At 37.0% G+C, this 72,089-nt stretch overlaps 2 protein-coding genes, 1 long non-coding RNA gene and 1 other non-coding gene across 5 annotated transcripts; all 4 read left to right on the top strand.

Annotated features, from left to right (window-relative positions):
- Window positions 1–28,229: 28,229 nt before the first annotated feature.
- LOC145053947 (uncharacterized) lies at window positions 28,230–29,707 on the top strand. Its single transcript, XM_079002072.1, has 5 exons — window positions 28,230–28,637; window positions 28,736–28,804; window positions 29,040–29,122; window positions 29,226–29,425; window positions 29,492–29,707. The coding sequence occupies exons 1-5, from the start codon at window positions 28,414–28,416 to the stop codon at window positions 29,570–29,572; spliced, it is 657 nt and encodes a 218-aa protein (XP_078858198.1). The 5' UTR covers window positions 28,230–28,413; the 3' UTR covers window positions 29,573–29,707.
- Window positions 29,708–34,634: 4,927 nt separating this feature from the next.
- On the top strand, window positions 34,635–35,783 carry LOC145050351 (uncharacterized). The gene has a single exon (XM_078998617.1). The coding sequence runs from the start codon at window positions 34,635–34,637 to the stop codon at window positions 35,781–35,783; it is 1,149 nt and encodes a 382-aa protein (XP_078854743.1).
- Window positions 35,784–38,400: 2,617 nt separating this feature from the next.
- Window positions 38,401–41,530, top strand: LOC145051540 (uncharacterized). 2 transcript variants are annotated; one of them, XR_013683688.1, is made up of 7 exons: window positions 38,401–38,579; window positions 39,620–39,682; window positions 39,761–40,005; window positions 40,132–40,353; window positions 40,552–40,644; window positions 40,734–40,839; window positions 40,934–41,530. It is a non-coding gene; the product is annotated as an uncharacterized LOC145051540 (long non-coding RNA). The 2 variants fall into 2 exon arrangements; XR_013683687.1 differs by having other exon boundaries at window positions 39,620–40,005.
- Window positions 41,531–63,903: 22,373 nt separating this feature from the next.
- On the top strand, window positions 63,904–64,010 carry LOC145056117 (small nucleolar RNA R71). Its single transcript, XR_013685653.1, has one exon. It is a non-coding gene; the product is annotated as a small nucleolar RNA R71 (small nucleolar RNA).
- The last annotated feature ends 8,079 nt before the right edge of the window (window positions 64,011–72,089 follow it).

The following is a 72,089-nucleotide window of genomic DNA, read 5'->3' as shown; positions in this document are numbered from 1 at the left end:
GCTGCCCTAAAACGTGTGAAACCCTAGGAGAAGTCTTAGCCACGTTTTTGGGTCATAAGGGATCTATATATATATATATATATATATATATATATATATATATATATAGGCTATTAGGGTTATCTAACAAGGAAACCCTAATTTGGATGCTTAAGCCCTAAGCAACCCATGGATCCCTTTCCTTAAGGCCTTGGACGATTTCTTCTTGGGTTTCCCCATAGAATTCGTCCGCTCCTTAATACAAGACAATCCATGGCACAAATTGCAATTATCTTATAATTACAATTCCAGTCCTTTAAGTTTAATTAATCTCTTTTAGTCACAAAACTAATTACCAATTAATTATTGACTAATATTAATTAAACAATATGATTTCTCCTTTAATATATTATTCTCATAATATATTAACAAATCATATTTAATCCTTTCTCTCCATAATTCATCCTATCAAGTTGCTTTGGTGAAGGCAACCCAAAAGGACCATGCACCATCGGGTCAAGTACATACCAAAATAGTTATGGACTTAGACACTAATCCAACAGTCTCCCACTTGGATAAGTCTAATAACTATTATGCGTATGACTTCAGATCCTGATCTGCAATCGTAGCTTTCCAAAGCCGCTGTCAACTCTGATCCCATCAGATACGCGTGTCCTTAGATAAGGGATCATATATTCCTCCATTCTAGATATCGTATGACATGATTTCTAATCATTCTCTTTGTACTATTTCTCGATTCCGATTTATGATGACTGACCAATTGAACAAATCAAATTAGCCCTAGCCCGGCCGAGCATTTACATTTGTCATCACTAAATCATCGAGGGGCCCAAAGATATTGCTTTTATCCTACTTTGGATAAAAGGAACGGTTAAACTTTGATTCAATGCTCGCTTGCACTTACTCACCGAATCACACACAACAATATGTTTTATGACACCAAGTTACTAGTGCGTTTACATATTATCAATGTGCAACTGATTCGCAAGATACAACTCACACATCTCGGTTTCAAGAATTTAAGATGTTATCGTCTCACCAATCACTCGTGACACAATCCATGGAGTGATCCAAGTGAGCGTGGGTTTAATCCAATGCTCAAATTCATATTCATAAGCACTCATGAACGTTGCAGCAAACATTTGCTTATGTCTAATACTCTTTTAGACATTCCACACACCAATTCATGACAGTCTTCATTCATACCTACTTCCAACATATGAACAACTGTGGCCCGTTCGAATAATTTGACTGTTCTTAACCAATTAAATTATTCAGGAAGTCAAAACATGCAAAGTGAAACACAAGGATAATACTAATCCCATATGGCCTCAAACCTTTGAGCATAAATAAAACACCTTTTATTTATCACCATATCGATTACTCATTATTTGTCGTTTAGGGTAATCAACTTCTTACTTGAACTATTACACTTGTCCCATGCTCTTAGCATGCACACAATGTTTACCTATGGTTCTTACCTTGTGAAATAGATCAAATTGAACATATTTCCAATCATTCTCATTTCACAACTCCTAATCCCTTTCCATAAATAAAAGAATATCAAATTCTTGCCACTTATAGAATATATTAGATTCTAACATTTTATGTAATGATCCTTTCGTAATGTCACTGCACCAAAGTCACAAAGACTATTGCCAATGAAGTTACAAAATCCTCTATCGGAGATTGTTACAATACAATTCCTTAGATATGATGTGTCTCACTCAAAGAACATTCCTTTGAACATCCTTTTGCATAAAAGTTTCTAATCTAGTCATATGTTTTCAATATTCAATTCCCAATATGGACACGTTTCCATAATTTCCATATGACAACTCATTCTTAATAGAATCTTATTTATTCATAATAATGTCGATATGGTCCATCCAATATGGAAACATTTCCATATCTTTCAATACTATACTTCCAACTACTCACAAGCGACCAATCCTCAGCGGACTTTCGATTGTCCTGTGATAGTTGTTTAATTATCTTAGTCAAAACCGATTCTAGTCCCTATTCCCTCTAAATGCGCTAGACATTTGGGAAATTTTAAAATGGTCAAATATTAAAGCATTTGAAATCGATCCTATACCCAAGCGTATGGGACACGATGCCTAATGTCTTACATAAAGATTTGATACTTTATCAATCTTCTGCCATAATATTTCATTTGCTATGTTCTCAAAATTCGTATTGTGAAGAGGAATGCTGTAATCATAATCGAAATTTTAAGAACACACTATATACCTTTGACTAAATTTATTAACATTCCACAACCTAAGCCTTTAGATTTGAAATGAAGCATAATATTCTCTCCCTTAATTATAGCAAAACAACTTTACAACCCTTACGACTTTGCAAGGTATAAATCTTGTTTTCTATAATTAATATTGCCAACTTGCAATATGTGCCTTAATAATCATACAATCATAACAATTATGCTCCCACTATCATGATGATTATTATAACACTTATGCTTCCACTAGCTTTGATATGTATTCAAAAACTGCTTAACTTTCAGAAAAACAATGCTTATTGAATTTCTTAAGTTCATGTTTCTAATACTTAGTGCTTTGATAATCTTTTATCAAGGCTTCTTGAACTTATACACCTTTGCCTTAGATAGTTCATATGTGTGTCTAAACAATTGCCAAACCTCACAATTCAAATTATGGAAAGGGATACCGTAACCATAATCGAATTCGAGAATGCAATTTTACAATCACTATCTTCTTAAAATCTTTCTTAGTGAAAGTATTTCCTCACAATCATTTTCATGAAGGAGGGAATCTTATGACACTTAGATTTTAATGGTGTATGTATTCTTATCCATGTGAATTTGTCAAAACCAAAGTCTACGACAAATTCAAACTCATATGGACCGAACCTTCTTAATCTCGATTTCTTGCCTTATGGTAGCACAGTTGCCCACCATGTCTTCCAAGTAGTTAAGCAGCTCACCCTTTCCTATCAATGTACCTTTCATTGATTAAGGTGCCTTGCCTTTTATGCGTTCAAATGAGAACTCATAAGACTCACATGCATAATTAACTCAATTGGAATGGCACAGAAACAAAACAATATCAACACGATAGGTTGTAAACCTCAACTCGCGTGCTAGTGATGATCGATAAGGTTTATTTGATTTGTTCTTGAAACCTTTCAAGACCATTAAGACTCCCACTGACTCCTTGACATATAAGATTCTCTTGTCAATAACCATTTCTTGACAAACAAATATTCAAGAGTTAGTGTAGCTTTTATCAAAACACTTAATAAATTGGTTCAAGTTGGTCTTTGTCTTATCCAAGACATCACAACTTTCCACATTTGATGAATGTTATAAACCTTTTAATACTTGTCACTTATTGTCACAATCTTAACTCTAAAACTTGTTTTGGAATGAAGTATGATTGACTTCTTGATTTAACCATTTCTTCAATTCTTGATTCCTCTTCTTAGACATACAATTGTACTAAGACTCACTTAGAGGATCAATTGAGATATGGTTCTTAATCATTAAGACCTATCATAAAGCATAAAAGGTACTCTCCCTTCTTCTTAGAATGGAGAAACTTTTATCTTTCTGCCTACTTGATTCTTTTTATTCGTTCTGCTATTGATTTAAACATCTTTTAATCAATTCAGAATTACACTTAATCTTATAAGTATAATCATATTTACTAAACCTTTAGTAAATCATGACGAATATTTTTGTTACTCTTATGGTGGAGTTGATCAACACGCAACTTTGTGTATTTGATCTTCTAGTCCTTCACTTGACGCTTTGTCAATGAATTAGTCTAATTTCCAAATATGAAATTTCTCATTCATCGTGCAACCAAGTTGCATGATTCCAAGTTTCTGTCCAATTGAAACTTGGGCGATGAGAAACTTTCCTTATTCGGTAAATTCTTCGACATTGCCACAAATAACATAATAAGAACCAAATCCATTATTGCTAATAATAGAAACATTCAAATATGAATTTTTCATATACGCCATTGCAAGGATAAATAAATAATATAAACTCAAAATTTCTTTTATTGCGGAAAATTTTTTGTCCTTACAATGCAATTCATTGAAAAACTATGCTAATACATCTTTCTTAGCAATCTAATCTAACTCTAAGTAGTAGCTCAAGAATCTAATCTTCGAGAAATGCGATCGAAATCCATTCCTTCATGGTTAGATTCTGCTCACTTTTTCCCTTAAGCTTCCTTTCTTTTCTTCGATCCTTCAAAACATCAATTGTAATCTTATCACATTATGTATTAAGAATCTAGAATAGAAGATTAAAAGAGTTAGTTAATGGATTTTACCTATATTAGAGCCATACGTTTCGACTCTCCCATCTCTTAGATCTCTTAGGTAAATGGGGCAGCTTCGTCTCCAATGCCCTTTCTCTTGGCAATAAAAGCAAATTGACTCTTTTGGAACATGACATGGAACTACTTCAGACATTTCCTTTCTCTTATGATCAGACTTTTTCGATCATAGCATGTCTTTCGTTGCCATTGTCTATATCCATAGAGGTCTTGAAGGCAGATTCACCAATCAACTTTGCTTTTCTATTGCGCCAAACCATTACTGATTCAGCAACAATAAGCATATAGGTGAGATCTATAAGGGTCACGTCGTGGTTCATCATATAGTACTCTCTTACGAACTCACTATACGAGTTAGGAAGTGACTGAAGAACCCAGTCAACAGCCATCTCCTCGCAGACAATGGATCTCAACATTCTTAACCTATCAATGTGTGACTTCATCCCTAGGACGTGCGTACACACCGACTTTCCTTCTTTATGTTTACTTGCCAAAAGGGCTTGAGTGAGCTTGAACTTTTCAAGCCTTCGAACTTGTGGGTTAGGGAGAACAATCGGAGGAGGTGGAGGAAGTAAAGCATGATTTCTTGTTCCTCGATCAAATCGTGGAATACCATCTTCATGTGGAATGCTTGTTCCACGGGATTTGGGAAGACCATAGTTGTCGAACTTTGACATCTACAAAACGGGAGAAAACGAATTCAAGTTAGTTGATTGATTTTAGTCCTTAGCAAATCACCTAAATGAGATACTAAGGCTAGGACCCAACACAATATCCTACAACTCGGGAGAGGGATGCCGCAACCTAAATTGCAGAACATTTGAAGGTAAGTGAATGACGATTCACTAATTTCCACCATGAAAAACGAAAAAAAGGAAATTTAAGTTTTAAATCTATGAAAACTCCTAGATCCTATGAGATTCATTGAACATTTCAATGGCATGTTTAAATCTCGATATGCCCCTCTTGTTTGTGACTGGGATGCCGAGGATCACAAAGCGGGTGTGAATAACCATGCAAACTACATGGTGCCCCCACATGTTACAGTCACCTATTCGATGTGCCGGTAAACCACACACGCTCCACTGAACTATGACAAACATTGAGTCACCCTTTGCTACCTTTGCTTAGAACCATTTAGTGTGCCGGTAAACCACACACGCTCCATTAACGTCTTCGCAAGGGCACAAAGTGTAATTTCATGGAATTGCATCAATTCACTTTTGCCTAAGTAACTAAGATTGGGATTTTTTAAAAAACATTTAGTTACTTTTGTAATTCATTATACTTATAATGGAAGGTCTCGTCCTATCCTACCCGTTCGACTAACGACCCTCCACTAGTCAAGAGTGCGGTGGGTAAGAGTGGATACCCATTCAATCGTCATTTTATAGGCAATTTCCTTAAACACCCCTTATAGACCAGCTTCGTGAATGAGGCCTACTAACGGTAAGACTGACTTTTACTCATACATATATACAATGTTAGACTTTTAATGTTATATATAGTATAGGGTGTATTTTACAACTTTTAAAATACTAGGTGGTCAAATTTAATAATCATACTTTTAATTTAATTAAATTGTAAACCAAAACTTTTATGGATTTATTAAACCTCTTTTAATTATACACCTTAATTAATTAATAAAACCATAAGGGTGTGATTTGAACCTTTTCAAAACAATATTAGGGTTTTAGAATTCAACATTCCTAATTAAACTTTTAATCAACTTTTAAATTCCAAAACTTGAGGGCAAGTTTTGAAACATTTCAAAACATTAGGGTTTAGAATTTAAATATACATAAAAATTAAACAATTAATCAAAATTTAAATTCCAAAACTTGAGGGCAAGTTTTGAAACCTTTTTCAAAACATTAGGGTTTCAACTATTTAAATTTCAAAACAACAAAACTTTTGAGGTCAAATTTAAACTATAAAACCTAAAGGGGAAAATATGAAACATTTCATAACATAAGGATCAAATAACAAATAATCTAAATTAACATTTAATCACATAATTATCCATATTTGATTTATTTAATGATTTCTTGCAAAACAATTTATCAATTTAATCAAAATAATTAATCAATTATCACATAAGGAAACAAATATTTTATTAATTGATAAATATCTTCAATTAGATCAAGAATATAGTCATATATATCAAAAAATTGGATTTATATTGATCTAATATGATAAGACAAGTATCCTCAAGCAAAAACAACAAGAAATCCCGGTTTTCCCTCACTCTGACCAGCCGATTCGTCGAGTCCGACATAGACTCGTCGAGTTAGCATGAACTCAGCGAGTTCAGCCCCCAGAAACACAAAAATCGAATTTTTTTAACATATAAAGCATCAATACAATAGAAACCAATCTAGGCTCTGATAGCACTGATGGGTTTTGGTCCTAAGAACATCCTATGTGCTCATACAAACCCTAATGCTTGAATCTAGGTTTCTCTATTATACATGCAAGTTATCCAAGACTATAAACCCTAGATCTATAATATGATAACCAGTATAACATATAATTAGGGTTTAGATCATACCTTGATTGTTATATAGCAATAACAATCCCAATTCCTCCTTGTATTGACTTTAGAAAGATTAGAGTCACAAATGTCACTCCTCTAATGGTTCACAAACACCAAGAGCAAGAGGATGAAGATGAGAGAGGAAGGAGGCTGCCCTAAAACGTGTGAAACCGTAGGAGAAGTCTTAGCCACGTTTTTGGGTCATAAGGGATCTATATATATATATATATATATATATATATATATATATATATATATATATATATATATATATAGGAGACTATTAGGGTTATCTAACAAGGAAACCCTAATTTGGATGTTTAAGCCCTAAGCAACCCATGGATCCCTTTCCTTACGGCCTTGGATGATTTCTTCTTGGGTTTCCCCATAGAATTCGTCCGCTCCTTAATACAAGACAATCCATGGCACAAATTGCAATTATCTTATAATTACAATTCCAGTCCCTTAAGTTTAATTAATCTCTTTTAGTCACAAAACTAATTACAATTAATTATTGACTAATATTAATTAAGCAATATGATTTCTCCTTTAATATATTATTCTCATAATATATTAATAAATCATATTTAATCCTTTCTCTCCATAATTCATCCTATCAAGTTGCTTTGGTGAAGTCAACCCAAAAGGACCATGCACCATCGGGTCAAGTACATACCAAAATAGTTATGGACTTAGACACTAATCCAACACAATTGTGCAAATGAGTAGGGTAATGATGGGATGATATACCATTTGGATATCAATGGATTATTTGTTTTTGATCTGAATTTTAAAGTTTGCTATATATCACAGTCGTAGTTTATTCCGTAAGCTCTCTTATGTAACATCATGTTCTAAAACCTAGATTCAACTCCTTGATATCCATTCTGATTGAACTAAGATCTTTTTATACAATTGTGAATCAAGAAATGGTGATAAGTTATTAATTTTTATCAGGTTATGGGTTTGATTGTTTGACAGGAAATGGAATCACAGAGGTATTGGTGAGATTCCAATTCTATTGGGATGAAATCAGGAATTCCAATTCTGTTGGAATGAATTCACGAATTTCAATTCTGTTGGAATCACAGAAGTTGATGCTCGAAGAACGGACCACAACATTGAAACGGACCACATTATTCTTTTAGAATGTATTAGTCGTTGTTAGATTTTGATGTTTTTTCTTTCCCGTTTTGAAAGCTTTTTTAGTTTTATTCTTTAACAATAAATGTAATTCTTAACAATTGTTACCCGTATTCTATAAGAAATAATGTATTTTTTGTTTTTATTCTTCAAGAATTTGTTAATCTACAAGAAATTTTTAAATTCATGATCAAGAAATCGGTTCAAGAATATTTTTATTATTTATGGTTCAAGAATATTTTTATTTTTGAATATACTCATAAACATATTATGTCAGAATGTCCGATTTAAAAGATTTATAATTCGTAAAATCGGATTTTTAAAATTAATAGAATCTATGATCCCTTAAAAAATGCAATTTTCCTTTATTACATCTATATTAATTGACTAAATTACCGTTGTAATTAATTATGATGGTTTTTTCAATTATATTTAATTCAATAATATATATTAATCACTTTCTTAAAATAAATAAAATTGATTGGCCCACATTTATACATACAATAACACAATAATTACTTTAAACAAAATAACCATAGTCTATATATATATATATATATATATATATATATATATATATATATATATCTGGTTTTTCCGGTTTTTAATACCGGTCTAACCGGTCAGACCAGTTGAACCATTGACCCAGCAAGACGGCCGGTTCGATGTCCGGTCCGGTTTTCAAAACATTGTCTTTTTGTCATCTTGATTAACAACCACATAATACCAAGCTTTTCTTACTACATCATCAAACGATCTACCATATTCCATGAATGAAATACACGAAAAAGGGTTGGGCCGTTGTCAGCCTTTACCCTATGAAGTAGAATGGGATTATGGACAGACCATCTCCTCTTTAACACCACAACTTCCATGTCTGGAAATAAATCAAGCAAGTCCTAAGAGACCAAAAACCTACCAAGGTTATACATTATAGTATCCATTTTATTCATCCATGTGAGTATCTAGCTCCAAGGTGTATCTCTAATAGCCCCATATCATGGATAAACCGGTTAAAAAAAAATACTCGAACCATATTGAGAGAACACTGAATCAAATCATTCATCCTCACCCCGAACTTCATTGAAATCACCAAACAACAGATAACAACCACCATGCTCGGCCATAAAAACCGAAATATCCCTCCATAATTTAACTTTTACCGCTAGCTCCTAAGGTGCATATATGTTAATCACAAAACATGTAACATCACTATTAAACCAATTGACCTCCAGAATAACATAGTTGTTGGATTAGTGTCTAAGCCCGTAACTATATTTGGTATGTACTTGACCTGGTTGTGCATGGTCCTTTTGGGTTGCCTTCACCAAAGCAACTTGACAAGGTAATTTAAGAAGAGAGAGAGAATATTATGGTTTATTAATATATTATAAGAATAATATATTAAAGGAGAAATCATATTTATTTAATTAATATTGGTCATAAATTAATTAGGAATTAATTTGGTGACTAAAAGAGATTCATTAAATAAAGGGGCAGAAACTGTCAAATGTGTGATAGTTGAGTTTTGGGCTGGGAAACCTAATAGGCTAGGGGGGTGAACGAAATTATGATGGGGATCCATCATATTTTCGTCCAAGGCCTTATTCCAGAAGGTTCCTTCGGCTGCTTGGTGGCTAAGCTGTCCATTAAGGTTTAGATTGAAACACTAGCAGTTTGCAGTATAAATATGACCCCTAGGCTATAAAAATCGGTTACACTTGATTCCAAGAGAACCCTAGGGCCGAAATTAGCATCTCTCACCCTCTCTCATATTTCCTTCTTGCTTGTGGGGTTTGTGAACCATTAGAGGAGTTACAATTGTGACTCTAAGCTCAAGATCAAGAAGACTACAAGGATTCCAAGTTATTTGAAAGAGGTAAACACTTAGATCTGTTCTTATGATGTTATTTTCGAATTATATATGATAGATCTAGGGTTGCAAGTCTTGGATTCAAAGCATGTACAATAGATAAACCTAGATCCAAGCATTAGGGTTTGTATGAGCACATATGATTGTTCTTATGCATAAAACCCATCAATAGTGACCTGAGAAAAAAATGTTATCTTTAAAGAAAATAGATGAGTCCTAAACCAAAACAATACCATCCGAGTGACCACACGTTGTACTACAAGCAAACTCAAAAATTAAAGTTTCCCCGCATGGGCCTAATTTTAAAAAGTTTAACCCTCATCATGATAGTCTCTTGAACACCAAGAAAGGACACCTCATGTTGAAAACACGACCCTTTGATCTATCTCCTTGCATTAATGAACATAATATTCATTGAATTAGTGCCCAACACACCTACTCAACTTTCAAACTCCCATACATAAGTCCACCATTTTCAATAAGAGATCATTAACAATAAGTAATCCATGATCCACCCTAGATTTTTCTCTTTTCCTCGACCTAGGAAAGATGGTATAACATTTAGCAATCAAACCTATACCATGCATTCCACCTGGTTCTCAGATAGAAGCCCCAAATCATTAACACTCATTTCCACCTCGAAGTTTATGTCTTTATCTTTTCTTTTAAGCATATCAGTACTAGTAAAAACACCATTGGTAACAGTCGTTCATCATCATCAACTTTCACGTCTTGCACCCCCTTTTTTGTTCACCCTTTTGTTGTTCAGTAGTGCTTTCTAGTTTCCATATCTGTAATATGACCATCACTCTTATCATCCAGCATGCTATTAGAAATAATCTTCAATTCATCAGAGAGCATGACAACCTTAGGAACTTGTAAGTCACTTGTTCCATTTTTCTCCATCACTTGAACATCATCAGTAAGATAAACATGAATTATAGAGTGTAGAGGTCCTTGGTTTCTCTAACTCATAATACGTTCGGTGTCAAAATAGTAGTCGCTACAGGTTATATTTTCATGTTTTTAAGAGTAGTTATCTTATGTGATTCATTGAATTGCAAGTAGAATATGGAATTGATAGGAATGTGAATATATATTGTAAAAACAAGTTAGCGGTGTGTCACTCTAATAACAACAATAGCTCAATTATGTCAAATGTTTATTGACATTATGTTTTTAGTTATTAATGAAAGAACTAAGATATATATATATATATATATATATATATATATATATATATCTTATAAAGCATATTTAGTTAAATGTTGAATTTTAAGTCGTACAAACCTTATTGCGATATTTACAATCATTTTATGCATCACAGACTTATCCGGTCAAGAAGTCAAAAACTCAAGGAAAATTTCAAATTCCTTAATTATGGATGGATAGGGTGAATAATTCAACAGTTCACAAAATTTTGTTATGTTCTTCTCTTATCCCATATCATCGTGCATGTATTTATGCATAATATAAGGAGTTAATTGTTACATATAAACTTGAATGCCAATTATTTCGGCCCCATCTCCTTAAATTCAATAAATGATGAGCACATTCTCTCATATTTACTCTTCAAAAATGGATGATGTTGCCACAGTCATATCCGTCATCTGTTAACGCAATCACCATCGCCACTCTCCTCCTCCTCTCTTCCCTGACCGGTGACCTCCACCAACACTTATGCGCATATAGGTATGCTTTTCCTCTGTGCCAAGAACGCAATTGTCATTGTACTTTTACTCTCCATCAAGAGCCACCACCCTGATTTCAGTACCTTATCTCTTGAATCTCCCCTACTTCCCCATCGAAAGAACATAAAATTGGGTTCTTCATCTGGAAATCAAACTGCAAAATTCAAACCCCATCACATTTTCTCTTCCTACCATTCTCTTTTGAAATCTCTCTCTCTCTCTCTCTCTCTCTCTCTCTCTCTCTCTCTCTCTTCCCCCTAATTTGTTTCATAGAAACCCTAACTACAAAATCTGACAGCCACCACCAACCACCACTTTTGCACAACTGCTAAATTGACCGCCTTCATCCACCACGACGACGACGATCATTCGCAACAATCTACCAACGTCACCATCCTTTTGGACATGCTCCCGCCATTTATACCACCAACAACAAGGTGACGATGAAACGTTCAAGGGAATATACTAATTTGATGATTGACCATTTTATAAGTTTTTTCCCAAAACAATGCAAATCTAGGTTGTTTGTACCAAGAAATGTACAAAATACTTTTTTTTTTCGAAATACTTTTTGTCGTTCTTTTTCTTTTGTAACGTTTCTACATGCTTGATTACTTCCGCATTGACTGATTATATGGTGCAGCAAAACAATGGAACATCAAAAGTCATGTCTACGGGTACTATGCTCCCAACATGTCTTCTGGTGCTCTTGTTTAGGTACATTGATTTGGGTTTTCCTCTTCTTTTTCCTCCCATGACACTTTTGCTCATCAATTAATTGACACGTTTGTGATGGTTTTATTTGGTTTTCGAATCTATGGTAAAGTCGGCACCCGAGAGTTCTAAGGTTTCGGTGAGGTCAGACAAGTTGTTGATGCATTCTCCTTTACCATCTTTCAGTTGTATCTAAATTGAAATCCTCTTGCGATACATTAAACTTCATCTCTTCACTCATGTTTTTTTTGTTGAAATATCTTCTCTATTGGTCATAGAGAAGCAAAAAGTGGCCAATATGTCTTTTCATTATGTTGAAGGATCTATCTAGGTATAAAACATCATATCTCTATGTATTTCTTTTTTATTTTCAGTTTTTTGATTAATCAATACTATTATTATGTTCTAAAAAAGATTGCCTATATTTTTCTTTGAATGCAACAAATGATGATATTTGCTCAATTATGCAAAAAATCTCCACATTTCCTTGATCCTTAATCTTCTAATCCCTCTAAACATACGCGAGTTCATCAATATCTGATATAGGCCTGATTGGTGGTGGAAAGTCAACTATTTTGGATTGATTTATGATTATGTTGAGAGTTCAAATGTGTGGTGCTTCAAAATATAACCATCTTTGATAAAAAAAAATGGTTTAAAATACGAAAAATGCAATTGGGCTCTTGATTTTTTATCTTTGTAAATAATCTACACTTTTGAATCTTTGTATAATGCATTAAGGACTAATGTATACAATTCTGTCACATGTTTTTTGAAAATATGAGTGTTACACTAGATGGAGTCAACAAATCCAACCATGTATGCTTTCATTCTAATTTGACATTTGCTTGTGAATGACTAACATTTCTAATTTTTAATCTTTATAGAACAATATGTTTTTTAATAAGCTTTTTTTTGGAGATTTTTGCTTTCAACCTCTTAAACTTGAAGTGAATCCTGATGTTGCTAGAGAACTTATACAACACTTAGGTGATTTAGCATCAAGTTTCATCTCACTCTTTTTATATATTGTAACATCCATAAAATTCATGAAAAAATTAAACTTTTAAAACCAATCTACAAATCATCATTGTTTACAATTTAGTTTTCAAAACATTTTTAATATAAGAGCTTTCCCAAAATCATAAATTAAAACATGAGGAGGTGCACGATCACGTCTTCGCATTCCCGTGATCATCTGAGGTACCTGAAACATAACCCAAAACTTTAAGCCCAAAGTTTAGTGAATATTCCCCAAAGTACCATCACAACACATAATCATAATAATAATTGCAAACAACACGCATACAGAGCCTTCAGTGTAACTGGAACGCCCCACTGGCATATAGTCTATCTGGTATGCTCATAGAACCTTCAGCATGACTGTACGCCTCACTGGGCCTTCAGCCTATCTGGAACATTCTCCAGGCCTTTGGCCTAACTGGTACGCCCTACCATCCTGCAGGCTATCCGCAATTCCTTGGGTCTCTTGTCCTTGAGCACATAGCAGGACCGCCTCAACCCAACATAACATCACATATCAACATATACCATATCAAACCCTAGCTAGCATATATAGATAGTCATACAGATCTAACAAATCATTAAGCATAGAATCATTATATATATATATATATATATATATATATATATATATATATATATATATACCAGGATATAGATCTAACAGATCACTACAACATACAAGCATGCGATAAACCAGGATAACAATCCAAAGGGGTCGGCCTTGGTGCCTTCGACCCAAAAGTACAGTGAGGAAACTCACCTCGCAAAATGAAGAGAACTAATGAGGCCTGACTCCGAATCTCAACACTCTAAATGATACCTATTTCCACCAAATGACCAATTCCATTAAAATCCAAAAATACCCAAAATACCCTCAAGGTCAAACTTGTTCAAAGTTGTTCAAACTTGGTCAAATTCAACTGGTCAACCCACTGATTCAATCGAGTCAACCCAGCCGAGTCAATACAACAAGGGCTGACCCATGCAAGTACGTGGGGAGTAGCCCAGAGGTACTCTTAGTGTACGCGAAGCCTCGAAGAAGACCACCATTGGGGTGGTTGATTGAGTACACGGGACGTACTCCCACGTACGCGGGGCCTAACCTTGCAACCCCAAAAACTTCATTAAGTGCTTAATGGCTTAAGCACTCAAGCCTATACTTCAGATCTACGATCCAAAAGCACCCTAGAATCATAAAGTTTCCAACTTTATGACTTTACAAGTCCACAAAGTGCTCGACACAAGGTATTAATCCGTCAAGACCTTCAACAAGCTCCATGAAACAATTCTAGCAATTGGGACCTCATTTTTATGTCTTAGGACCCTTCCTAGGGTCTGGAAGGACATGTCAAAACGACCATAACCACTATGCACAATATGGGACCTTCGGCACAAGAAAAACAACATAAAACACCCCAAAAATGGGATCTAACAACCAAGACATCAATGTATACACTTTATACCTCCTGGAGCTTCTCAAGAAGGCTAAGATCCCAGATTCACAAGCTTGCTTCCACGTCAAGGCTTCTTGATGCAACTTCTCAAAGGATGTGGAGGCTGAAAAGGTGGGGAGAAATGAGCCATAACGTTGCTTAAATACCACCCAAACCCCAAAAAATAGGGTTTCCTCCTGACACTAGTACGCCCAACGTACATAAGTGTACACCCAACGTACTAGGTTGCACCCTAGTACACTCAGCGTACACACATGTACGCTTAGCGTACTCCTCTTGGACTTAGGGACCAATTTGACATATAATAAACTTAAAGGGGTAAACTTAGAAGTACCTGAACATCAGGATGTTACAATTCTCCCCCACTTGAACTTGACTTCATCGAAACTATGGTGAACAAATCTAGATAATGCTCCTGCATCTCAGCCTCTGGCTCCCAAGTCCATTCGGAGCCCCTCCGGTGATGCCATCGTACCTTTACCAAATGTAATTCCTTGTTACGAAAAACCTTCATCTTCCTTTCCAGGATAGGCACTAGCCTGTCAACATAGTTCAGGCGTTCATCAAACTGAATATCATCCAAGGAAACCACTTCATCCTCATCCAATACACACTTTCGCAACTGCGAAACATGGAAAGTGTTGTGAATCTGACTGAGCTCCTCGAGAAGATCTAATCTATAAGCAACCTTGCCAACCCTGGAAATTTCCTGAAAAGGCCCAATATATTGGGGGCCCCACTTCCCCATATTCCAGAAGAGTATCACACCTTTCCAAGGTGAGACCTTCAATAATACCATGTCGCCGACCTGAAACTCCAACTCGGATCGACGCCGGTCGGCATAGCTCTTCCATCGACTCTGAGCGGTCTGCAGTCTCTGCCTAATCTGCTGAATCAGCTCTGTTGTCTGAAGGACCACTTCGGTCCGCCCCATAAGCTGTGACCAACTTTGTCCCAACAAATCAGGGAACGACATCTCCGCCCATATAAGAGCTCGAAATTCGGAGCACCAATTTTGTAGTGATAAATGTTGTTGTAGGAAAACTCCGCAAGGGGTAGGTAGGAGTCCCAACTCCCACCAAAATCGATAACATAGGCCTACAACATATCCTCCAGGGTCTGTATCGTCCGTTCACTCTAGCCATCGGTTTGCGGATGATAAGCAGTGCCGAAGTGCAACCTCGTGCCCGGTTCATCATGGAACTTCTGCAAAAAACGGGAGGTGAACCAAACATTACGGTCTGAAACAATGGAGACCGGAACCCCATGGTGAGAAACGATCTTGCAGACATACACATTGGCCAGCTTATCGTCCAAAGAACTCTCCCGAATCACCAAAAAGTGGGCACTCTTGGTCAATCGATCCACGATGACCAAGATAGAATTAAAACCCTTTGCCGTATTCGGTAATTTGGTGATAAAATCCATCGAAATCTCCTCCCATTTACACATGGGAACCTCCAGAGACTGCAGCTTGCCATGCGGCATGTGATGCTCAACCTTGATTATCCTGCAGGTCATGCACCTCTCCACATACCAGGCTATCTCTCTTTTCATACACGACCACTAATAGCTCAATCTCAAATCCCGGTATATCTTGGTGGCCCCCGGATGAATAGAAAAATGAGACTTATGAGCCTCCTCTAGCATAATATGTCTGACCCTACCATACATCGGAACCCAGACCTATCCACATCGGGTCAACAACCCACGACTATCTGAAACAAATCTGCCAATCTTATCCCTGATCCTCTAGCACAATCTGTCTGAACCCACCATACATCAGAACCCACACCCGTCCACATCGGTTCAACAACCCACTGCTATCTGAGACAAATCTGCCAATCTTACCCCTGATCCTCTCTTTCTTCCAATTATTTTTCCGAACACCCTCAACCTGAGCCTCCCCGATCAATCCCAAAAGCGGGGAATCCACTTATATCCTCACACACATCTCCCTATCCAAAGATCCATCCGACTTACGCCTCAAATCATCCGCCACCACATTCTCTTTACCTGGATGGTAAAGGATCTCGCAGTCATAATCCTTGACTACGTCCAGCCACCAGAGCTGCCTCATGTTCAGGTTCGGATGGTCCATAATATGCCTCAGACTCTTGTGATTTGTGTAGATAGTGAACAGAAACCATACATATAGTGTCTCCAAATCTTTAGGGCAAAAACCACTACCCTAACTCCATATCATGGGTGGGATATCGTGTCTCATGCAGATTCATCTTCCGCGAAGCATAAGCAATCACCCGTCCTCTCTGCAGGAGGATTGCCCCCAAAGATGTGATGGATGCATCACATAATACCATAAAGTCCTCAATTCCCTCCGGGAGGGTCAATACCGGGGCCTCACATAATCTCTGTCTAAGAGTCTCAAATGTTGACTGTTGCTCAAGGTCCCATCGGAAATCCACCCCTTTCCTCGTTAAATGAGTGCGGGGTACCACAATCTTGGAGAAATCCTGAATAAATCTCCAATAGTATCCTGCCAAACCCAAGAAACTCCTGATATCCGAGGGAGATTTCGGAACCTCCCACTGCATCACGGCCTCCATCTTGGCCGGATCGACCAAAATCCTATCCTGGTTAACAAGGTGCCCACGGAACTGAACCTCTTGTAAACAAAACTCACACTTCGAGAACTTAAGCATAAAGCCTTTGTCACCTCAAAACCCCCAGAAGCTCGCGAAGATGCTCCTCATGTTGCTCACTGGTCTTGGAGTACACCAAGATATCATCAATAAACACAATAACGGAACAATCGATCATCAACCTACATACCTGATTCATCAAATCCATAAACACCTCAGGCGCATTGGTGAGCCCAAATGGCATCACCACGAACTAGTAATGCCCATAACAAGTCCAGAACGAGGTCTTCTCCACGTCCTCCTCTCTCACTCTAACCTAATGATACCTATACCTCATATCTATCTTGGAGAAAAAAGATACACCCTACAACTGATCGAAGAGGTCATCAATCCGCGGAAGGGGATAATGGTTATTCACCGTTAACTTGTTTAACTCCCGGTAACCAATGCACATCCGGTGTGAACCATCATTCTTCTTGACGAAAAATAGCGACGCTCCCTACGGAGAACTACTCGGCCTGATGAACTGCTTGCCTAGCATTTCCTGCAGCTGGGATGATAACTCCTGCATCTCAGGTGGTGCCAAATGGTATGGCGCCTTGGAAATTGGGGCCGCACCTGACACAAGTTCGATCCTAAACTCGACCTGCCTCTCGGGAGGTAAACTGGGAAACTTCTATAGGAATACATCTACAAACTCCCTAAAAACTATGAAACCGAGATCTGATCCCCAACACACGTATCCACCACATAAGCCAAGTAGCCCACACACCCATGCTGAATATAATGACGAGCCTTGGCCGCCGATCAAAACCCTAAACCCATCCTGGTGCCCTATCCATAGATAACCCGTTCTCCCCCACTTGGGGTACGAACTATCACTCACCGGCCCTCACAATCAATCATGGCACCAAACTGGCTCAACCGATCCATACCCATAATCACGAAAACATCCCCTATGGGAATAGGGATCAGATCTATCGGATAAGGTACCCCGAAGATCTCCAATACACAACCCTGATACACTGATGACGCAGAAACCCCGTGTTCATTGGCGATAGAAACCCGCAATGGACACTCTACTTCCCCAACAGGTGTATCAAACTCTCTATTAAACGAACAAGATACAAAGGACCGAATCACACCCGAGTCAAACAACACAAGAGCAGGAAAAGAGTTCACTAGGAATGTACCTAACAGAGGCACATATATAAGCATAACACAAAACATAATCAACAAGATAATGGATAGAAACATACTAGTCACAACATCTGCAGCTACTCTGGCCTCCTCGATATTGATATAAAAAGCTTGGCCTCGAGCCCTTGAGGCTCCACCCTCCCCTGGCGCCCATCGGTGATCCTCAAAGTAGATGGCATCGGGGCTTACTCCGGCTTGGTGGCGAGCAATGGACAGTTGACCTTCACATCGCCAACCTGATCACAATGATAGCAAATCCTAGAACTCGGAGCTGGGGCCAGCTGACGACAATCCCTCATATAATGCCCCTCTTTACCACATTTGTGGCACACACGTCCTGATCGAAAAGCCCCATCTTGAACCTTACCGTACTTCCCACAAGTGTGGCCTCTCTGGCTCCCAAATCTAGAATCAACAGCTTTGAACTTCTTCGGGGCTAGCTGCGACTGCGTTGGGGTCGGTGACTGCTCTCTCGTCTGAAGCTCTATCTCAATCTCACGCCGCATGGCGGCCTCCTGCATCTCCAACAAAGAATCATATCGTTGGGTGGAAACGAACTGCCTGATATCCATCTTGAGCATGCTCAAGTAACGGTTCATCTGAGCCTGCTTAGAAGCAAACTCAGGGTAAAACATGGCCCTCTCCGTAAACATCCTGATGATCTCTGTCACTGACTCAGTCCCCTACCTCAGGTCCGAAAATTCCTGGGCCAACCTCTCACGCTCCACCCATGACATATATCTAGTACGAAACATCTCTGATAACTACTCTAAAGACACAACAGCTCTCTGCTTAGCAGAATATATATGATCCCGTAATTAGTCTCCACTAATCCTTTGCTCCGGACCTCAGAAGGTTCAGATCCCACCTGACCTTCTGGTCAACTGGGTAAGAGCAGGTGAAAAAGCATCCATTAACATCAGATAGTCACCTCATGTATATGATTGTTTCCTGGACTGGGGGCTTCATATTATCGAAGTCCTGATGCTAAAAAACCCGCCCAACACCAATCCCTGCAGCCGCGATGGCCACAGCGGCTGCAACAGTAGCAGCCTCAGACAAAACAGCATATCTATCATCAAAGAACTCCATCATCGCGGTCTTGATAGACCCAAAACTCTCTTGTGTATGCCCCGAATAATAACCACAACCTCCCCATGGATAATCTCCTTAATCTTGTCCTCAGATATAGTTGGCCCACCCTGACTACCATCTCCCGATCCCGATTCGGATCCAGTCTCAAATCGACTCGTCGTCACCATACTGAAAATATACCAGGGAGATATCAGATAACACACATATCATAACAGGGGAACCAAGTCCCAACAAAGCCCTAGGGGTTGTGACTTCCTTGTTACGCGTATAGTTCATGTGCTTTCAGTAGTACAGGGCCATACTACCTTCCACACCTATCCATATTTGTCTCAAGGATCATCACAACACCCCTAACAATACATACTAGCATACGCCCACACAAAATCCTCACACCCTAGAGGAAAGATACACATCTCGATACTGGCCGGCTAACCCCACACAACTCATCCTACCACTAACTACCACACGACCCTCCATTGGTGCTAGATAACTATCGCATGAATACAATTACATGCCACATAGTTTAAACAATCTTAGACTAAAAGATTAAATCCTACAAAGGTTGGACTCAGACAAGAACTGCACAACAGGACCAAATCCATTATCCTAAGATCGTTTAAACCATGTAGCATGTGACTTAGCGTATTCATTCAATAGCTAGTTCACACGTGAACGAGTCATACAATAATTGATCAAGGATTCTATAAGAGATAAGACATCATATATCAGGCAATTCTATCATACAGTTCCTGAAGATCCCTATCCTATTACTAGCATGTTGTTCTAACATATCATAACATAATCTCAATTAACTGTGTATTAATTTAGGGTCTACTTATTGGCTCTGGCTGGTCGTACACATCGCATCCTCCTTGATTATTTTGAAAACCATTGGAAAACTGTTTTAAAAATACTTTTCCTTAGTTTGAGCCTAGATTCACACGAGTGTTCCTCCAATTCACTCAAACCAAGGCTCTGATACGAACTTGTAACATCCATAAAATTCATGAAAATTTTAAACTTTTAAAACCAATCCACAAATCATCATTGTCTACAATTTAGTTTTTAAAACATGTTTAATATTAGGGTTTTCCCAAAATCATAAATCAAAACACGAGGAGGCGCATGATCACGCCTTCGCCTTCTCGCGATCATCTGAGGTACTTGAAACATAACCTAAAACTGTAAGCCCAAAGCTTAGTGAATTTCCCCAAAGTACCATCATAACATATAATCATAATAATAACAGCAAACAACATGCATACAGAGCTTTCAGTGTGGCTGGAACGCCCCACTGGCATGTAGTCTATCTGGTACGCTCACATAACCTTTAGCATGACTAGTACGCCTCATTGGGCCTTCAGCATATCTGGAACGTTCTCTAGGCCTTCGGCCTAACTGGTATGCCCTACCAGCCTGCAGTCTATCTGGGACCCCCTGGGTCTCTTGGCCTTGAGCACATAGCAGGACCGCATCAACCCAACATACCATCACATATCAACATATACCATATCAAAACCTAGCTAGCATATACAGACATTCATACAGGTCTAATAGATCACTAAGCATAACATCATCCTATTTACCAGGATACAGATCTAACAGATCACTACAACATACAAGCATACGATAAACCATGATAAAAATCCAAAGGGGACGGCCTTGGAACCTTTGTCCCAAAAGTACAGTGAGGAAACTCACCTCGCAAACTGAACAAAACTGATGAGGCCCGACTCCGAATCTCATCTCTCTAAATGATACCCATTTCCACCAAATGACCAATTCTGTAACATCCCAAAATTGAAGACCAAAAATTTCGTTTTTAAATAAATTATAACATAAAACCATCGGTATAAAAATATTCATAATGATATCTCATGTCACAACCAATTTCTGAATAATCCAAAACATGTCCCCATAAAACCATTTTGTCAAAAGTAAAGTAAATCAGAGTACATTCCCAGGAAGGCCCATGCGGAAAACATGTGTGTGTGATGTGTTGCTACACTGCCGGCTCCTTCTCCTTAGACGAAGAGGTACCTGAAACCAAAATTGAAATTGTAAGCACGAAGCTTAGTGAGTTCCCCCATCATACCCATAGCACATAATCATTAGTATCTTTAAACCGGTAACCGGGAGCTACCCTCCCCTTCAGTATCTTTCAACCGGTAACCGGGAATTATCCTCCCCTTCGGTATCTTTCAACCGGTAACCGGCAGCTACTATCCTCTTCGGTATCTTTCAACTGGTATCTGGGAACTAACCTCCCCTTTGGTATCTTTCAACCGGTATCTAGGGACTATTTAACCCCTATCCCTATCACATATTACAGGTCATAAACATATTGGTTTTATAATAACATACATAAGCATACTGAGTCACATAATGACATATCATAATCATACTACTATACATGCATGAGTTTTATCCACCCCTTCGGTATCTTTCAACCGATAATCGTCCTCGGTATCTTTCAACTGGTAACAAGGGCTAGTGTGCCCTACTACTACTTAACACATACTCAAAACAGATATAGCAACTAGACAATTATCACAAAGATAACCATCTCAACCATAATCACGTACTGGTGGGCTGACATTGGTGCCTTAGACCCACCCCTACTGGAAGGTAACACCTCGTAAGGCTGACTGCTGAAAAGCTGATCGACAGGTTTCTGATTGCTGCTTCGGTGATCCTTCGGCTATAATTCCCATAAAACAATTAGTTAGACACTGATAATTGTTCTTAGGGTAAAATGACCATTTTACCCCTGACCAAGTCAAAGTCAAAGTCAACTTCCAGTTGACCTGACTCGATGAGTTGGGCCTCCAACTCGTCGAGTCCCTACTCTTCACCCGTCCTTCTTCATGCTTCTACTCGTCGAGTTTAGCAATGACTCGACGAGTTCTCCTTCTAAAACAACCTCGAATGAATCTTCATCCGACTCACCAGTTTGTATGAAAAACTCGTCGAGTTCATCCTCGTCCTACAAACAAGTTCTGTCCTTGACTCACCGAGTTGTATGAACAACTCGTCGAGTTCATCTTCAAAAGTTGGGAGATTGCCTTGGACTCGCCGAGTCTGCTCATACACTCGTTGAGTCCTATGAACTCCAGGTCTTTGGCTAAGTCCAATGCGTTGGGTCACTCCCCGGACCCTTTTAAGACCATTCTAACACTCACTGGGTTCCTTTGAACCCTAACAGGAAAAGGGGAGTCAAGCCTCGGACTCGCCGAGTTGAGGTTGTCCAAGTCTCATTTCTCGTTTTCTGATGTACAACACTTGTCCAAATGATAGATCTAGGTTCCTAAGATCAATCTAGCACGTAAATTTATGAACTTTACGTGCATGCATGGGATTATGAGCTAAAAAGACCCTAAAAGAAGCTCTTGAGTTGCATGGGGCTTTCCATGGGTGCAAAGGCAGTCCCTTTGCGCCTTCTAACCCTTTAATGAGCCTGGATCTGAAACCTTAACCCCCACCATGCTTGTAATCATGGTTGGTCACCAAGAATGGCTTATAAAAGCCCTAAATCTCCCCAAAAAGGGATCTAAAACAAGAAGGAGCAAGGTGTCGACTTTATACCTTCCAAGAATTGTAGATGATGCACAAGTTTGACTCCTCTGGCCAACCTCTTGGTTCCTCAAGCTTCTCCTTCCTTCGTGCCACCACAAACCACTAAGAATCACCAAAAAGGCCTTAGATCTTCATCAAGGACGATTAGGGTTTGATGTGAGGGGGGTTCTGAGAGCATAAGGGACGAGGGAGGCTGAATAAGACATTTAAATATGGTGCAAACCCTTGGATTAGGGTTTTTTTTCCAGCCAGAGTCTACTCGTCGAGTCATGCTGCCGACTCGATGAGTCCGCCACTTAACCCTCGGGTCCAAGTCGCTACTACTCGACGAGTTGGGCTATCAACTCACCGAGTCTTAGTCCAAATTGTGAAAAATACTTGAATGAAATGCATACCAGGAACCGGGGTGCTACAAATTCCATTAAAATCCTAAAATACCCTCAAGGTCAAATTTGGTCAAGGTCAATTGGTCAAACCCACTAAGTCAACAGAGTCAACCCGGCCGAGTCAACTCAACAAGGGCTGACCCATGCAAGTATGCGGGGTGGACCCCGGAGGTACGCTTAGCGTACACAAAGCCTTACAGAAGACCACTATCGTGGAGGTTGACCAAGTATGCGGGGGGTACTCCCATGTACGCGGGGTGTAACCTCGCAACCCCAAAAACTTTATTAAGTGTTTAATGGCTTAAGCACTCAAGATCATACTTCATATCTACGGTCCAAAAGCACCCTAAGGTCATAAATTTTCCAACTTTATGACTTTACAAGTCCACAAATTGCTCAACATAAGGTCATAATCCATTAAGACCTTCTACAAGATGCATGAAACAATTCTAGCAATTGGGACGTCATTTTTATGGCTTAGGACCCATCATAGGGTCTCGAAGGATAGCTCAAAATGACCATAACCAACCATGCACAATATGGGACCTTTGGGACAAGAAAAACAACATAAAACACCCTAAAAATAGGATCTAACAACCAAGACATCAAGGTATAGACTTTATACCATGTGACGCTTCTTAAGAAGGCTAAGTTCCAAGATCCACAATCATGCTTCCACTTCAAGGCTTCTTGATGCAACTTCTTCTTCCTTTAACACACCAACAACACACTATTGAGCTCAAAACACACACTAAAGGGGCTAGGGTTTGCAAAAACGTCTCAAAGGACGTGGAGGCTGAAAAGGTGGGGAGAAATGAGCCATAACGTTGCTTAAATACCACCCAAACCCTAAAAATTAGGGTTTCCTCTTGACATTAGTACGCCCAACATATATAAGTATATGCCCAGTGTACTAGGGCGCGCCCTAGTACGCTCATCGTACACACATGTACCCTTGACGTACTCCTTCTGCCCAAATTACGAAATTGCCACTAGGGCTTCAAAGCATAATTCTTGGACGTAGGGACAAATTTGACATATAATAAATTTGAAAGGGTAAATTTAGAAGTACCTGAACATCGGGATGTTACATATATGTTATTAATCACGAAGTGCAAACAAAATGATGACCTTAATTTCTTATTTTTGTATATGCCAGGAAAGTAGAATGGTAATATTGTGAATTTGTTTCAAATGGAAGATATGTATGTAACTGGCTCCCCAGTCACTGCACCTTTTTACAACCACCACCACTCTGGTGGTTGTCAATGTTCTAGCACCGCTAAGGTTTGACATTGTGATGGTTCTAATAAAAATTGATAATTATTTGATAAAATAAACTTTGTTAATAAATTTCATCATTAGCATCATATCCGTTGTTCACTAAAATTATTTTCTTCTTTCTATTTTTTATAATTCAATGGAAAAATATGCTATTTTGGCCTGCTGTCAAGCAAAAAAAAAAAAAAAAAAAAACGAAATTGCGTTGGAACGATATTAAAAGTTGTTCCTGGTATTTCTTTATCAAATACCACCATTAAATTTATATCTTTTGGCTATAGGCTAAGGTTCTAATGTTTGTGTTTTTCTTGACTTTTACATAATGAAATGTTCACTTCTATTCCATTCTTTGTGGAAATTACTACACTTGACTAAAGCCATTTGGTGTTAAAAACAAAGGAGTATCCACATCTAGCAAAGTCTGGGACATTCCCAAGTAATTAAAGGTTGTATTTAAAGAGAAAATTTTAATTATGTGTTAAATGGCTTGGTGTCCATATTTATAGCTTGTAGAAGTTGCTGATTCGTAAAAGCATGGAGTTCTGTGGCTTGCATAATAATGTAACCCAAAGAAATAAAAGTGGGTTGTTATTTATTGTATGACTATTTTAGTTTCATACACCAAGTGTTTTTTCACCATATAGATTTATTTTGTTCATTTATTTCACATTAGACATGTATAGTTTCATCAAGGATGTGTGCATACAATTTGTTCGTACATTGTTTTGTGGTTCTAGCAGTATTTCCTCCTTATGACATGGGTTTGGTGTTTTATTGTTTATGTCCTAGATTCAGGCAAGTGTTTGATAATGCTTTAGTTTGAAAAACGTTATAAGTTTATACTTATTATAGTTAGACATAAGAGGAAAGTTACTGTTGGATTTTAATTAATATTCAACTATTTTTTTTTTCTTTTTTTTTTTACGGCGGGATTATGAATTTTTTTTGTTGGTATATTGCTCACCTTAATAGTTTTTTCAGTATAATCATAGTAATAGATATTTTGTAAGATAATCGATATCCAAAAATATATGTAAATAATTGTTTTATTTGGAAAATACAAGGAATTATATGTTACATTACATACTATTATTTGGAAAATAGGAAGAATTATATAAAAGGAAATGGATTTAATTTTTAATGAGCTCACTAAATAAAGAGAAATTAAATTGCCTCTACCTTTTATGCCTATAAATATTCCTACCCATTAAAATTATGATATGTGTCACCATTCTATATTTAATTTACTATCTCATTAAGAGTATATTATGAATCTTCCTTAATAAATGAAAGTTTTTTTTTGCCACATGTCAATTTCTTATAAGTTTGACACTTGTCATTTTGTGGTATTTTTGAAATAAATATTATCCACTTGTCAATTTTTGATTTGTTTTAATTTTTAAAATTAAAATCATATACGTATATATGTAAAGTATTAAATATCATATATATATATGATATTAAATTGCAATAAATACGGTTTTTCCTTTCTTATTTTAAAGTTGTATATTAAAAAATATTTTATGTTTACATTTTAATTTAATGTTTAATTTTTTTTAAATCAACCTGTGTAATACATAGATTTTACATCTAGTAGACAAAATTGCAAGAATGGTCCCTGTGGTTAGGTTGAAATTGCCACATTGGGCCAAACAGGTTTGGACTAGCACTCATGGTCCACAGGTATTCATTTTCTTGCCACTTTGGTCCAATTTACTTTAAATTATTTTATAATGACCATTTTGCCCTTTGTTTTTATTTTTTTAGTTTATTTATTTATTTAAATAGTTTCATAATTAAAAGAAAAAGAAAAAATCTCTCTCTCTCTCTCTTAAACTCTCTCTCTCCCACCCGTCTCTCTCTCTCTCTCTCTCTCTCTCTCTCTCTTCATTACAGACCCCATATCTTCATCGTCCTCTTCTTCTTAAGGATATGCAGAAAAAAGAAACCCTAATTGTAATCTCCATTATCAAAAGCAACTTTGCCCATTAATCTGTATCTCAGCAAGATCCAATGGTTTTCAGACGAGCTTCTGTGAGATAGAGAGGGGAGAACCCTAATTGTTGTTCTAACTCTGAAACAAAGGTTTGTAAATGGGGGTTTCAGATCTGCCTCCTCCTGAGAATCAAAGAGCTTCATCTTTACAGACCAAAGCACAACGATGAAGACCAAACCACTGGCAACCCCTGAAAAAAACCTATTGCCGCCCCTCTTCACCACCATTTCCAACCATCCCCATCGTCTCTCGACTCTCCTGGCTCCGTCAAATGACCCTCAGGTGAGCTTTAATCGAGTTTGAAGAAGGAAAGAACGCCAAATGACCCTCGGGTGAGCTTCAATCGAGTTTGAAGAAGGAAAGAATGAGACCTTATGGTTTTTAGAGGTTATCGCCATTCTCTTTTCTTTAAATCTTTGGGTTTTTAGAGGCCGCCGCTGCTAGAAACCTTAGTTTCGATCTGTATGCCGCCACCTGAAACTTTTAGGGTTAGGGTTTTGCTGCCAGAGCTTCGATATGGTGTCGTTTATCTTTTTCCGGCGGTAGTGTTCAAGCTTCCCAGCGGGAGTGAAGGATGGGGGAGAGGTGAGGACGGTGACGTTCTTTAAACTGGAGAGAGAGAGAGAGAGAGAGAGAGAGAGAGAGAGAGAGAGAGAGAGAGAGAGAGAGAGATTCCTTTCTTCTTTTTATTTTTTATTTTTTTGTTTGGAAAATAATTAAATAACAAAAAGAAAAGCAAAAAACAAATAGAAAGGGGCAAATTCGTCATTTTAAATCGTTTTGGACCAAACTCACAACAAAATGGAAACTTTTGGACCATTAGTGCTAGTCAAAACTTGTTTGGCCCAAAGTGGTAATTTCCACCTAACCACAGGGACCATTCTTGTAATTTTGTCCATCTAGTATATATCAAATAAAAGTAAATTGAATGGTGGAACGATGACACGTGCCATAATATTAATGGGTTGAAATATTTATAGATATAAAATGTAGTAAATAATTTAATTTCTCTTTTTTTTATGTTATTTTATATATTTCACTTTAGTTTATCAAATATTTTGACCAATTACTATTTTTTTTATCAGCTTAATTATTTAACTAGCAACTATCTTTTCGTTTAGTCCCTGAAATATAGTCCTAGTAACTTATTGAAAACCTAAATTATAAATTAATTTATAAGTTAGAGCAAAGCTGCGGACACTTTTAAAATACACTAAGTGGTGTTCTCCTTTATTTCTTCAAAACTTGCAAGTAACATATAGCTTGTTAATCAATGTACTCCGTTAATTGCTTAAAAGTCACCAAAACCTAAAAAACAAATCCTCGCAAGCATCATCATTCTCATCCAGATCTCTTGCCGTGTTTGTATATCTTAAAAACATATTTTCTATACCCTTTTGTGTTCCATTCTAAATTGCATTTTCTTCCTTCAGAGATAACTTCGTTAGCCTTTCCAAACCCTTTTAGCATATATTTTCTACATTTGAGGAGTTGACTTCAGCGCCATGAATCCAAGAAGCTCTTCAACAGCTTATGGTGTCCGTAGCTTTGCCACCTTGCTGATATGCCGCTATAGAGTTAGTCAGGGGAGCTCAATCGGTGTTCAGGCCCACAAGCATATCAGCGGAGATATGAGGCTTTCCAAGATGGGGTATGGCATTGGTAACTCAATGCATCAAGCCCTAACCATTTCCCGTGGCAATTCTACAAAAAGACCAGAGTCTAAAATGTGCATTTCAACACCTTTCTACCTTTTTTTTTCGTTTATATAAAGGCTAATATTTAAACCATTAACTTGTTCTTTTTTTTCTGAACTGAAAAATGTAGGGAACAGGAAGATACCTTACATATTCTGCCGTCTGATCCAGCTTCTCCAAAGCCTAGCATCTTTTATTGGTATGCACTCTTTGACCTTCATACACAACCAACAAAACAAACAATGCTTTATTTTTTTTATTTTTTTATAAGAACCCACATCACCTCTTTACAGTCCCATTTCTAAAAAAGCTTCTTTACAATTAAATGCAACTTTCTGCTAAATAATGAATGAACTTGTATATAGCAGTTGGATATTTTGCAGCAAGTATAATCCTATCAACATAGAACTAATGTATAGAATGTAATAGTGCAGGGTAAAATGGGTTTTGGGCACGATCTTGCCCTTGCTCTTCTCATCATGGAAGCAAAAATGGGACAACATTCTAAAGCTAGAAGGCAAGTACATTTAATATAATTTAGTTATCCTTTCCACATGACGTCTTTGATCTTTGTTTGCATAAATAGATGCTAAAACAAATGAAGATAATGATGATTTCAGATAAGCTGGAAGAGGTTGTTAAAGAGGTTGAGGAAGTGGCTGAGGTGGTAGAAAAAGTTGCGTCCACAACCAAAAAATTATCAGCAGAGGTTGCAGAGAATCTAAACAATGGTGAAATGAGAGAAATTGCTCTGATGGTAGAACATGTATCTAGTGTTACTGTAAAGGATGCTCGAATGACCCAAAATTTCCTCCACAAGGTACTTAATTAATAACAAGCTGTTCAATGTTTAGCTTCCATTTGCTAACAAATACTTTCTGGGCAGGTTGGTGATCTGAAGCAAGACTTGGCAGAGTTGGAGAATTTGGTAGAATCCGCCAAAGATAAAATGGAACACAAAAAGTAGATAATGAACAAAGGATACATTTTCACTAGATATCTTACTTCTGTCGAAAAAATTGTAAATTAATGTACCTTGTGTGTATATATTCAGCAGATATGCTAAATCGTGTATATAAAATTAACACCAGGATTATGAAAACCGTGAGAGAACTTGAGATATAACATTAGATCAAATTTGATGTGTTGTTATTTTGAAAAAAACAGAATACAAATGACTGTATACAAACACCTATTTCCCTCGCTTTAACTATCAACCAACACATTATATGCAATGCCAAGATGGCATAAGAGCATGCACGATAGTGGAGATTGTCCGATAAGTGTTTTGGTGACACGTTAGTGTCGGGAAAACAAAACCGGTTAAGCTGATGATTTGGCTAATATCGGTGAAATCTTTAAAGAAAAAGTCATTGTCATGCTTGTTATTGCAGGTCTTACGTGAGGACTACAATGGATTAAAGTCAACCCTTCTTGCTCGACAGGTTCCCACAGCCTTCAATGAATTGAATGGGCTTTTTTTTTTTTTTTTTAATCATGATTACATGATTAAATAGTTGGTTCCTTGGCGTCTTGATACTGGCTCTAACATGTAGCACCAAACCACTCTAGCATCGGCACCGCTGAACCATACTATACTATGGTGATGAGTCCCTCCATGTTCGCAATGGTAACGGCTTACCTATTTTACATATTGGTTCCACTAACTTTTATTCTCCGAAGAAAACTTTTTCCTTAACGAATATTCTTCATGTTCCACAAATCAAACCTCACCTTCTTTCTGTTGAACAATTTTGTCATTGATAATAATCTTTTCTTTGAATTTCATGATAGTTTTTATGTTGTCATTGATAATAATCTTTTCTTTGAATTTCATGATAGTTTTTATGTTCTGACGGATGAGATTTCACGCAATACCATCCTCACGGGTCCAAGTGAACATGGGATCTACTTGTTTCATCTTCCGTCTTTTCAACCGGTTTCAAGAAGTGTCTTTACAGTTGCTCGTGCTCTTGTCTACGCATTGCTCGTGCTCTTGTCTACACATGGCATCAAGAGCTTGGTCATCCACATGCATAACTTTTGAATTCAATGTTATCTAAATACTCTCTTCCTATTTTGCATAAAAACTTGAGTTCGCCTTTTAATGCTTGACATATACGAAAATCCTCAAAACTATTTTTACCATTGTCTACTTATAAAAGTTCTTGCATTCTAGATTTGGTGGTTTGTGATGTGTGGGGTCCAGCCCCCATTACCTCCTCGGATGGGCATAATTACTTTTTACTTTGCGTTTATCATTTTCCTCGTTACATGTGGATATATCCTTTATAAAAAATATGATGTTTACGCCAATTTTAAACACTTTCTTTCTATGGTTGAATGACATTTTAACACTAAACTCAAATCTATTCAAGCAGATTGGGATGGAGAATTTCGAAATCTGCCAAATTTCTTCTCTCCCCTTAGCATCATTCATTGCCATTGAATAGTTTAGTGCAACTTTGACTTTGGAGGGGAAGTTATAAGGGACTGATTTTCAGTCACTGATAGACTTGTTTCAGTCTTGATTATGTAAGAAACTTATTAGGGACTGAAGTTCAGTCATTGATACAATTGCACCAATTTATCCTACAGACGAGAGACTTTTTAAAGACTGAATTTCAGTCTCTAATAGACATGCACTATTTGACATTCGAATGAACACATATAATTGGCTAGATATTTGTATTTAAGAATGATTATTTAGTCATAGATGCCATATATCAGAGACTGATGAATCAGTCACGAATACTAATTCGAAGGAAACTTATTAGGGACTGAAATTCAGTCTTGGATAAACTAAACACATTTGGCTTCGAAGAGAAATCATTAGGGACTGAATTTTAGTCTTTGAGACACCCATGCCCTCCACTCCACATCATCCCATCTATTCCATTCACTTCCATTAACCACCACTCGTCAACACATATAACCACCATCTTTAAGGTCCAACTATGGAGCATTAGTTTGTGTTTTAGTTTGTGCTACTCATGGGTTCATTTTCAAGAAGGGTGTGATGGGAAGATGAGTGGTTTGGTCATTTTCTTATTTATTAACAATATATAAATAATAAATAATCAATGAGGACATTTAATATATGGTATGAACCGAGACTTCAATAAAAACAAACAATGAGGACGATCCAAGCTAGAATAGAAAATGTTGGAAGCTAAACATGTAAATTAATACAAACCATATAGACTATTTATGTGATTTACTCTTAAAAAAAGAAGGTTTTGAAAATCGTATTGTAGACCGAACCAGCGGTCTTACATGTTCGATAGTCCAACTTGTCCAACCGATTGGACCGGTCTCAAAAACCGGAAAACCCGAATGATGTCATAATTACATTATTATTAATTTTAATTATATACAAAATTACAAAAAATAAAAATAATAAATATTTTTAAAATTTCTGTTTTTTACCGGTTCTTACGGTTCTTACAGGTTTAACCGGTTCTTACCAGTTTTTAGCGGTTCACATGACAAACAATTTTTTGGCTTCTTAGAACTGGGTTCGTGACCGTTCCTGATTGAACCAGCCGGTCCTGTCCGATTTTAAAAACATGGTAAAAATCAAAAATTTATAGCAATTTATATAAAACAGAAATAAAAAAACATTGAAATTCAATTAAAAAAATATAAAAACATTTAATTCTTTGGAAAAGTACGAGTACTAAATTATTAAAAAATCTAACAAATAAAGTATGCATATTGAAAATAAGGAGGAACACACTTGTGGTTTGGATGGGATACGAGATCAACACGATCTTTTCCGGAATTGCCGAGAGCATGAATATAGATTAATGGTACGGTTATTCAATCACATTCAGCCTCACAAAACCCTATCAATACCTTACCAAAATTGAAGGAAGACTAGGGATTGCAAGGAGTCACGGGCTTTGTGAAGTATTCATCAACTCAAGGTAACATTAACTGTTTGTAGCTTTAATTTGATCGACTTTGATTTGGAATATGGTTATGCTTGGAATAACATATTGAAAGTCAATTCCAAAAAGTGTGATATGATTTGTCAACAAATACAGGTCATATAATATGAATTGACTTCATTTGGAATATGATTATGCCTTGAAGATGATACTCTTTTCTATTAGAAATCTTTTCCCATTTAGATTTGATTAATTGTCAACAAATACAGGTTGTTAATATGAAGATTATTAAATAAATTACAGAAAGCATTAGCAACTACAGGACCTCTTTTCAATAAAAAAGAATCCAACTGTAAAAGCAATTCCAAACCCATTACATAATCAATACTAATAGTTAACTTTGTTTGATGAACACAATATCTAGGACAGGTTTCACCCAGGGGTATTTTGGGTAAAACCATCATATTTTTAATTTTTGTGTTAGATTTGGATTTGTTTTGGATTAGTATGAATAGGATATGTTATCTATGACGTTTTAATTAAGTTTTATTCACGTTTTTCTAAACAAATCTTGGAGGACAAGCAAAATTTCCCAGAAAATTTTTCCCTAGTTTTGTTCCTCCCTCCGTATCATGTTTTTCTGTCCATGTCCTGCTGTGATTTTTATGTTTGTTTATTTTGTGTGATAATCTTTGAGAATTAGTTCTCAGATAAGTAATCTATCATCTATTAAAATCTCATTTTAAAGGAATCAAGCAAATTGAAAACATGACATCGCTTCAAGGACACTCATAACAATAATTTCTATAACCACCAAATTACTAAATTAACCCTTAAGAATACCAAATATTTAATTGCAACTTAACTTTCAACAATCTTGTACATAATGTAAAGCCTTTTTTTTAATCACAATATCAACACTCTACATTCAATTTTCTCATTCTGTTCAACTAAATGTATGGGCCACCCTATGTATAAAAATTATGACTAAGTTGGTGTCAATTTTTTCAATTATGACAACTTTTTTCTATTCTAGATAAAAATTTATGTATAAAAATAAAACAATGGTATAAAATATAAATTGTTTATGAAAATGATATATATATATATATATATATATATATATATATATATATATATATATATATATATATATATATATATTAAGGGGCTATAAATGAAATATATACTTATATAACATATAAGTATTATGAAGTTGATTTTGTAAATATTTTGGAACGTATAATAATATAATATATAAATGAAAATTTTATGTTATTTAACGATCTATAAATAAATAACTTATATATTATATTAAAGACAAAAACAATTTAAAAAATAAATTTAAAATTAATATAATATAAATATGACATCTTATAAAACTTAAAAGATTAAAAAATGAAATATTAAAGGTTGATTTGTTATGAACAGATGGAGGAATGGTGGGGCCATCACCATATTTTTACATTACATTTTGAAACAACACCATTTTGACAGCTACTTTTGAAAACAACATCACTTATATAAAAACTCTCTCCCTATGCCACCATGCATACAGATTATCTTTTTCTAAATAAGCGCTGCTAGTGGAAGACGGTTGAATACAGGGGTGGATCTAGTGCTTGAAGAGTCGGGCAGATGTCCCCAATGACTTTTGAATGACCATATATTTGATATTATAAATTGGGTTTACTTATTATTTTCTATGATATATGCCCCCAATGGTCAGATGTAAGATGTAAGAAGTAAAAACTAAAACCTAAGCCTCCATGGCCAACCTAAATTAATTATCTAGGTTTAAGTTGTATGGTGTTCAGTCATCTAGTTACCAGACTTATGTATTCAACGCCACATGATTTATGCAAAGGGACCACATAACACAATACACAAACTCTATCAGTCTCTCGGACTTCATGTATACATTACAAGACGTAATTAATTCATAATCATCAGTTATATCTCCAGTTATTGAAGAAATTTACATCAAATAAACATAGGGTAGAATAGTCTTTTTTGCATTCCATAAATCAACATGTAAATAGATTTTATCTATTTAACATTAATGGTAGTTTTTTATGTTTCTTCTTTTTCTTCTTTTTGGTTCCTTTTAGTTCAACAACTCCATACTAAGATAAGATGGACAAGAGTTGGACTAAAATCACGAATAAGATCAATCCAAAGTTCATGAAAGGGGCAATTGCTTTTGCGGAGATGGCTAAAGGTTACGTTGATAGTGAAGGTCGTACACACTGTCCATGCAAAAGTTTTCTAAATGTAAGAAAGCATGCACCTGATGTAGTTTGTAATCATATCATACATCATGGCTTTCAGCAGTCATATAAAATATGTACATTTCACGGGGAAAGTCGCCAGCAAAATGAAATAAACAACGAGCATGATGAAAGTGATAATGAATCAGATGATGGTGTTGATGCTTTACTTGGTGATGCGTTTCATGTGGGAGCTGAAACTGAAGGAGTAGATGACAACGATGAGGCCGAGTCTTATAATCGATCTAGTAATCCAAATGTGGACAAGTTATTTGCTCATAGGGAGAAACCTTTATTTCCAGGATGTGATACTTTCTCTTTACTAAGATTTATATTACGATTGATGCACGTAAAGGTAACATGTAAAATGACAAATGTGTCCATGGATATGATACTGAAGTTATTGAGTGAGGCATTCAAGAACACAATAATCCCTAAATCCCACTATGAGGCAAAAAAGTATTTGCGTACTCTTGGACTTGGATACGAATCAATACATGCTTGCAAGAATGATTGTGCATTGTTTTGGAAGGAAAATTTGGAATTACAATCATGTCCTGTTTGTGGTGCTAGTCGTTGGGTAGACCATAAAATGCGTCAAAAGAAGATTCCAACCAAAGTCTTGCGTTACTTTTCCATCACAAGTAGACTTAAGCGACTATATGCCTCTAGGTATACTACAAAGGACATGCAGTGGCACGCTCACAACATGTCTAAAGAAGATGGAGTTCTTAGGTATCCAGCAGACGGAAAAGCATGGAAGCATTTTGATACAATTTACCCTGATTTTGCCAAAGAACCAAGAAATGTACGCCTAGGTCTTGCGAGCGATGGTTTCAACCCTTTTGGGACGATGAGTACTTCATATAGTATGTGGCCCGTTGTGCTTACATTGTACAATATGCCTCCTTGGAAGTCTATGATTGATGCTTCATTTATGATGGCTTTGTTGATTCCTGGAAAAGATTCACCAGGAAAGGATATTGATGTATATTTACGTCCACTGGTAGATTAGTTGAAACTTCTATGGGAGAACGGTATTGAAACATATGATCCTGAATCGGGACGTACATTCAACATGCGTGCAGCACTTATGTGGACAATAACCGATTTTCCTGCATATGGTTACTTCTCTAGATGGAGCACAAGTAGGTACTTGGCATGCCTAACATGCAACAAAGATGCATCTAGTATTCGTATACTAAATAAAATAGCATATGTAGGTCATAGGCGATTTCTCCCCTGATCATCCTTGGAGGAATGCACGAGATTTTAATGGGAAAAAAGAGTCTAGGATTGCACCCAAACATATCAGTGGAGAAGATTGCTTGCGCCAATTAGAAAATGTCCCTTACTTTCCACATGGAAAGAAACAGTCTCACATTGGCCAAAAACGTAGAAGGAGCGAACGTGAGTTAAATTGGTTAAAAAAAGCATATTCTTTGAACTACCATACTGGTGTAAGTTGTTAATGCGTCATAACATTGATGTCATGCATGTTATAAAAAATGTGGGTGAGAACTTCTTGGGAACTTTATTGAACATAGAAAAGAGGACAAAAGACACTGACCTAGCTCACCGAGATCTTCAAGATATGAAAATACGCAAGAATCTGCACTTGGTGAAGAAAAATGATCGTTGGATTAAACTGCCCGCTCCATATGTCTTAACTCCAATAGAAAGGAAACAATTTTGCTCTCTAGTTAAGTCTGTGCGTTTTCCTGATGGATATGCCGCAAACTTGGGTAAAAATGTTATTCTCGAGTAAAGTAAGATATATGGGCTTAAATCACATGATTATCATGTCTTCATGTCACGTATACTCCCTATTGTTGTTCGTGGGCTTTTAGATAAGCGTATACGTGATACATTGACCGAGTTGTCTCAATTTTTCAAGATTCTAACTTCAGCCACATTACTTGTGAGAGAGTTGGAAACTTTGCAAGAAAAGATACTTAAGATTCTTTGCAAGCTTGAACACATATTTCCTCCCTTATTTTTTACAGTTATGATGCACTTGTGCGTTCATCTACCTCAAGAAGCTATTTTAGGAGGACCTATACAATCAAGGTGGATGTATCCAGTTGAAAGGTATCTCGGCCATTTAAAGAAATATGTTAGAAACAAAGCAAGACCCGAAGGTTGAATTGCAGAAGGTTATGTTGTTGAAGAAGCTCTGATATTTTGTTCACACTATTTACGTGGTGTTGATTCAAGATTAGATAAGCGAGGTAGATATGACGATGAAACTACCAGTGATGTTCGAGACTATAAATTAGATATTTTCATATTAAATGGCCGAGGAATTGGGAAGCGAGAAACTGTTAGGCTTTCAAACATTTCAATAAAGAAAGCATTGTGGTTTATGTTAACTAATTGTTCACAAGTTGAACCGTACCTAAAGTAAGTACATTTTCCCTTTCATAGTGAATTAACTTTTTTGTATCTCAAGGTATTTAAAGCTTACTTACACTTGATAGTGAGCACTTGAATTTCTTGGAAAGACAACATCAAGCAGCCCTAGATTTCAGTGAATTACAACAATCTACATTTCCATCTTGGTTTTCATCACGGGTAATGTTACTATAACATAATTTATATCATTTTCTCATGTCAGAACAATCAACCTACCCTTACTTTTTTTGGAAATGGTGAACAGATAGGAACAATGTATGAGCAAAATTCATCGGAAATCAACGAAGAGTTATATGCACTATCTCGTGGTCCAGATAACTGAGTTATATCACATAATGGATACATAGTAAATGGAGTTAAATTTCTTGTTAAGTCACGAGATGATCATAGGAGGACTCAAAGTTGTGGAGTCACAATTGTAGGAATTCACAATGGTGTTAAAGAAGATTATTATGGATATGTTGATGAAGTCCTTGAATTTTCATTCATAAAAGGATACTGAGTTATTTTATTTAAATGCATTTGTTTTGATACCGACCGTAAAAGGAAGCACATGATGTTTGAACCTCATTTCATATATATAGATACAACCAAAAAAGATTATGACGAAGATCCTTTTGTGTTGGAAAATCAAGCAAAACAAGTTTTCTATATAAACGATCCCACGCGTGACTCGGGCTGGAAAATCATAGAAAGAAGCCCACATAGGCATTTATTGGATATTCCACATAATGAGGATGTATAGGATATGTTCGAACATGTAGGGACATCTTCGGACACAACCCCATTTCAAACATCAGATTGTGAAAGTTTTGTGTTTCATGTAGAAAATGGTGAAGAAGAGTTTGTGGAAATTGTTGATGTTGAAGCTTTTGAAGACAGCTTAGATGTTTTATTGATTATGATACTATCCCCAAAGAAATTAGTGAGGAACCTGAAGATTTAGAGGGTTTAGATGATAACAATGAAAGAAATGTAGCCCTATTTGATGATTCAGACGATGAATATGAATAATTGTAATCTTTTTCTACTTTGTTGGTGTGTTTTGTAATTAGTTACATTTTTAAAACTTATTTACTATGATTATGGATAATTGTACTGTAGTTCTACTTCATTGGTGTGTTTTTAATCTGTTAATATTTAAAACTTTTAGACGATGAATATAAATAATTGTACTCCTGACTAAATTGTTTATAAATCACATCCTTTGCAGATAAAATGTGGATATTTCTAGTGATGATGATGATTGTTAATCTCGGAGGTACTAAGCGTGTAATAAAAGAACCTTGACTAATTTCAATCACGTCATCAGGTAAAGGAAGTGAAGGTGAACTCGATCCAAAATTGTGTATGCTTCATCGACGTAAACGTGCTATGGCATCCGTTGATGCAACAGGTAAACCTTATATGTTTTTACTGTTTACTAAAAATTGAGTTAAAGAAAAATTTAAATGTAATGGATTTCAGATTTCTATTTTTGACATGATTTATGTTTTTAACTTTAAATCTGAAATTTTGGACAATGTACTTTTTACAACCTTATAAACAACTTACACAATGTATGGGTGTTATTCGGTTGGGTAATTCTATTTTCTTGTTATTCGGGTTCGGGAAATGTACTTTCTACTTTCTGCAGGAGGAAGTGGTCTGAGAAAAAATCCTCAATCAACATCAAATTTGCTTGTTGGTGAAGGAACTGTCTCTAACACAACTAAGCCAGTAGTTTGCCAAAATACGGATTCTTTTCCCAAATCGGGCACTACAATTAAAGATCATCAAACAATGGATATACACCCATGCTTAACACAATTTAGTGAAGATAGATTAAAATATCATTTTCTTTTTTATTTTATAAAAGCCACTTCTATGTCTTCTTTTGCATCTTTTTTTAGTTTTTAAAGATCATCACACCATGCATACACACCCATGCTTTCTTATACAAAATAACAACAATTACACTGTGATTGTCAGGGAAGAAAACTAGAAAGAAAACCAAATCCTTGTTTGTTTTATTAATTATCTCCTTCAATATAGTCTATATCTCTTTGTCTCTATCTATCCTCACATCATAAACATAGAACTGTTACATCCTTTCATGGCATCTGTTGGAATAATCAAACTCTAGGACAGGTTTCACCCAGGGGTATTTTGGGAAAAACCATCGTATTTTTAGTTTTTTTGCTAGATTAGGATTTTTTGTTTAGTATGAATAGGATATGTATCTATGATGTTTTAATTAAGTTTTATTCATATTTTTCTCAACAAAGCTTGGAGTACAAGAAAATTTTCCCAGAAAATTTTTCTCCTGTTTTGTTCTTCACCTGTTCCACCTCTGTATCTTGTTTTTATGTCTCTGACCAGCTGTGATTTCTGTGTTTCTTTCTTTCTTTCCACTTATGTTTATACATTTACACGCTTATGTGACTACAAAAACAGGAGGGAGTGGTTCTAGAGAAAATACTCAACCGACTTTATCAGCCACAGAGGAAGTCGTTCCAAGTAATAGTAGACAATTTATTCTTTTATTTATAATATTACAAATTATGCATTAGATGATGTATACTTTCTGTCGTGTAGATCAACCATAGAGGCGGAGGCGAGGCCCTAATATTAATAAAAAGGCTTCACAGATTTTGGAAAAACAACCTGATGCTCGAATTACATTGACAAGAGATACCTATAAAAAGAAATACATCGGGGATTCAACAATATCTTTTGCAACGGAGGTTGGAATTGTGATGCGGAGCTTTTGTCAAATGGAATTCCATACATGGGAGAAAGTAGCAAAAGAAAATAAAGAAGAAATGATTAACAGATTACGTGTAAGTTACATATCATTTTCCTAAATCTATTCATTTTTTTGTTAAAATTTAAAATCATAAAAGGAAGTAATTTATTATTAAAATTTAATTAATAACATACAATTTTAATTTATGTATTAAATGTAGGAAAATTTTGAATTACCGCACGAAGATAAAGTTCTGATGGAGTATGTAGACGAACAAATGCGGAGTCAATGGAAAAGCACACAAAATATTTTCAAAGATTATTGGATGAAAAATGGAGGAATGACAGATCCACAATTTGCAAGATCTAAAATGAAGCCAGATTGTCGTAGCGAAGAAGATTGAGATTATTTGTGCGATTATTGGGAATCGGATAAAGCGAAGGTAATTATTAAATTCTATAAACCTTATAATTTGATCTTAGAATTCTTATTTTATTTCTTGTAGTGTTATAAAACATGCGCTGTCAAATATAGAAAAGTATACACCTATAACAAAATTCTCTCAATCTTGCACATACACATTTTATGTAATTAACTCTTATTTATATATTATTAACCACGTATAGTTCAAATTTTGTAGCAATATGCTGAACAAATGAAACATAATCGGAGAAAACTTGTTATTCCAAGTAGAGGAGGCTCAAGATCGATAGCAAATCACAAATTTGCCATGGTAAACTATCAAATTAATTCATATTTAAATTAATATATTCAAGAAAATTTATTTTTTACCTTTACTTATATTAATCTTTATTATTGCAGACAAATAAAGAGACTCAAATGGCCCCCAGCCCAATCGAGTTATATCATAAGTTACATTTTTGATCCTATAAAGAAATGGATAAATGATGAGTCACGCATTCAATACGTAAGAATGATTTCTTGACTATTATTTATTTATAGTTATAATATATTGATATTGGTGTTATAAGTTATTATAATATGTTTTTATGTTGTATTAGGAAAATATTCTCCAACTCAAGGAGGAAGAATGTGCCAAATTAGTTTCGGCGGGAACAAGCATTACTCAAGAAATAGAATACGACAGAAAAAAAAAGTCATTAAAACTATTTGTGCCAAACATAAAACATTACAATCTGGATAGGAGGCTTCAAGTGGACCTGTTATGAGGAAAAAAGATATACATCTCTTATCAACCGCAGAAACATCTCAATCATCCTCAAAAGACGAAGAAGATAGGAAAAGTAAGATTGTTGCACCTGAGGAGGAGGTTCGAATAAATGAACAAAAAATCAAACAAAGTGAGGAAAAATGTGAAAAAACGTTCCGGTTTATTATCTCGAAGTTCCCGTATTCTCAAAACATATTATGTCCACCAGATGAAGATGAAGCTCGTGCGTACGATGACATAACAGATCTATCAGAGCAAGCGTAGCAAGCGTAAAATTCTTGACCGGTTATTAAAATTTGGAACTTCTTTCACGTATGGTTTAGTTATTGACTAGTTTCTTAGACATTTTTGTTTGTTGTTTTAAATTTGGATATGATGTCTAAATTATGGTTTATTTATCTAGTACTAGTTCATTTGGTGTATTAACAAGCGCATTGTTTATATTAGTCACAATAAATGTTAGTTTAGGACTAAACTTTGGTTTGAAACAATAGCAGGTTAGGGACCGAATGACATTATATTTGAGACTAATATTTAGTCACTAGAAAATCAGGTTAGGGAGCAAATGACATTGTATCTGGAGACTGATATTCAGTCACTAAAAATCCAGGTTAGGACTAAATGAAATTCTATCTAAGACTGACATTAGTTACTGAAAAATATGGTTAGGGGCTAAATGAAAATGTATCTGAGACTGACATACGGTAACTAAAAAATCGGGTTAGGGACTGAATAAAAGTGTATATGAGACTGATATGCAGTCAATAAAAATCAGGTTAGAGACATAAGATGATAACATTTGAGAATGATATTCAGTCTTAAATATATATTATCAGGGACTGATATGAATTGAGTAAGGATTTTAATGAAGCGTATTCTAGACTGAATGATGTACTATGTAAGACTGATTTTTAGTCCCCAAAAGTTATTATCAGGGACTGATCTTATATGAAATCGTGGATTTAAAGAAAACACATTTAAGACTGAATTTGATATTATCAGGGACTGATTATCCGTCTTTGATACTATTACATATTAAGGACTGATTTTCAGTCCCGGATATAAAAAAAAAACACTATCTAGGACTAGGTTTCTGGGACTAGATAAGGACTAGCGAAATCATTCCTTGATTCTTATTAGAGACTGATTATTAACCATCAAAGACTGAATATGTCAATCTCTAATACCCCTTTTTCTTGTAGTGGGTGGTTCCCATGGCAGGTAGTTGAGACCATGTGGGGGTTCCCATGGCAGTGGGCTAAGACCACGTGGGGATTCTAGTGGCACCTGGTGTAAGACCTTGGAGGGTTTCCATAGCTTCCTTATATGTTTATATGCATGGCTTGTGTAGTTGATTGATTTATGTGATTATGTGTATAAGACTCGTTGAGGGTTTCCATGGATCCCTTATATGATTGTTATGGATTATATGATTGATATGGCATATGTGATTGATATGGTTTATGTGGATTATGTGGGGTATGCTCTGGGGAACTCAGTAAGCTTCGTGCTTACAGTTTTGTTTATTGTTTCAAGTATCATCGCTTTGGAAAGAAAGGGTCTGGCCTGATCGCAACGCACACACCCATATTTTTCGTAATGAATGATATTGGGATGAACTCTTATAAATGTTTTAATTAGTGATGTTTTGGAATGTTTGGACTAAATGATATCTATGTTTTGACTATATTAAAAATGAAATTTTTACCCTTGATTTTTGGGTTGTTACAAGTTGGTATCAGAGCCTTGGTATAAGGGATTTGGACATACTTTCGGGTGAGTCTGAACTCAAACTGAGGATCTGTAAAGTTTTCAAAAAGCAAAACGTTTTCAAGAAAAAAAAAGTTTTCTAAGATAAGAAAGGGTGTTGTGCATGCAATCAGTCAAGCTTAACTAAGTTTCCCCATAATACCCATATATGTTAGTTGTTATGACTTGATTTATGAATCTGAGAAGCGCATGCTAGTTAGGGCTAGGAGAGATGCCTTTATATATTGTATGAGCTGGTAGACTTGCATGCTAGTGTTGAGTAGTCAGTTAAGTAGTCAACAATAGATTGGCTTGATATGTGGTGCTTGTAGCCTTGGGAATAATGGATGCCATGCTAGAATGAGAATGATTATTGGTAATAGTAATTGCTAAGTGTATGATTTTAAAATTGTATATGGTTAGGATCTTATAGCCTTAGAATAATTGATTTGGCCTTATTTCATGTTCCTTGTCTGGCTGTGGTCCTAGGGTAGAGTCTATTATTCGATAGTTTATTAGATCATGTTCTATGTATAATTTGCATGCATTAGGTAGCCGGCAGTGAGGATGTATGGATGTGGATAGCATGAGTTGTGGTGTGTGGGTTGAATGTTCTATGATAGTTCTTTTGATCGGATTGCTACTTCACGAATGCTGCTTTCTTTGTGCTTTATTGAACTCTTGAGTGATTGGATTCAGCTACTAAGTGGATGTAATGATATCCAAGAGGTGGATGGTTGGCATCATGGGGAGTTCTTTAGCAGCTGATGGCAAGGCGAGGTTGGGAACCTAGGAAAGCCTAAGGTATGCTCCAATTAGTTTAGTGGGGCGGTTCGGTGAGGTTGGGAACCTAGGGGGAGCCTAGGAGTTGATTTGGTGGGTATTGTGTTGCTGTTAGCGGATACTTGGTACACCGGTGGAGTAGGTGACTTAGAGGATTCAAGAGGATTGTTGAGGAAAGCATGGATAAGTGTGGAAGGTAGTATAGGACCGTACTAGTAAAAGCACATGATCCATACTCGAATCAGTGAAAGTTTTGGAGAATCTAAGAATCTTAGGGGAAAGAGAATTCTTGGTTATGCTCTGATAGTGGGGATAGCTGCTTTGCCAGATGAGGATGAGCACACATGAGGAACGACAAGGGTTTGGTTCCGGCTTCGGTAGTGAGCCAGTTAGTGGAAGGACTGCCAGGGTTTTGAGTTTGCCTTGCATCTCTTGTATCGTATCGCACGAATTGATTGTGCGTTCTATTGCGCTTTCGGGATTGGAGACTATGTCTTGGGAGTATTCGTAGCCCAAGTAGGGAAGAAGTTGCTCCAGCTATTTGATGGGTTTTATACAAAAGAACATCCTATGTGCTCATGCAAACCCTAATGCTTGGATCTAGGTTTCTCTATTGTACATGCAATTCATCCAAGGCTCAAGAACCCTAATATAGCATATACATTTCGAAATAATCACATAAGAGCATATCTAGATGATTACCTCTTGTAGAATGGCTTGAATCTCTTCAATCTTCTTTCTTTGGAGCTTAGAGTCACAAATGTCACTCCTCTGATGGTTTACAAACACCAAGAGCAAGAGAATGACTTATGAGAGAGAGGAGGATCACCAAAAACGTCCTAGGGCTCTTCCAAGTGAGTTCACCACGTTTTTGGGGCCATATGGGTCTTTATATACTGAGGCTATTAGGGTTTTCAACTAGGAAACCCTAATTTGACTGCTTAGGCCCTAAGCAGTCCATGGACTCCCTTTAGAACACCCCTTAGACGAATTCCTTATGGGCTTCCCATAGAATTCGTCTAACCTATGTTCCAAGGTGATCCATTTCCCAATTGTAATTATCTTGTAATTACAATTCCAATCCCCTAAGTTTAATCAATATCTTTTAGTCACAAAACTAACTATAAATTAATTCTTGACTAATATTAATTAAACAATATGATTTCTTCTTTAATATGTTATTCATATAATATATTAATAAATTATAATTAATCCTCTTTCTCCATAAATCATCCTATCAAGTTGCTTTGGTGAAGGTAACCCAAAAGGACCATGCACAACCGAGTCAAGTAGATACCAAATATAGTTATGGGCTTAGACACTAATCCAACAGTCTCCCACTTGGATAAGTCTAGTAACTATAATGTAAGTACAATCCGATTAGCAATCGTAGCTCTTAAAGACGTTGTTGAACTCTGATCTTATCAGCAACCTATCCTTTAGGTAAGGGATCATATATTCCTCCATTCTAGATATCATATGAACCGAGACATGGATTTTAATCATACTCTCTGTTCATGTGTTGTTTCCCGATTTCCGATTTATGACGACTGACAACAGACTACAATTGAACACATCAACTCAGTCCCGGCTTGGCCAACCACTTAGGGTGTCATCACTAAATCATCGAGGGGCCCACATATATCGCTTTTATCCCACTTTGGGTAAAAGGAACGAATAAACTTCGACTCAATGTTCGCTTGTACTCACTCACCGAATCACACACAACAATACGTTTATAACACCAAGTTACTGGTGCGTTTACATATTATAAATGTGTAACCGAATCACAAGGTAAAACTCACACATCTCGGTTTCAAGAATATAAGATATTATCGTCTCACAAATCACTCGTGATAAAATCCATGAAGCGATCCAAGTGAGCGTGGGTTTAATCCATTAATCTAATCTTATAGCAGCACTCATGAACTCTATAGGAAACTTGTGCTATTACTAAACGCTTTAGTTAATCAACAGACGGATTCATGACAGTCTTCATTCATTCGTACTTCCAACGAATGAGCGACTGTGGAGGGTTTGAATAATCTTATTATTCGGGAAGTCAAAACATGCAAAGTAAAAAAACACAAGAATAATACTAATCATATATGGCCCCAAACTTTTGAGTATAAATAAAACACCTTTTATTTAATCACCATATTGATTACTAATTATTTGTTGTTTCGGGTAATCAACTTCTTACTTGAATTATAACAACAATTGTCCCATGCTCTTAGCATGCACACTATGTTTACCTATGGTCCTTAGTTTGCAAAATAATATAACTGAATAACCTTTTCAATCACACTCATTTCATAATTCCCAATCCTTACCACAAGTGTGAGAATACCAAATTCTTGCCACTTATAGAATATGTTAGATTCTAACATTTTATGCAACGGTCCTTTCATAATATCACAGCGCCAAAGTTACCAAGACTTTGCCAATGAAATTACAAAGTGCTCTATTGGAGATTGTTACAAGACAATTCCATAGTCATGAAGTCTCACATCCAAAGTACATTCTTTAAACATTCTTCTTGCATAAAAGTTTCTAATCTACACATAGATTCTTGATATCCAACTCCCAATATGGAAACATTTCCATATTTGCCGTACGACAACTCATTATTAATAGTATCATATCTAGTCATAATAATGCCATTATGGTCCATTCGTTACTATACTGCCAACTGCCCATAAGCGATCAATCCTTAGCGGACCTTAGATTGTCCTTGACAGTTGTTTAATTATTTTAGTCAAATCCGGTTCTATTCCCTTTTTCCCTCTAAATGCCCTAGGCATTTGGAAAATTTTAGAACGGTCGAATATTATAGCATATGCAATTGAACCTATACCCGAAGCGTATGGGATGCGATTCATAATGAAAAACGTGATACTTTACCAGTTTCTTGCTATAATATTGTCATAATATTTCTAGTTGCCGTGTTCTCAAAATTTGAACTATTAAGAGGGATGTCGTAATCATAATCGAACTTTGAGAATGCAATTAATAAATATATCCTTGACTAAATTCAATTAAAATATCTCGATCTAAGCTTTTAGATTGGAAACAAAGTATAACATCCTCTCCCTTAATTATAGCAAAAACATCCTCTCCCTACACTTATATTTTATGGTGCATGTGTTCCTATCAATGTGAATTTGTCATAAGCATAATCATAAGATAATGTTTGTGACGAATTCAAACTCTTATGGACAAAACTCGTTCATTCTTAATTTCTTTCCATCAAGTGTCCCACCATTTCTTCCAAGTTATTTAGCAGCTCACCTATGCTAGTCAATGTACTTTCATTGAACAAGGTGTTTGCCCTTATGCAGTAAATTGGGAACTCGTAGAACTCATATGTATAATCACTCAACTGGATTGGCACATGAATAAAATTTTGTCAACACGATAGGTTACAAACCTCAAGTCGTGTGCTAGTGTTTAATAGGTTTACTTCTTGATTTGTTTTTGATACTTTTCAAGATCTTTAGACTCCCACTGACCTCTTGACATATTAGATTCTCTTGTCAAGAAAACATTTCTTGACAAACAAATATCCAAGAGTTAGTATGTGTCTATATCAAGACAAAACCTACACACAATTTGGTACTAGTTGGTCTTTGTCTTATTCAAGACATCACAACTTACTAAAATGTGCAAGTGTAAGAACATTCCTACTTAAGATTATGTCACTCAAGTCACAATCTTGGAATATGACTCTAAGACTTGATTTTGGAATGAAGTACGATACATCTTATTGACTTAACCATTTCAACAATTCTCCATTCCTCTTCTTAGCCAAACCAGTGCACTAAGGTATCCTTAGAGGATGAATTGTAATATGGTTCTTACGATTACCAAGACGATCACAAAACACAATACAAAAGTACTCCCCCTTCTTCTTAGATTGGAAAAACTTTTTATCTTTCTGCCTTCATTGATTCTACTTATTCGTTCTGCCATTCATTGAAAATTTTTCAATGATTCAGAATTACACTTAATCTTATAAGTATAACCACATTTACTATACCTTTAGTAAGTCATGACGAATAATGTTATTATTGTTTATGGTGGACTTGACTGGTGCACAACATTGTGTACTAGTTCCTTTAGTCCTTTAACTTGACTCACATACTTATATGAACAAGGAATTAGTCTTAATTATTTAAGTACCAAGATTCCATACATCATACAATACAAGTTGTATGATTCCAAGTTTATGTCCAATTGAAACTTAGGCGATGGGAATCTTTTCTTACTTAGAAAATTATGACACTACCATAAATAACATAACTAATAATCACATTCATTTCAACATTGCTGATAATAGAAATACAAAAACATCAATTTTTCATACATGTCATTGCAAGGATAAATAAATAAAACAAAATCAAAATGTATTTTGTTGTGGAAAAAGTTGTCCTTACAACGCAACTCAATTGAAAAACTATGCTATTACATTTCTTAGCAATCTATCCTAACTCTAAAGGAGCAGCTCAAAAATCCTATCTTTGAATCCATGCAATCGAAATCCATTTCTTCGCGATCAGACTCGGCTCACTTCGTCCTTTAAGCTTCCTTTTTTTTCTTCGATTCTACAAAACATCAACAAATGCAATCTTATCACATAATGTATCAAGAATAAAAAATATGAACTTCTAGAGTTAGTTAATGGATTTTACCTGAAGTAGAGCCATACATCTTGACTCTCCCATCTCTTAGATCTCTCAGGTAGACAGGGCAGCTTCGTCTCCAATGACCTTTCTCTTGGCAATAAACGCAAATTGACTCTTTTGGAACAGCACACAGAACTACTTCAGACTTTACCTTTCTCTTATGATCAAACTTTTATACCATGGCATGCCTTTCGTTGCCATTGCCTATGTCCATAGAGGTTTGGAAGGCAGATCCACCAATCAACTTTGCTTCTCCAGTGCGCCAAATCATTGTTGATTCAGTAGCAACAAGCAAATAGGTGAGATCGATAAGGGTCGCGTTGTAGTCTATCATATAACACTCTCTTACGAACTCACTATATGAGTCAGGAAGCGACTGAAGAACCCAGTCAACAACCAACTTCTCACAGACAACAACTCCTAACATTCTTAACCTATCAATGTGTGACTTCATATCTAAGACGTGTGCACACACTAAATTTCCTTCTTCATGTTTACTTGCCAAAATGGCTTGAGTGAGCTTGAACTTTTCAAGCCTTTGAACTTATGGGCTACGGAAAACAATAGGAGGAGGTGGAGAAAGTGAAGCATGATCTCTTTGTTCTCGATCGAATCGTGGAATATCATCTTCATGTGGAAAGCTTGTTCCAAGGGATTTGGGAAGACCCTAGTTGTCATACTTTGACATCTACAAAACAGGAGAAAAAATCAAGTTAGATGATTGATTGATTGTGTCCTTAATAAAACACCCAAATGAGATATTAAGGCTAGGACCCAACACAATACTCTACAACTTGGTAGAGTGATGTCGTAACCCAAATTGCAGAACATTTGAAGGTAAGTGAATGACGATTCACTAATTTTCCACCATGAAAAACGAAAAAAAATAAGCTTTAAATGTATTGAAAAACTCCTAGATCCTTTGAGATTCATTGAACTTTTCAATGGCATGTTTAAATCTCAATATGCCCCTCGACTTGTGACTAGGATGCCGAGGATCACAAAACAGGGTGTGAATAACCATGCAAACTTACATTGTGCCCCCAATGTTACAGTCATCAATTTGATGTGCCAGTTAACCATACACGCTTCACCGGACTATGACAAACATCGAGTCACCCTTTTCTACCTTTGCTTAGAACCCATTTAGTGTGCCGGTTAACCACACACGCTCCACTAGTCTTAGCAAGGGTACAAAGTGTAATTTCATGGAATTGCATCAATTCACTTTTGCCTAAAGTAACTAAGATTGGGAATTTTTGTAAAACATTTAGTTACTTTAACATTCATTATACTTTTAATCAGAAGAGGGTTTGCCCTATCCTACCCGTTTGGCTAACGACCCTCCACCAATCAAGGAAGCGGTGGGTGAGAGTGGATACCCATTAAACGACCATTTTATAGGCCATAACCTTATACACCCCTTATAGACCGGCTTCGTGAATGAGGCTTACTAATGGTAAGACTAGCATTTTAAGTTATACATATATAATATTAGACTTTTAATGTTATATATAGTATAAGGGTGTATTTTACACTTTTAAAATATTATGTGGTCTAATTTAACAAATTACACTTTTAATTTAATTAAATGTAAACCATATCATTATGGATTTATTAACTCTCTTTTAATTATACACTTAATTAATTTAATAAAACTATAAGGGTGCAATTTCAACTTTTTCAAAAATTAGGGTTTTAGAATTTAACATTTTAAAATTAAAATTTTAATTAGAATTTAAATTCCAAAACTTGAGGGTAAGTTTTGAAACATTTCAAAGCATTAGCGTATAGAATTTAAATATTTCAAAATTAAACTTTTTAATCAAAAATTTAAATTCCAAAACTTGAGGGCAAGTTTTGAAACTTTTCAAAACTATCTAGATCAAAAAACAAATAAGGCAATTAAACAATTAATTGGCGATTATCTAGTTTTGACCTAATCCAATTTCATGCAAGATAATTGACCAAATAATTCAAATAATTTAACATTTATCAAATAAGGTAACAATTATCTAATTAGATGACAAAAATCTTTTATTTTGACAAGGATAATCATAAGGAATCAAGAATGAAACACTAAGCATCAATACAATAGAAACCAATCAAGGATCTGATACCATTGATGGGTTTTATACAAAAGAACATCCTATGTGCTCATGCAAACCCTAATGCTTGGATCTAGGTTTCTCTATTCTACATGTAATTCATCCAAGGCTCCAGAACCCTAATCTAGCATATGCATTTCAAAATTATGACATAAGAGCATATCTAGATGATTACCTCTTGTAGAATGGCTTGAATCTCTTCAATCTTTTTTCTTTGGAGCTTAGAGTCACAAATGTCACTCCTCTAATGGCTTACAAACACCAAGAGAAGGAATGACTTATGAGAAAGAGGATGATCGCCAAAAACGTTCTAGGGTTCTTCCAAGTGAGTTCACCACATTTTTGGGGCCATAGGGGTCTTTATATAGTGAGGCTATTAGGGTTTTCAACTAGGAAACCCTAATTTGATTGCTTAGGCCCTAAGCAGCCCATGGACTCCCTTTAGAACACCCATTGGACGAATTCCTTATTGGCTTCCCATAGAATTCGTCCAACCTATTTTCCAAGGTGATCCATAGCCCAATTGTAATTATCTTATAATTACAATTCCAGTCCCCTAAGTTTAATTAATGTCTTTTAGTCACAAAACTAACTATCAATTAATTATTGACTAATATTAATTAAACAATATGATTTCTCCTTTAATATATCATTCATATAATATATTAATAAATCATAATTAATCCTCTTTCTCCATAAATCATCCTATCAAATTGCTTTGGTGAAGGTAACCCAAAAGGACCATGCACAACTGGGTCAAGTACATACCAAATATAGTTACAGGCTTAGACACTAATCCAACACTATTGCAGTTCAACCTTTGATGATTGAGTCGGTGAGTGTATCAGGGTGCGAGACCCTGAATAATATGTTTTCAAGATCCAAGAGCGAGGGATTGATTTGGAGCACATTGGGAAGAGATGAAAAAATCAGGTGCATATATTGGAGGGTCCCGGAAAGAGACACAAGAGTTCGGGTCAGCTTTTGAGAGGCGAACAGGGCCGGATTCAGTGCAGTACTTGCAGGAAACTGCACGGAGGAGTTTTTCGTTTCAAGGGTTTTAGTAAGTGTATCTTCAAACATTTGCATACCGTGAGTTACGGGGTGGTTAGTGAAAGGTCATTTCCCTCTTTGCTGATTTGGAGTGTTCAATGTTATCTGGGTCTATGGTCGAGATCGGCTTAGAGACGTGATGCGGAAGGTCTATGGTCAGGATTGGTTATTTGGCGATTATGCTTGAGTCAGTTTTCAAAAGTGCCAAGGAAAGTGGTCTACTGCGGAGGCTTTGGTCTGGGCACCGGTTATTTGGATTCTAAGATATAATGATGGCATCATTTCAAGACATTTGAGATTACTAGTTTGACTAGGATTCAGGAAGTGTTTTTATGATCTTTAGGAGTTGTGTGTTCTTTTGGGGTTTGGGCCAGTAATAAAACACTAGCACGGGTACGCAGCAGGTTGTTAACAGTTTGGTTATTAAAGAGTAAAAAGGATTTGGAATCCTTCAAATCTCATGTATTGCGAAGACTTAGTCAAATCTAAGTGGGGGAGAATCACGCAGGTATACAGGACAGGGCAGGCATAAGACCGGGATGAGTTTCTCATCCCTATCGAGGAAAATAGCGGTCCAAGTCGCTATTTAGATAGAGGGATGTGTGAGTTTGGAGTTCAGTAAAACTCCCCAGCATGTGAATTGCGTCTTATTAGGGATTGATAGCAGGACTTACGGAAGCAGGTTGGAGCTCCAGTCGTGAATTGAGTTTAGTTCGGGTGTTCGTTCAGGTGCGTGCTCGACTCTATATGTGTTTCAGACTGATAGATTAAGAGTAAGGCATTGGGTCGTGGTTGAGTTATGATGAAAGTGTTGTAAGACTACGGGGGAGCCGTAGCATTCACTAATGGTTAGTTAGGATGAAAGTGTTGTAAGACTATAGCGGAGCCGTAGCAGTCACTAATGGTCAATAGGGTGAAAGTGTTGTAAGACTATGGGGGAGTCTTAGCATTCACTAGTAGTCAGATAGTGTGGGAAGTGTTGTAAGACTGTGGGGGAGTTGTAACATTCATATTCGGCCAGATAGTGTGGGAAGTGCAGAAAGACTACAGGGTAGCCGTGGCATTCACGGATTCGTTCAGATGACTTAGGCCAGGTTGGGCCAGTTCGCAAGGTTGTGAGTAGGTCACAACACAACTAAAGTTAGGAAATGGTAGGTCGAAGGAGACCGTGTATGATGGAAGACTACAGTTATTCTGGTAGCATTCACCTTTTTTCGTCGGATTTAGTGGCGCCAAGTTGCCAGCCTATCATGATCGGATGGATCAAATTGATTGAAGGAGCCACGAGTGGCAGTATAGATAGGGCAGTTATTATTAGACGATGTATCCTTCGGAGGTCACGTGGGACTGTTGTGTGTGTGTTTTTGGCCTAGAAATCGTTTATGTGTCTGATGTTTCGAGTAGTTGACAGATAAGGTGAGATCAGAGAGATCTCGCCTGCTATCGAAAAGCAGGAAGTGGTAGCAATAAGAGTCGAAGTGGGCTCATTGACTTGGGAGTCGTGCATGGAGTTGCACGTATTCGGGGTATACGCTAAGTTGTTCGCAATATAGTTAAATAGTCTTATAGTGGTTGATTTGACCCTGTTGCTCAACTCTCGCCTTAGTCTAACCGTTGTAGGGATAAGTCTCCTACTCGAAGGACTAGTTGAGCTTCTATCAAGTATAAGTTTTCTACAGGGATATTACGTCTGTAACTCTATTTTCTAGTGGGAACCTCAAGCTATCAGAAGTTGAGTAGCCACTTGAGAGATAAGTGCAGTGAACTCGACAATGATTCGGTTTCGGCGGTCTGTCAGGGAGTCAGACCTTCTCGAGATTCCGTATTTCATGTGACAATCCAAAATTTCTAACTTGTACGTTTTTCATTATTATCAGAGTTAGCCTTCATTTTGCTATCTTATAAGGAAATTGGGGGTCTATACGAGTGTTCTAGGCTTAGTATAACCTAGATATGAGTCGTAGGAAGGGCTTGAAAGTGTGTAACATCACAAAATCGGGACAAACACACCAAAGAAGGTGTGTGCGGCCGCACACCCGCATGTGTGGCCGCACACCCGCATGTGCGGCCAGCCAGCCGCACACACCCTCCAGCCTCACACTCGACCCTATATATTAAACACTTCGCCCACCTTACACCCCTTTAATTCCTTTTCCTCGTTTGGATGTGGCTTTAGAGTAACGGTTATCCGTCCGAAGGTCGTTTAAATATTAGTTATATATTATGTATACATATATAGTCATAAAAGTTCCATCAAGCAATTCATCACCTTTGGGTAGCAAAGGCATCTAGATAATGTCTCAATTAAACTATAATAGGTATAGTTTAGAAAATATAGGATTTTTGGGACTGTAGAAGACTACTTTTAATAGAGATACTCCTTGGTTTAAACATAAAACAATTGAGTCTTGGTAGAAGACTACTTTTATTAGAAAATATAGGATTTTCTGGAAGGAATTCTAATACTCTGTAAATTCTAAACCACCATCTTTTGTGAGATTATTTTGAAGACAACATGTATTTATATCAATGTCATTAAATACTTATGAACTCACCAGCATTTAAAAATGCTGATACTCACTTTCAAAATAACTTGTATTCTCAGGTTATCCGTAGACAGGTACACTCCGGGAGCTTTTGTGAAGACAGCCTTGTACCGAGCTACATTATATGTTATTTCCTATAACTACGTTGATGTTATTGTTGAATGTAACCTATGTAAAATTATTACTATTAATGCAATGGTTGTTGTACTTTGATTAGTATACTGCATATGTTGTGATACTTGACATGACGTCCTCCACCCCATAATGTTTCCGCCATTCCGGTTTTGGGGTGTGACATATTGGTATCAGAGCATTCTTTATAGTGAGCTTAGTATATCAAATCATAAAAGATATACAACCTATAAATACATTGGGATAAAACACTCTGACCAAGAATTATACTTTAAAATATAACCATATTTTACAAAAGTATAAGAACATCCAAAATCTAAACACCCGAACAAAGTATCACAAGAAGAACAAGTATAAAAGTATTTGGATGTTGACCATTACCGTCACAACTGGGCAGTTATGTAATCGTAAGCTGGAATAAATGTAACCTGATCAACTACACTTATTCGAGATATGACTAACATGTACTTGGGAGTGATGGTGATGTTGCAACAAATCTGAAACTTACCAAATAGGAATGCTAGAGCCAAACAGAAAGTTTAAAATACTATAGGAGTATTTTATGATACTAAAAGAATCACAATAAACCCAGAGGCATGATCAGAAGTTAAGAATCAAATATGTAATTAAAATACTATAGGAGTATTTTAGGAACCATAAATAACCTCGTGTGAAAAACTAAAAGAGATCCTTATTGATAGACCTATGATTACAAAGAGTCTACTTCCAATATCATATATAGTAAGGATCTCATAGGCTAAGAATGTGTGGTTTTCGCTGTACTTCCTTTTCCTTGTTTGGATGTGGATATAAAGTAGTATCACATATTCGAAGGCCTATTAGATCTAAGTTATAAATGATTTGTGTACACTTTGTAATGATAGCAGGACTCGATATGGGTCACCCAGTGAAATGTTTTAATAATCTCTTAGGATTCTTTAGACATTTCCATTCTCGCATGAACCCTTTTTAGAAAACCTTATCCACTTCATTAATTGGCAGAAGAGTCGATACAGACCCAAAAGAGGTTCATTGAGAAGGTTTCCAATTAGGAAATAAATGAACAGGGACGAGACTGTTGAAACCACCATGTGCCTATACCTTTTAGGGACAGCAGTGGGAAATTCGCCTGAACTTCCGAGATTCCAGTCATCCATCATGAAATGATAACACTAGGAGTCAAAATCGAAAGTAATACGGAGCAAAAATTCAATATATCTACAAGAAAAGAGAACCCTAGGTAAGTACCCAAAGGAAACCAATACCTATTCTAGTCAGGGATAAGAGGTGGACAGAGGGACCAATGCATGGATCCCGAGAAGTATCTTTTCCTCTTTATCGTCATGCTAATAAATCCATAAAATAATACAATTTAGTGAGTTAGTGATTACACTACTCACACTATGTGTTAGGCAAATCGTCTTTCCCGTCGCGATTAAATACGAATATATCGGATCTCAAAACCTCGATTTAGAATGTTTAGCCATAAGTTTTCATGAGCCTTTTCTTCCGTGGCCTTCCTTCCGAACTTCTCTCAAATCTTTTCAAGGCCGGAGAGTAAACCTCTCCAATGTAAAGATAACTTAGTGGGAACGATACCCATTTTATGGCTTTCCGATACACTTACTCCTGTCCGGTTACCTAGACTGCATCATAGGGATGTAGGTCGACACTTAGATAACCATAATTCGAGGCGCGGGAAAAATTTATGCTTATCATAGTAAAGAAAGATACATCTAGGGTTAACCATCGTCTCTCATCAGCTTGTGTTCCTTTTCGTGTAGGAAAAACCATGCCTCCAAAGAAGCATAACCAACCCGTTAGTAAGACACCGATCCTTCAATTCGATGAAGCTACGTTCTGAGCTGCAGTTTCGGAAGCCGTAGCAGCTGTCATGGCTCATCTGAACGCTAACAACGCCAATGTTAGTAGGAGCCCTATCGGGAATCCCGATCAAAGCAATGGACAGCAACAACCAACACTGGTGTGTACAGCCACCCAAGAACCCCAATCAAACCCACTGAAAAGAAAGTTTAAGAACGAGGAGGGAAGTACCTCGCCTCAAGGACCTTCCAAAGGGCAACGAGCTGAGGTAGTCAACACCCCTGTCAACCCTTCTGTCTCGACACCTAGAAGACCATACCTAGGAAACCTCCCCCGTTGCAGCAAGTGTAGCTACCATCATCATGGTATCTGTCGAGAACTCTTTTGTGTCAGATGCAACATAAAAGGGGCATACCGCTTGTATCTGCAGAACCCCGGTGGAATTCATTACATCAAAAACTTGATGTGTGCAAACTCACTTAGTTTTAAACCTACTTTTAATTATCAAATAACACACAAAAGGCAGCGAACCTATCAATTGTGGTATAGTTAAATAAGCAGGGTATCGATCACAGGGAATGGCAAATTAAAACTAAAAACTAATATTATCTAAGTTAATTAATAAGTAGGGGTTTTATCTAGTTTTACAGGACTAGAAACTTACTAACTATTACTTACTTAAAAACTAGAAAACAAACTACTAACTAGATTCAATAAATGGAAGGGAACTTCTATTTAGTTCAACTTAATTGATTCTATGGTTGATTTCAAGGTAATGGTGCAATGAATTAATTCTTTCGTTGGTTACCGATTCAAGTGATTAGATTCGCATTCACTACACTAATCCTTAGCAAATAAACTAACTTAAACAGTGGCCAGTTGTCTAATTTAATTAAATTTACTAGATTAATTATTCGGGTTAAGTTAGACTTGCAATAGTTAACTAATTTATTCTTTTAATTAACTTCTTGTTTGATGATCATCTCACAAGCTTGCACATGAATTTACTCAATTTTCTTATTAATTCTAGTTTCATATTCATTAATCCTAGACATATGGCATAGTGATCACATAGCATATGAGGTTAATAATCAATAGATGTTCATGCTGATCAATTATCTTCCTATTAACAGAAAATTAATTATTATTCACACACAAGGTTCTTTAGCAAGCTAAAATAACAAAAATTCACCAACTTTAGAATTAATCCTACCAATCAATCAAACCAGATTGTCAACTTTGTATCCCCAAACAGAAGTCTAAAGGTTTTAGCTCATAATTGAAGTAGATAACAGTAAACAAACATAATCAAATTGTTTAACCATGATGATAAACGAAAGATTAAGTAGAATGATGAAATTTGCCTCAATTCTCCTTCGGGATTGAATTCTAGCTTATGACTTCGTCTTCTAGGGTTTTTCTGACTTCTTATTCGCAACAAATCTCTTCTGAATCGTCCTAGAATTCCCCTCTACTGTTCTGTGAAGTTATCTTTATATATATGAATCGACTCGTCGAGTCAGGTGGCGACTCGTCGAGTCCATCTCACATTCCACGTATTGTGATAACTCTCTGGGATCCCGAGTCTTTATCTTCTCGATTCTTCGATCGGACTAGCCGAGTAGTCGGCCCTACTCGCCGAGTAGGGGTTTTTTTCAATGTTTTTCTTCTTTGTTCCATTCTCGAACTTCTAACAGTTTCTCCCGCTTCCTTTCGCTTCCGAGCTTCATTTTTGGACTGAAAACATAATTCAAACACTTTTAAGTACCTTTTGTCCATAAAATGCAATAATTTAGCTAATAAATGAATAAAAATGTATACTTAATATGAACTAATTATGCACATATCAAAATACCCCACACTTGTCTTTTGCTTGCCCCCAAGCAAAACTGAATTTTAAACACATTAGAATTTCATATGACAATTCTAATCTAACCTAGCCATTATGCCAAGACCGCAACGCATGCCTTTGTGTCTAAAATTGTCCTAAGTACCCCCCATATTCCAAATACTCACAATCCTCATAAACATTCGCCCACTCACCCCGAACTATGCTCATTTTATGCAACCCTCCGAATCCATCCGCAGAAAACCTCTTACCCTCAAGGTATTTTTAATTGAGCAACCCAAGCATACATAATCTAGAATTACAACTTTTCGATACCACTATGGAGCTCTCTTGAATTCTTTACTTCCTTGATAATTTTATCTTTGATCTCTTTGAATTCACCACCTTTATTGTTTGATTTTTGGTATCTTCAACTTTTTGAATTTCTTGGAATTTTGATCTTTTGATCTTCACTTTATTTGCTCCAAAATTCTTACAACTTTTCTTGTAATTCTCTCTTTTTTTAACATGTAACTCACTTTTTTTCACTCAAATCCCTAAATGCTTAAGCAGGGGCGCTCAATCTCAACTTCTATTGGCTAACGATAACAATCTTCCTGGATACATTTCAGGTTTAGGCTGCTAAACATATTGCATCCCTCGGGCTGAGCGGGGTCGTGTTTTTGTCTCATGATTTCACTGGAATAAGGAAGCCACAAATGCACTAGAACGTATATAGGCTCAACTAAACATTTGGGTTTTCATGCAATCATCAACACAATTCTAATATGGAATCCTAATTTGCTTTTACCAAAATTTTCTAATTTAAATCCCTAAGTAATATATTTTTTAAAATTAGCCTAAATTAAGATTCTAAATTTTCTAATATGTGAATAACCCCCTACCCCACACTTATTTTATGCAACGCCCTCGTTGCATATTATTCATGATAAAAACATAAAAAGAGAATAAAGAGGGAATTGGAACAAACTCCCCTGGGATAGCAGTCGATAGGTTGATCACTTTCATTTTAGCTCCAACTTCAATTGACTTTAGACATGGGTACAACTCATCCATGTCTTGAGTGTCAAGTGTCGTGTGGGTCGCTCCAAATACGGGGAAAAACAGTGTAAGATCTTCAAGAATCAATATGGAAAGAATAAATGGTCAAGTGGTACTCTTATCAGCATCAAATCAGCAGCCCTTTTTGTATCAAACTGAACGACTCGTCGAGTAGCATCGCGAACATCTTCGAAGATGTGAGATTACATGGCGACTCGTCGAGTCAGTTTATTGCAATCGATGAGTAGACCGCTGGACGAAAAAAATGACATTCTACATTTATTCCAGCCTCCAATAAATCTTCAAAATTTTTCCTCACTTTTGAACTCACTCGCTCATGTCCCTAAGGACCGGACTCGATACTTTGACTCTAATGCTTCCTTTTCTTGACTCTCTATCACTCTTATAATCCTCTTGACTCTATAACTCAAACCCTCCTATGCAAGCATTCCTAATTCAATTCTGAAAAATAATCAAGGCAATCACACATTAAGCAAAACAGTAAAAAAGTCTTAACACATTCAAACAAACCAATTAAAAACAAACAATAAAAATTGAAAATTGTTTAATAAAAACGCAAAGAAATTAATCCTCCACCTCGTCATGATCCGATGCTGCTCCACTTCCTCCCGCACCACTCCTTCTTGCACTAATCACCTCTTCCCACGATGGAATATACGGAAAGTTACCACCATCGATATGCGGAATGTTGAAGTGGTCGAAAAGCTGGATATGTGATTGATTACTAAAATTGATGCCCCGCGCCATTTAATCTTGTAACTGCCTCATCTCCACGTTGTACCAATCCATTGGTACTTCTTCATTATTAACCGGAATCACCGGCGGCTCGTCCTCCACATCCCGCTCCCTCCTCGATCGGACCCTCCTTCCCGATGCTTCGGGACCAACTACCGGATTATCATGCGGAATAGCATAATGACCACCACCATAGTCTTCAATAATCCTGGCCCGCCGGAAAAGAATTGGATTGAATGGAGGTGTGGGAATCATCGTCATAAAGTTCCATGCACCACGGGTCATCAACCCAAACGAGTTGGCTAGCCGGGTGACAAACATACCACCATTAATTCGAGAAGTTTTGCAATCCTTGACCGCACCCTCCGATAGATATGAAGCCAAACACCAAGGAATATTGCAAAAAATGTCGGGTATGATGATGCTCCATAAATAGAAGACATCAAGGTTAGAAACCTTGTCATCATCCTTCCTTTGGTTAATAGTGGATGAAATGAGACGATGAATAAGGCGGTGTGTAGGCGATCGAATGCTCCCCTCTTGTTCCGATTTCGGGATATAAACTTTGTTGGCAATCGTGTTCCACCAACCCGTGCTCGTCACTCCATCGGGAAACACCATGTGGGATTGCTCCAAAAAGGCCCGAAAGACAGCTGTTGAGACCAAGGGCTGGTCATAAATTCCCAATCGACAGGCAAGGTCGAGCACAGAACATTGATGAAATTCACCCCCAAGGCAAAAACTAAAATTTGTTGGGTGATAACAATCCACTCCCCCCGTGAAAGATACCGTGGAGAAGAACTCTAGGCATAGCTCCAAATACACCGACTCTTGAATTCGAAAGACCCGGCTCCACCCCTCACAAATCATCGTTTCTCCTTCGTGGGTAAACTCCTTTAAAAGATAAGGAGCTAACTCCTCTTCATAACGTACATTTTGCAACCAATCCCAATCTATCCTATTGGGCACGTAAATCTCTTTCTTCCTTATGTCGGCCAACTTCTTCTTCCACTTCCGCATCGTTGATGCGGACTCAATTTGTGGGAAATTCAACCAAGGAAAGTTCCCTTGGTGTCCACTAGACCTTTTCCCCCTGTTAAACATTATTTCTGCAAAACAAAGATACAAAACCCAGAAACATAGATTAAAAGAAGTCATGCACGTGTTCCCCGACTCGACTCGTCGAGTCCATGGACGACTCGGCGAGTCGCAAGAACTGCACGAGTCAGTCGGCGGGTCGGTCTAAATTGGACCATAAAATCTCAAAATTACTTCAAGGGTTTTGTCTAGGCACATTTTTATAAGGTATTAGGCAAGAATACGCATGCAAAACAACATAATTCATGAAAAATCGAAACCCTAGAAATCTACTATTTTTCAAAATCGGGTTTTTCTATGAAATTTCCATCATGGATAATCTTAGAAGCATGCTTTTAACAGAAAAGAAGAAGAAATTTATTACCTTTTGTGATGAAACTTGAGAAATTTGAAAAACAATGGAAGAACACTTGAATGCTTGAGAGAAAAGGTTGGAGATAGGCGCACGGCGAGTGTGTTGTGAGAAAGAAACTGATTCATTAGGGTTAAAACCCTAGTTACCGGTTGTAAAAGTAATTCTTATTGTTATTTTTTTTTCTGTGAATAATACCGACTCATCGAGTCAGAGTCAAACTCGGCGAGTCTGGTCGCGATGCCATTTTTTCTGAAATCTATATGGACTCGTCGATTCATGGTCAGACTCGTCGAGTCTCTTCCAAACAATTCAAAATTTCCAAAATTTTGTCATTTATTTAAAAAAAATCATTTCACCCCACACTTAGCCCATGCACGCTCTCAATCAGACATGTCCGACGAATTGGAAGATTAAAATTCTAAAAACGAATAAAAAATCCAAACAAAACTAAAAAGGTAAAAGAAAGCAAACTCTAAATAACGGGTTGCCTCCCGCCAAGCGCTTCTTTTTAAGGAGTCGTTAGCTGGACTCCTTCCCATCTACGTCTCGTCATCTTCCAGTATCGGGAATGCACGCCTAATCTTTTGTGGTTTGTACTTTGTCTTGTAAGCGTGAATTTTCTTTTTATAAGCCCTTTTTAATTCATCTCTCTTCTTTTTCATAGCATCATCCTCAGCTGCTTGGGCTTCCCTTTTTCTCTTCTTCTTCTTCACCCCATTCTTTTTCACCTTCTCTTGCACCTCCTTTTCTTTAAACTTAATTACTTCGTATTTTGTGAAAGTTTGTGCTCTAGGTTTGGTAATGAATGGTTGATCAGCTTCCACCTTCCTTTCCTTTGCCTCCTCCTCTTTTTCTGTGCTCACCCCATCTTCAAGCGGGATTGAATCAAGACATGCTACCTTGGCGTGTTGAACTTCCGTTTCCATTTCTCCTCCTACTGTTTGTTCTTCTAAAGAATCATGAAAATATCCAAATCCAGAATATGCAGAGAACTAGCAACAAGCAGATCTAAATCGTCCAAGTTGTTATCAAATTCGATTGGACTCGTCGAGTCCAGTAAAGTGACTTGGCGAGTCGTATCGTATTCCATCATTTCTTGGGTGTTTTCTGAGTCGGCTCCTTCCAGTAGCTTTTCTAACTCCTCTAAGTCCTTGTTAACATCTCCATCCTCTCCAGAATGTAGCAGAAACTTGCTTGGATCTTCTTTTTGCAAAAGTGCAAGTTCTTTTTGTAATATCTCATCATCCAAATGGATAAGTGAGATCTTTTCTTGTCTTTCCTCTTCTTTTTTGGCTTCTGGTATAGTTTTAAATGTTACGGACTCGTCACCCACCCTCAATGTTAGTGTAGACTCACATACATCAATTAAAGCACAAGCGGTGTTTAGAAATGACCTCCCCAAAATAATTGGAATTTCGGGGTCTTCTTCCATATCAACAACCATGAAGTCTACCGGAAATATAAACTTGTCGACTTTAATAAGGAGATCTTCACAAACGCCTTGTGGATGAATTATTGTCTTGTCTGCCAAATGGATCTTCATATTTACCGGTCTTGGCTCCGGTAAATTCAACCTCTTAAAGAAAGAGAAAGGCATCAGATTGATGCTTGCTCCCGAGTCGGTCAATGCTTGAGTGACAACTTCATTACCAAACTGGCACGAAATTATAATATTCCCCGGATCGCCCTTCTTTTCGGGTAGCTCACTCAATAGTATCTCCGCGACTTCAGCCAAATCTTTCCTAGCAGCAAAAAGACCATTTAGCAAGTTGAAGTATTTGGGTGTCTGGAGCATCGTTTCCACAAATGGCACATTAACTTGTAGGGCTTTAACATGCCTCATGAAGGATCTATATGCTTCAACTTTTTCCGCAGGCATGGCTTTGATTGGGTATGGTAGAGGAGGATTATATGGCTTTAAGAGACTGACAATTTTGTCATTTACGCTTGGACTCGTCGAGTCCAATAGAGTGACTCGGCGAGTTGGATCGGGTTTTGTTGGATCCTCTTCTTCTTCCTTTTCTGCCTTCCTCTTGGAGATTCTCAGTGCATCTGTGAATATTTCTTCCTTGTTGGAGGTTATTGCACTAACATTCTCCATTCTTGGATTGGGTTTGGTGTTACTTGGAAGTTGACCCGGTCTTCTGTTATTCACTTGATGCGCAAGCTGTCCCAGCTGTTTCTCAATGTTGAGAATGGATGTCTGTTGATTCCTTAGCATATTTTTGGTCTCGTGTATTGCAGCATCGTGATCATTGTGTCTCTTTTCGGATGCGGCTATGAATCTAGTGAATAATTCTTCTAAATCGGGTTTCTTTTCTACCAGTTCTTCCTTTTGATATAGTCCCCTCTCCTTCTTCTTGTATTTTTCCTCCTTTTCCTTCTTATACTCTTCGTATGGGAGCCACTCCTTCTTAGGTTTTCGCCAATTTTCGTCGTATCGATCACCACTTGAATAGAAGACTTGAGTTTTCTTATTTCCATTCTCATCCAATCACAATCCTTTGTGAGATGGGGCCCTCTACAATTTTCACATCCCACCCTAATAGCATGGATTGTTTGATCCATTTTTGTCATTCTTCTATCAAGACTATCAAGCTTAGCTATCACCGCCGCCATGCTATCATTTGTCGAGTTCACTACTCCCCGACTTACTTCGTTTCTTGGATTGTGGTATTCTCTAGAGTGCTTAGAGAATTCTTCGATTAACTCCTTAATTACCGGGGGCGCCTTCTTCGTGAGCGGGCCTTGGGAATCGAGCAATTGCCTTGTCGTTACATTGACTCCATCATAGAAAATGGAGACCTCTTGTTGGCTATTAAGGTCATGGTGTGGGCAATTTCTAAGCAAGCTCTTGTACCTTTCCCAAGCTTCATAAAGAGATTCTCCGGGTTGTTGTTCGAAGTTGGCAATGGCTTTCTTTAGCTTGGCTATTTTGGAAGGCGGGAAAAAATGATCTATGAATTCTTCTTTCATTTTGGCCCATGTGGTGACCGATCCGGGAGGAAGTGACTTTAGCCAGTCTTTTGCATCCCCTTTAAACGTGACTGGAAGCATGCGAAGAAGCTGGGTCTCGCGTGGAACATTCGGTACATTGAAGTAGTCGGCCACATCATTTACTTCGTCCAAGTGCTTGTAGGCGTCTTCGTGCTCCGTCCCGTAAAAAGGAATTTCCTTGAGTTGAGCGAGAATATGGCCTTTTAGTTCGAAAGTAGCGGTCGTGGGAATTGCGGGCTGCACAAGTCCCGGCCCGGTGTCATCGCGCATCCTCTTCTTCCATTCCCCCATGGGGATTTCATCTATATTAGCTATAGTGATAGCTAAATCGTCTTCCAATCCGGAGTCGTGCCCGTATGTGGGTTCTTCTTCTTTCTCGGTCTCGTACTCGATATCATCTTGAATTGGGTCTTCAATTGTCAACGAGGCACTGGATGCTCCTGTTTTTCTGCTCCTCTTCTTGCTGAAAATGGACTTTAAGTTTTTGAGTGGTGAGTTCTTTGAAGAAGTGGATTCTCCAACGGTTTTGCCTTTGCTCCTTCTTAGTGCGGACTCCGGGTCTTCAAAAGGAGGGACTAGAGGTGTATCAGATCCTCGGGTCATCAAACAACTGTAAACAAAACAAAAAACGCATAAAAAGAACAAAAAACAAAATAAAAATTAAAGCTGAAATAGCGATGTACTCGCCGAGTCTGCCCGAATGCACTCGGCGAGGTCAAGGGAAAACCCAAAAAAATTTAACGCTAATTCTAAAAACGGAATTTTATTGAAACTAATTCTACTTACTGAATTACTTTTTAAATAACATTGTGCAAGATAAATCTCACACAAAGGATCGATTAAACTAGAATTTAATGCTAATTTTAGAACCGTTCCCCGACAACGGCACCAAAAACTTGATATGTGCAAACTCACTTAGTTTTAAACCTACTTTTAATTATCAAATAACACACAAAAGGCAGTGAACCTATCAATTGTGGTATAGTTAAATCAGCAGGGTATCGATCATAGGGAACGGAAAATTAAAACTGAAAACTAATTTTATCTAAGTTAATTAATAAGTAGGGGTTTTATCTAGTTTTACAAGACTAGAAACTTACTAACTATTACTTACTTAAAAACTAGAAAACAAACTACTAACTAGATTCAATAAATGGAAGGGAACTTCTGTTTAGTTCAACTTAATTGATTCTATGGTTGATTTCAAGGTAATGGTGCAATGGATTAATTCTTTCGTTGGTTACCGATTCAAGTGATTAGATTCACATTCACTACACTAATCCTTAGCAAATAAACTAACTTAAACAATGGCTATTTGTCTAATTTAATTAAATTTACTAGATTAATTATTCGGGTTAAGTTAGACTTGCATAGTTAACTAATTTATTCTTTTAATTAACTTCTTGTTTGATGATCATCTCACAAGCTTGCACATGAATTTACTCAATTTTCTTATTAATTCTAGTTTCATATTCATTAATCCTAGACATATGGCATAGTGATCACATAGCATATGAGGTTAATAATCAATAGATGTTCATGTTAATCAATTATCTTCCTATTAACAGAAAATTAATTATTATTCACACACAAGGTTCTTTAGCAAGCTAAAATAACAAAAATTCACCAACTTTAGAATTAATCCTACCAATCAAACAAACCATATTGTCAACTTTGTATCCCCAAACAGAAGTCTAAAGGTTTTAGCTCATAATTGAAGTAGATAACAGTAAACAAACATAATCAAATTGTTTAACCATAATGATAAACGAAAGATTAAGTAGAATGATGAAATTTGCCTCAATTCTCCTTCGGGATTGAATTCTAGCTGATGACTTTGTCTTCTAGGGTTTTTCTGACTTCTTATTCGCAACAAAGCTTTTCTGAATCGTCCCAGAATTCCCCTCTATCGTTCTGTGAAGTTATCTTTATATATATATATGAATTGACTCGTCGAGTCAGGTGGCGACTCATCGAGTCCATCTCACATTCCACGTATTGTGATAACTCTCTAGGATCCCGAGTCTTTATCTTCTCGATTCTTCGATCGGACTCGCCGACTAGTCGGCCCTACTCGCCGAGTAGGGGCTTTTTCCAATGTTTTTCTTCTTTGTTCCATTCTCGAACTTCTAACCGTTTCTCCCGCTTCCTTTCGCTTCCGAGCTTCATTTTTGGACTGAAAACATAATTCAAACACTTTTAAGTACCTTTTGTCCATAAAATGCAATAATTTAGCTAATAAATGAATAAAAATGTATACTTAATATGAACTAATTATGCACATATCAGGACCATTCCAGTATGCCACCTATGTGGTGAAATTGGACACCTCAAGAGGGACTGCCCACCTGAAAGAAATGACAAAGGCGCAGGAGGAGTCTAACCCTAATGCCTAAGGGAAGCATCAAAGAACCCGGTAAAATTTTGGTATGCCTCTCAACCTTAAGTAGCTAGTAGAAAACTTAAAATAATAAATTCTAATTGTAATTACTCCCTCGATAAGGCGAAAGTCGTAACACTGTTGTAACACTTAAAAACCCATCAGGTAAAGATATGATGACTTAGAGTAAGCGTTAAGGCCATTTATAATTAAGATTGATAGACCTCGAGTGAGTGATGTTGCCTTATCTTCTGTTCCTCGTTTGGTTGTGGATTTAGGGTGGAGTCGCTCAGTCAACAGTCCTTGTAATCTTGATTATGCATGACTAGTGTATACTAGGCGAGTATAGAGAGGCCTCGTGAGAAATCCATTCATGAAAAGTACATAATTCCAAAACATCAGGACCCCCTAGAGTTCCGCGTCAATTCTATCGGTCCAAGTGTCCGCGACTATGATACCATGGATGAAACCCGAGACGCTAAGAACTTGTGTGCTCTGTCAGCACATGGTCCTATCGATCTTCATTCCATATCGTGTTGATGTTTGTTAAATTCGACAGTGTCGTCAATCATGGTTCGACTTGATACGGCCATGTGAAAATTCCTAGTGTTGTGTAAAGAGAACTTTCACCATAGCCTATGCGTCAAATAAAGATTCTTCTGAAACTAATAAGAAAACCTAAGGCGAACCGTCAGTCGTCTCTCTTATCCAAGCCTTCCGAAGTACCCAGGAGAAGGGTACCATGAGCTGTTAACCAACCCCTCCATAAACATTAAATCCAGAAGTGAAAGACACCGCAGATTCTCCGGAAGACAATAACCGCCTGAAACCTACTCAATAGATTCCCCCAGAAAGGCTGCCCACATCGCACAATCAGATTCGCGAATCAAGAGAGAGAACTCATGGGATTAACTTACTACTACTGAGTATATGCATTAGAGTGGTATATAATTTAGATCAATAAAATTTAAGATGTGTGCCTCCTCCCTACTCCCTGTTCCTCGTTTGGTTGTGGGTCTGGAGTGGAGCCACACATCTGAACATCCTGTCAAATCTCAATTATATACGACTTGCATACACCGGGTATTGGTGATTAAGCCGAGTATGAGGTCGACCACGAACATTATAATAAGTCCCTTCATCCTATCCCATACAAAAGGAGTTGGAGTCAAGAGAACCACTGCGGGGTGAGCTACTAAAATGACCACAAATTAGAAATTTGTTGTCATCTCGGTCAGGCCAACATAGTAGCTAACACCCTCGGTTAGCAAAGTAACTCAAGTCATAAGAGTCAAGGACATTGACTAAGACCATCCATTCATGCTTAATCCCACGAAATAAGCATCTCAGCAGAAATCCCGGCAACCGGAAGCTATGATAGGTTAAACTCTGAGAAGAGTGGATGAGGAAATTAGAAGTTCCAAGTGACGGAACCCTATACTCTCTAGACTTAATCTTGATCGAGGAAACTCTGAAACACCGGAAGAGTAGTTGCAAGGGATACTCGCACTACTCAGGCACTTCGTCCATCCAGTTACAGACGAGAGGTGCCTAGGACTCACCACCTTTTCATGCAAGTAAAGCCACCATCACCCTATAGACGATCGACCGCATTCATCGAAGTGAATACTAGAATGCTAAGAACCACAGGACCACCTCTACAACCAAGAATACTTGAATAAAGTAAAATGGTATGTTGCGTTAAGCCTTATAACCCAAATCATAAAGAGATTTTAGACTCAACACCAGTCTAGGTGTTAGTCGATGGGTTGTACAAGAACCAGCGCTTCCTACAAACTGGAGGGAGCCAACTCAATTGAGTATAGGGCATGTATTAGAGATTTGTTGGACTACTAGGTGTTCCAAGGAATACTATCCCTAAAGAAATAGTAGAACCACTTCCTGAAATAGTCCAGCACTTCAGACAATCTCTAAGGGCTAAGTTAGCCCTGATCTGAGACTGCTATCCTTGAAACAGCGAAGCGAGTAAGAGCATGATTCTTTCCAATTAGGGAATCATGCTGTGAAAGCATCTTTTAAAGATGATAATGAAAATTTAAATTTTCTAAGCAATCGTCTGGTAAAACTCCCCTATCACATCGACTTTGAGAGTTTCCGTTAAAACACCTTAAGAGTTAGAAGTCTAGGTCCATTTTGCACTAGGTCGAGATAGATGCCACGTAACCAATAGATACCAGTATATAGCCAATACCTCCCATGATCCGAAAAAACCTCCGAAAGAGATTCCGAAGACGGCCTGAGCCTTCTAAGAACCAACTCGGAGAACCACACCCCAGTAAAAGAAAAATTTTGGAGCTTCAAAATGGTGATCACGCCAAGTGATGATCTCACCATGGAAGTACATTATGTTTTGGGTACGGAACGTTCTACTCTCCCAAAGAACTTAGGACCATCAGAGATTCTTCATAAGAATTGGTCCAACATCCGTCAGACCCCAACTGCTTTAGGGATTCCATAAATTCGACCTAACCTATTCACGTCTCAGCGAAGGAATCAGTAGTACCAGACAAAACTCCCATCATTTTCTCGACTAGATCCATAAATACCAGAATAACACTCGTTAAGGGAAACAGGCAAAATCCTGCTCGGTAAAGGAAACTAATGAAACCTTATCCCGTGTAGCATAGGGGTCAGAGGAAAAGCCATACTTCGTAGCGAATGTTCGTTAGGACTCAGTATAGATCTGATTTCCCCAAGGGAATGGGCAGATCGGATAGAGCATGAAGTATCCACATATTTGCACCTATCCTTGAGTATTAGTTAAGATTCTAATTTCGGGACGAAATTCCCTCTAACGGGGGGATGATGTGACAACCCGAAATTTCTAACTTGTATGTTTTTCATTATTATAAGAGTTAGCCTTCATTTTGCTATCTTATAACGAAATTAGGGGTCTATACGAGTGTTCTAGGCTTAGTATAACCTGGATATGATTCTTAGGAAGGGCTTGAAAGTGTGTAGCATCACAAAATCGGGCCAAACACACCAAAGAAGGTGTGTGCGGCCACACACCCAGCCACACACACCCTCCATCCTCACACTCGACCCTATATATTGAATACGTATCCCACCTTACACCCCTTTCTCCCACTCCTTCAAAGCTGGAACTTTCTCTCTCTAGAATCGTTATCCAGGAACACACTAAGGGCCTCAAAAACGTGAAGTACTCCTCCATTCAGCTTACTATATTGGTAAGACACCTAAATCTAACCTAAAACTCATAGTGTTCATCGTGTTCTTCACCCGTTGAAGGTGTACGGCCGCACACACATCATGTGTGACCGCACACACCTCTTTGGCCCTAAAAATGGACCTAAACACTCCTTTAAGCATAGCAACGACCCAAAACACCTTCTTAGGATCATCCACAAGCCTTGGAAAATCGATTCGGGCACGTTTGAGTGGGAGTGTACGACCGCACACTCTGGCCGCACACCTGGCCGCACGCTCACAAAGGTTTAGTTTGGTGGCCTTACACTCAAATCCAATGCCCTACACTCATTTAGGGACTTCAATAGGTGTTTGTAACATTTATTTCTAAGTGTTTTCATGTCCCTAAAGTGTTTCCATGTGTCTATTAGTGGTTATATACCCTAATTATATTCATATATATGTTATTACATGTTAAACTAGGATCCGTCGGTGCTCACGACTTCATTCGACATCCAGTGATCCTATATCAACTTTTCTTAAGAGTTACTCACTTTAGGTGAGTTCGTACCCCTGAATTAACCTTTTAAATGATTTTAAATGCTTTTATGGGGGGATACAAGTTGAACTATAGGGTTATTATATCAATCACATGTGAGTAATAACTGTATAGTAAATAGATTTTTGCATGTTGAACTGTTTTATCCAGCTAAAGGTTGTCTAATCTTGTTTTCAAATCTCTTTTAAAGTATAAAAATGCCTTTTTAGATTAATAAAGCTTTTTCAAAGGTTTTACCATAAACTTCTTTTTATACTTTTTTATTGTCAAATGCATGCCTGTATATGTATAGTTATATAAGTAATGTTCAAAGGACTTAGGAAGGCTAACTCGCTTTAATTCCTTTTCCTTGTTTGGATGTGGATTTAGAGTAATGGTTATCCGTCCGAAGGTCGTTTAAATATTAGTTATATATTATGTATACATATATAGTCATAAAAGTTCGATCAAGCAATTCATCACCTTTTGGTAGCAAAGGCATCTAGATAATGTCTCAAGTAAACTATAATAGGTATAGTTTAGAAACCAACCATAACATTCATGAAGGAGAACATAGTCATATCTATATTCTAAAAACATATACTTTTTAGTAGAAAGAAAGGTTATATAGAAATCAAAACACGAGATACATCCTCACGACGCAGATTTCACCATTGTCGAGTTGGTAACCAGAGTCTCCTGGAGGGAGAGCGGGCATTATGTGTATAGATCTATACGGGACAGACACTCCCACATACTGAGTGCTAGCTACAGTCCCGGCCGACCAAGCCAAGGGGTGACAAATGTCACATTCATTCCGACGCCAGCAGGTCGTCAAGTATTCGATTGTCAATAAGTATGGTTACGAGTATCTTTACATTTACCTTATAATTTAAGGCTTTAAGGTAATTAGTTTCATGCATTTAGACTTTCCGAGGCGTATTGTTCATTTAATACTTCCTAGAGTCTGTATTTCATTCTTTCAGACTCTCCGAGGCGTATTGTTCACTTAATACTTCCTGGAGTCTGTATTTCATTCTTTTAGACTCTCTGAGGCGTATTGTTCACTTAATACTTCCTGGAGTCTGTATTTCATTCTATTAGACTCTCTGAGGTGTATTGTTCACTTAATACTTCCTGGAGTCTGTATTTCTTTCTTTTAGACTATCTGAGGCGTATTGTTCACTTAATACTTCCTGGAGTCTGTATTTCATTCTTTTAGACTCTCTGAGGCGTATTGTTCATCCAATACCACATGAACTCTATGTTTTATTTACTTTTAGCCAGCAGCGTTACTGCTGAGGTAAAAAGATTATTTTCCCTATTACTTGTGGTTAAGATCTTCTCACATATTCCTTAAAGTAGAAATCATATTTTGATAAGGATAGTACTTTTAAAGGGAAATGTTTCTTAAACATAAAACAGATGGGTCTTGGTAGAAGACTACTTTTAATAGAGATACTCCTTGGTTTAAGCATAAAACAATTGAGTCTTGGTAGAAGACTACTTTTATTAGAAAATATAGGATTTTCCGGAAGGAATTCTAATACTCTGTAAATTCTAAACCACCATCTTTTGTGAGATTATTTTGAAGATAACATGTATTTATATCAATGTCATTAAATACTTTTGAACTTACCAGCATTTAAAAATGCTGATACTCGCTTTCAAAATAACTTGTATTCTTAGGTCACCCGTAGACAGGTACACTCCGGGAGCTTTTGTGAAGACAGCCTTGTACCGAGCTACATTATATGTTATTTCCTATAACTACGTTGATGTTAATGTTGAATGTAACCTATGTAAAATTATTACTATTAATGCAATGGTTGTTGTACTTTGATTACTATACTGCATATGGTGTGATACTTGACATGACGTCCTCCACCCCAGAACGTTTCCGCCGTTCCGGTTTTAGGGT

The sequence above is a fragment of the Lactuca serriola genome, chromosome 5, assembly GCF_051521515.1.
Source record: "Lactuca serriola cultivar US96UC23 chromosome 5, Lser_US96UC23_V15, whole genome shotgun sequence".
Classification (NCBI taxonomy): Eukaryota; Viridiplantae; Streptophyta; class Magnoliopsida; order Asterales; family Asteraceae; genus Lactuca; species Lactuca serriola.
The sequence above is the reverse complement of the archived record's forward strand: the minus strand, read 5'-3'. Positions and strand labels throughout refer to the sequence as shown.

What these genes read in the sequence shown, in the direction of transcription:
- LOC145050351 (XM_078998617.1), top strand. Translation starts at nt 34,635, where the DNA reads ATGGACAAGAGTTGGACTAAAATCACGAATAAGATCAATCCAAAGTTC.
- LOC145053947 (XM_079002072.1), top strand. Translation starts at nt 28,414, where the DNA reads ATGAATCCAAGAAGCTCTTCAACAGCTTATGGTGTCCGTAGCTTTGCC. An exon ending in AAGCCTAGCATCTTTTATTG is followed by an intron (nt 28,805 to 29,039) that starts GTATGCACTCTT and finishes GTAATAGTGCAG; the next exon opens with GGTAAAATGGGTTTTGGGCA. An exon ending in CAACATTCTAAAGCTAGAAG is followed by an intron (nt 29,123 to 29,225) that starts GCAAGTACATTT and finishes TGATGATTTCAG; the next exon opens with ATAAGCTGGAAGAGGTTGTT.